Genomic DNA, 72,089 nt, shown 5'->3' on the forward strand with positions numbered 1-72,089 from the left:
AATTAAAAACAAAAAAATGGTGGAACTTAGATCTGTTATGTTTGTGCTAGTTTCTTTCTTCTTTATTTTTCTTCTTCTTCCCCAGATATCTCTCAGTTTCTCTGCCTCCCTTTCTTTCTTTAGTCTTCTTTATTTCTTCCTCTTTTTCTTCTTTCTCCCTCTATCTTGGTGTGTAGATCTTCCTTGTCAACCAAACACAAAAGCAACAAACACAAACCCAACAACTGATTTTTCTTGTTAACCAAACACAAACCCCACCCATCATCGAAACTAGCCGGCGACTGAAGCCTTAGAGCCACCTACTCCTCCTCGTCCCCAGCCGACCACTCCAACTCGATCCGAAACCCTAGCTCCTGATCTTGCGCCACTATCGACGACGCCAAAGACGATTGCGACGTCGAGCCCATCGTCATCGATGACGACGACGACGACGACGAAGCGGAGGAAGATGAAGACATGCGGCCGGGACTCTCCACGGGCTCTTCCTTGCCGTAGCTCAGAGCGAGGTGGAAGATCTCCGAAGGTCACTTCGAGCATAATCCCCAAGACATTATGCGAATCCGGATTGGAGATTTAGGGTTTCGACGACACGATCTAATCGGACGACGGGGAATTAAGGAGCCAGTGGAGTCGCATTTTTTTTTTCTTGGGATTAGAATGTGAAGATGATGATCATTGTAGAGAAGAGGAATTTGGAGAGAAAGGAATGGAGGAAATTTAGGGTTAGGGATTTAAGAGAGAAAGAGTCAGAGACGATGGAGTTGATTAGTTTTTTTTTTTTGGGTTTGTGTTCTTAGATCTGGGTTTGTATAAGAGTATCTTAATTTTCCTTAAAACCAATCTAAGTTCAAGGATGGAGTTCTTCACTACCTTGAGTCCATTGGTTGCCACGGTTTGTGTGTGTTTTTGTGTTTATGTTTTTGTGTTTGGTTGACAAGAAATGGCAAGAAAATGTTAGAAAAATTGGGTGTGTGTTGTTATATTTAAATTTGGGTTTGTGTTCATTGTGTTATTGTTGAAGATGAACACAGATTTAAATTTATGTAATTTTTGAATTTTAATTCTGTTGTTGTTTTTTTTAAATTGATAAATTAATTAATTTTTTTATTTTAATGTTTGTTTTTAATTTAATGAATTAATGTTTGTGATTATATTATTTGCTCTTTGATTCTAGGTTTGATGTGGATGCTGGTTTATTTCTTGATTTAAGAAGAAGATTGAAGAACAAGGTCTTATGTTCTTGGATTTGTAATTTTTTGTTTTTAATTTTTTTTATTTAATTAAAATTAATTTAGATGTTGATTTGGCCATTTTTAATGCCAAAATAGAATTTTTAATTATTATTTTACTGTGCCGTCAGCCACGTCAGCATTTTCTGTTAGTTGGGTGACGGTAAGGACTTGAATGTCACACATTAATTGGTTTAGGGACTAAAAGTGGTAAAATAAAAATGTATGGACCGAAATGGAAAAAAGTCAAAATGTAAGGACTAAAAGTACATTTATGCCTTCAAGAAAACTGTTTCCCAAAACCCCACAAGAAAAAATACCACTAGCTCAAGAAGTATACTTGATACTCATGGAGGACAAAGACAAACTTTCCTTCAAAGAAAAGACAGAACTTTTACAGCCTAAGCGAAGTAAGGGGAGCTTACTTTCTTAGCGACTGAGAGACTTTTTGTTTATCAATAGTAAGTTTGAAGTTAGCACATTTTGTAGCTAGATATTCAACATTCATTTCTTTTTAAATGTCTAGATAAAAGAGAGAGATTTGAACCCTAAACATCTTTATTAATAGCACGCTAAACACAAATCCACTTTGTTTCTTCCATATCACAATCTACACAAATACTTTTAACAGTTGCTACCGCTGACATTAGGGGAAAGTATGGGTGTAGAACATTAAATGCATTGACAATGTTAAGTTATTGCAAGATATGTTATATTTCTAGCTAAATGATTCATAGTTGTCAACTAAGAAGGATTTAGAGTCCTAGTGAACTTGAACAGCCAACATAGAGGCTGTGTTTCAACCTAAAATACTAGTCACCAAAAATTGTGTCGAGCATGAAGTTTTGTGTGTTTAGAGTTTAGATTATGAGTAAAAACTAAAAATCTTGAAAACTTCAATAGAAGAAAATGCGGATTACAAGTAATAACTAATAAATATTATTGTTGTATTTTTTTTGCTAATAATATTATTGTTGTATTTAACTTTAAATAAAAAAATAATAATCATGCATTCTTATATTTTATTTAACATAAATCAGTTAAAACATACAAATGATGATTAGAAATCTATGCACAAAATTGATTAAGGAAATTATTGCAGCCTAATGTTAAGTCTTCTAAGCCAAACTGAGTGAAGCAACATATGAAAAACATCAAATGGCTTAGCCGGTCGATTCAGCTCAAAATGCCTTTGCACTTTTGTCACCCTCTTCTGCATTTTCAAGTACTTGCTGTTTGAAATGCCTTTCAAAATTGTCTTAATCTCTGGTATTCTCTTTGATGGAATATGCAGTGAAAACTTGCTCCAATCAAGAACATCACTAAAGGGTAACACATAATAATCAGAAATAATCACTGGAACACACTCTGCAAAAATTGCCTCAACCAATCTTGGGCTTGCCACTTCGAACCCACTTGGGCACAAGCAAAACTTGCTTTGTCCCATAAGTTTACCATAGCTTTGGTTCTTGGGAAGGTACTCATGGACTCGAACTTCATCATCTTTGTCCTTCCAATACTCCAATAAAACATTCCTTATGTTTCCATGAGCCCCTCCTGCAAAGAATGCAAGGATAGAACGCTTATTAGGGGCTAGGCCAAGGTTGCGAGGTGGGCTGAGCTTAAAGGGTTCCAAGTTAAATTCCGGTAATGAGACATCCCTTCTTGGTTGGAATCCTTCTGAGGTGTTGGCATTGCATAGTACTCTCATGAAATTCTTAAAAAGTTTAGGATCATCTTTTGATACTTCTGGTCCCTGGAATATCAAGAAGAAGATGTGCTACTAGATAAATATGTAATCTAGTATTTGATTAACATTTGGATGATTTATGTTTATAACTCTCAAGGGATAGAGAAAAGCTTTCTATGCTAATTTGATAGAAAAGTGAGACAGACTATTAGTTAAAAGTTGAAGTAGAAAAACAATTCGAAAACTAAAAATTGAACTAAAATGGACCAAATCTTCAACCTAGATGAGCTACTTCTTTGTAGATAGAGGATGGATTTAGGTGGATTCAAAAGTGTACTTGTGTTTCACTATTCCAATGATCAAATCAAGTTGAAAGTGGAGTTGATTAGAGAGTGAATGAAACTAGTTTATTAGTATAATAAGATATCACATTGGGTACGTTAAATCATATGGTGAGTACTAAGTCTTTATTTCACCAATAATTCATAGGCCTTTCCTATTATGGAAGTCAAATCCAAAACTTAGTGCCCACAAAACTGTTTGAGAGTGTGCTAATCTTATTCCAAATAAGTTGTAAGTGTAATATAGCCTGATAACAAATTAACAATATATTAAATTCTTATAGTCTTTTATACATCTCGCTATTTGAGCCCCAGTGAGATTATGGCCACAAATCTTACTTCTAAGCTTAGAGTTTTTGAATTTTGAATTGAACCAACCCAAGACCAAATCACAAACTCAAATTGAAGTATTGAACATCCGGACTTTGGGCAGGCTTTTGCTCTAATTAGAACCAACCAAATTTTTTTTATTAAAAAATAAATTCATAAGATATATAAAATAAAAGAGACTTAGCTAAAGATGCTAAAAAAATATGCATGATTTGTAAAATATATATTACCCAATCATGACAAGAGACGAAAAAATGGTCCGCTCCACTGCTTCTATTCCAATATGGGTATCTATTTGCTACAGTATAGATGTAATCAGAGACGATCCGGACTAGTCGATCACGAGCGTAGTTTGTGATAGGCAGGTAGATGTACTCAACAATGTATGTAACACTTATGGGTAGGAAGAATACATGGGCCTCATCAGGATGGCGGGCCATGAATGTGCTCTTCCCACTTTCCATTTCATCAATAAAATGACCTTCAATAGAGTAGATGTGTTTAGTGGGTCCATCATGGACCAAGGGTTGCTCTCCTTCCTTGTAAGCCCACACTTTGAATCTCTTCACCATTTCTTTATGACTCCTGGTCAGCCAAAATCATGAGAATTAAGTAAACAAAATTGTTATTTCTCTTGTATAAACACAACTCATTTAATAGTTATATCAAAATCTCTCAACTTCAACACAATTTTTTCCCCTCTAAATGGGTTAGCACAACATGACCCACATCACTTGTTTAAAAAGTTGGTCATATTAGATTGACACAAACATGATTCATTTCAATCAAGTTATGTTGCACTAACACGGACACAACCTATTTCAACCCATTTAAAACCATAACTTAAATCACTAACATATTCTTATATTTTATAAGCACATTAAGTATAATAATCATAAACAAAAAAAAAATCATATTAAAGTATTGGTAACATAGAATCTAAAATTTCATAATTCAACCTAATGAAGTACCATTGAATTTAGAAATATATAATTTTACAAAAATAAAATGAAAATGAGATTTTTTTTCCTTTGTTTTGGATAAAAGGATTAAATACTTTAGGGTTTAAATGAAAAATTTTGAATATAATCAATACAATTCTTTTATTTAGTCAATTTTAAATTTAATATTCAAATTTATGTTAGATAAAAATGACATTTAGAAAATTAGAAATATATGTTAAATGATTCCATGTCAAAATAGATTTGACATGAACGATGAATTGAATTAACCTATTTATTAATCATAAGTGGGTTCACTCATTTTGACATAAAATCATTTATATCAAATACAAATCCATAAAGAATCCCCATAAAAAGGGAAAAAATCCATAAAGAATTGAACGTGCGTGTAGCGTTTGTAAATAATGTCAAACATTACCACTCTTAAAAAAAGAAAAGGTAAAAAAATTAATTTCTATAATCTAACTTACATGATCCATCCTATGATTTACTTCTACTAATTAAAATACAATTTTTTCCTGACACATTTATACTCTTCTAGTAATATTTAGTGTCTATTTGATATTAGTTTATAAGCTCAGCTTTTAGTTTTTAGTATTTTAAAACTTTTTTATCATTTTTTTAATTTTTTTTCAAAGTACAAGTATACTTTAACATACTTTCAAAAAAAAATTTCAGCAAAAAGCTAGATAATCTATTTCCAAATGGATAGTTAATTAGTATAACGTTAGAAGCCTAGATATAAATCTCATTAGTAATATTTAGTACATATCTACTAATATTTTATTTTATTATTAATTTTTAAGTTGTGCAAGACTTAGAAATTGTTACACACATACACCAAGATAAGTTTGAATCAAATTACATAAAAGGGCATACACAAATATATCATGTAAAGTGTATATTTTAGGTAAAAATGTGGTTAATATTTGCTACTTTGGGAGAAAATGTACAATTCTTATTACTACAATGTACACTTTACATGAATAGTGCAACATAAATATAGTTTTTTTACCTTTTTCATAGAATAAAATTTAACATGCATATGAAAAACAAAATATATAATTCAACGCTTGGATTTTTTAAATATTATTATTATATAATGTAGTTTAGTATCATAATTAAATACACTAATGCTCTATTTGTTTTCACATTAACATTTTTAAAACAATGAGTACTTGTGGGGTGCAAGGGGCAAGAGTCAGGTTCAAGTCTTTAAGAAAAAGCTTAACACATATATATATTTAGATTAGGTTAGAGTAAAATTTTTATTTTGTATATAAAAAATAAAAAAAAACAAGGAATCATTCTCTATAAAGTATTTTTTAGAAAATTATCTTACTTTCATATATTTGGTAGCAACCTTAAATTGAGTTGGAAATATAAAGTTGTTTTTAGAAAATTTTAATAGAAAACAACCCTATCTTATGTCTAACTAAATAAGAGAAATAAAGAGATAGATTTTTTATGATTCATTTTTTTATGATATTACCAAATATAGAAAAATGCAAAAATTTATCGTTACATAAAGTTTTATATTAATACAAAAGAAGAATAACTCAATTCTAACCCATATATATATATATATATATATATATATATATATATATATATATATATATATATTATAATGACTAAGAAGAAAAGATTTTGTACAGAAATAGAAGTTAATAATATCATCACTTCACCGTTTGAATGATAAAAAGATAATGTTTGAACATATTAGGTAACCTACTAGATTTTATAAAAGGTATGTAGCTGAAGTCATGTCCATCACTACTCATTACGTTACTCTAAATAGGCAGCACTTAATTAGTCAAGTTGCATGTTTTACCAAAATTTGGACCCTCTCATTACGCATTAAGAATACAATCAAAGCATGCATATCAAATTCGACCACAGTTGACTGGCACGAACTTCGCCAAGAGTCTTGTATTTTACTACCATAAATCAAGGTTAATTTGGGTTTGAATCCTCCAACGTATCAAACGGTTTTCACGTGTGTTAATCACTCACGCTTTCACTTTTAATTCGCAAATTCATCGACCCGTGTCTCATACTCCAAAACTTTGACTTGCAATCTTAACCTTTACCCACCAACACACCAAAAACAAAATTCTTGATACCATGAAGGTGAACCGTTTGAAGATCTCAACATTAATTTCAGAGCTCCCAACTTTAATAGTAGTAGCAAGCAATTAAGCAAACGAGGAAAATACTCAAAACTCAAAAAGTTACGTTTCGGGATTATTGCCAACTCGCTTTGTCTTTTAAGTTTAGGCAAGTTATTAGGTGGAATTAATACTAGAGTTTTAGCATAGAATAAACGAAACCAAATAAGCCTGTATCTCTGAAAACTTAACTGGTGGCTTCAAAAAGAAAAGAAAAGAAAACTTAACTGGTGAAACGCATAGGCATTTCTGTAACTGGAACCTCTTGGGATGAAACTTCCATCATCATCATCAGATGTATAATTCCATTTCCCCGTACGAATTGCTTTGTGAATAGCCGCTCTTGCTCTAGCCAAGTCGTCTTCAATTCTTTTCTTACCACTCTTGTTCTGCAAAAATTTAAAAAAGAAGAAGAAGAAGATCATATATATTCATATTGAATCAAATACATATATTATGAATCTTTCAAAATTTACAAGCATATTTTAACCATTGAACTTACTCTGATATGTAGAGGACTAAGAGAAGCTTCTGCCATGGCTGGAGCAGGAGCAGGAGCAGGAGCGCGTGCGGGTGAGATTTGTGGGGTTGTATAATTCGTTTGCATATGGTCAAAAGATGTTATGGAAGAGAAAATGAGTGAGGGATGGGTTTGGTTTAAGGTACAGAAGTGGAGGAGGAGAAGAAGGAGGAGAACGGTTGGAAACAGAAAAAATATGGATGAGTGAACTCGGAGGGTTGCCATGACTTTTAATCTTTAGTCTCTATTGTCTCTCACTCTTCTTCTTCTTCTAGGGTTTGAGAGAGAGAGAGAGAGAGAGAGAGAGATGGATGGGAAATACTAATGAAGTTATCTAACCAATCTTTGCCAACTTCTGCTATGCTATAAAAGAAGATTAATGTGATCTTTGATTTATTAGCAGAGAAACGTTTGAGATTGTTGCGTGTGTGTTAGCGTTGATCCTTGTTTTCTCAATCAAAAGAAAATATTTTTATTTTTTTATAATTCAATCAAAAGAAAATCTAAAAAATTGAATTTAGGAGTAGAAGTCATGATTTCCTCAAACACAACTTACCATATATTTGTTTTACATTTCATATAAAATAGCAAAAGTTTTAAATGAAATCACACACCAAAATTAGTAGAGTATAAAATGGAACACCAAAAGTAGACAAAATATTTGTCTTTTGAAATTATGGTAGGTATATATGGGAAATATTATGGTTGTATTAATGGTGTGTTTGGATATCGTTTATTTTGCTAAAACTAAAGAATTATTGCTGAAAGTACTGTAGATAAAGGTAAAAGTTAGTTAAAATAGTACAGTGAGGTCATGAATAGTATCAAAAAGTGCAGTAAAACTCATGAATAGTATAAAAAATATGCTGAATAGTGAAATAATTTTCATTTTTCATTTTAACCCAAGCGCACACTAAAAGTAAAAAGTGTGCATAACTTGTGAATTCCAAAAGGACTTGTTTCTCTCTCTCTCTCTCTCTCTCTCTCTCTCTCATCAATAAGATTAATTACAAAGTCTAATTACAAAATTAGTTATAGCCTAGAGTTACAACCTTACTCAATATTTTTTTATTAAAGGTGAATTTTGACAAATCTACCATTGGATTACATCTTTTTCTTGTATCCTTCATGCTTGCAAAATTTTTAGAAAATTAAAGATTAATAGTTATGTTATCAATAAATTATTTAAATTGCAAATTTTTGTAGTTAAAAAGTATGCATAAAATATAAGCTTATAGATCATATAGTAAATAATATTCGATTGATACAAAATTTGACATGTATATTAAGAGCGTAAAGAACATGAAATTCAATAGTTAGATTTTCAAAATATGTAGAAATGTTTATTTTGTTATGTAAGGTTATAACTTTAAGTTATAACCAATTTTGTAGCTAAATTTTGTCCTTAATTTATCTCTCATACTTATTTTTTTGGAGAGATAGTTTCAACTTATGACGTTCATTCTTGATGGTAGCTTTTTATCATTAGACCAAGATACTAATTGAATGTTTGGTGTAAGGTGGAATCAAACACCAGATCTCTTATTCAATGACAAAAAACTTTTTTCAATTGAGCTAATTAGAACCCTTATCTTTCACAAACTAACCTACCTTTCAAATTGTATCTAAAAGAGGACCAAATAAAGGATCACACTTCATTTCTTTTATAAAAAAAATTCAATGGTTGGGAAATGAGAGATTTAAACCGTAAATGTTTCTATCAATTGGAAATATTATGAGGTGTTATTTGAACTACAAATTTTTTTGCCACACTATTCAATGTATCCCAAAGCAAAGTGGGGAAATATAAAGTTAATTAATATATGAAGCATTGCATTAAATTGCTTGCCAATGAACTTTATACGCACTTAAAGTGTTACGCTACCATAATTACGAGTTCAAATCTCCTATCTCACTTTTTTTGCTCCACTCTATACTCTATAAATAAAAACTTGACACATGTCTATTTATTTAATTAATTTCTTTGTAGACCAAAACACCAAATTGCTTTGTTGGTTTGAATTGAAACTCAAAAAGCGTAAACTTTCTAGCTAGGCTTGCAATCTGTTGTGATTCAAAATTTAAGAAGCAAAAAGGAAAATTTCGGTGCCTTGATGATTGAAGAAGAAAGCTACAGAAACAATAAAGGCAAGGAATAGTTACAAACAAAAATCAAACTTTATTTTGGTTTGTTCAACATAGAGGCGGCTCCTCTGTCAAAAGGCTCAAAACAATAGGGATTTAATATTTGTGTTTGCTGAACATAAAGGCAGTGCCTTGAACAGAGAGACGGTGGTTGGTCATGAGCGCTAGTGTTGATGGCACTGGCGATCTTTGCTAGCGGTGACTGGTGGTGGTGGTGGGAATGTATTTGATTATTTATTTATTTATTTTAGGTGTTTGAAATAAGAAAAAAATTAGAATTTAATTAAATAGGTAGAAATGTGTCAAGTTTTTATTTGTGAAATATAGGGTGGAGCAAGGAAAGTGAGATAAAAGATTTGGACTCCATAATTACACTCATTAACATATTACTTGATGAAAATGCTAATTTTTTTATATTAATTTTATTACAAAATGAAAGCATGCATGACAATGAATATGACTGATCAGCGGACTCACTAAATCTATATATCCCATCTAGCCATCCTAATTCGACTTGAAGGGTTGCGGTGGAGGACCTCAACAAGAAGTCAACAACCCAATACGACAATAACAGCGACAAGGATAAGACAACGGCAACATCTTTGGCCTTCCATAGTGGCTTGACTACACTAGATGGCATGGCATTGCGTCTCAATCCTGGAATTCACCAACGACAATGATATAGAGCTCTAGATAGATTTGTAACCTTTTTTAACATCTATTTATTTATTTATGCGGCACTGTATTTGTAGATTTGTTTAGTTGGAGGTCAAAAGTTATGGATTTTTGTGATTGTGAACGTGTATTTTCACTATTTTGGGATCTTTTTTTGACATGTTGTACCTAAAGATTCGCTTAAGGCCTGATCATCTAAACAGAGATGGGATATGCACAGTTTTGTCCAATATGATGGTTGATGGTGGGTGGGATAGTTTCCCACTTGAATGGGAGTCGGTTGACACCAAATCCTGATCTGGCTCTACCTGCATAAGAATCCCTAACAATATATGTGATTAGTGTTATATCAACAACATAATAAATAAATTTTTTAAGTACTCTTTTGGGGTAAAATGCCCTAACCCCTAAGACCCCTTGAATTTTAGGGTAGTTGTTCTTACACCTCTTAAACTTTTAATTTAGCCAATTTAGTACATGAACTTTGATATTGAAACAAATAGACCCCTAAACTTTTATATTGTTTCAATAAGACCCCTTCATTTTCATTTTTTTTTTATAAATTATTTGGTACAAAAAGTGGTTAAATTGGTGAGGAAAAAAAAGTTAAAAGGGGTCTTTTTGCTATAGTATCAAAATTTATGTATTAGATTGGCAAAAGGAAAAGTCAAATGGGTCTATTTGCTATAGTACTTAAGTTTATGTACTATATTTGCTAAAATAAAAGTTAATTTAGAAGGTATAAGTGCAACTATATTAAAGGTCAGGGGTGTCAAGACATTTTTTTTAAGAGAAAATACTTCAACTTTATTAAGACAAAGTGGCCCAGGTGTCAAAGACATTACTTTGTAAATATAGTAAATTTTGTAATATATATAGCATTACTCTATTCTAAAATGGGTGATGTTTATTACACACATGATACTCTCATAAAATGTACTGAAATAATGACTTAAAGTCTAAATTTTGAACTTTAAAATCATGATTAGCACATTTTATGGTGTATATAAAATTATATATAATAGTATTTTTCCTTCTAGAATATATATAGGGTCCGTTTGGATAGAACTTATTACTGAAAACTGAAAACACTGTAACAAAATAATTTTTAAATGTGTAAAAAATTACTGTTTACTCTTTTTTTACTGTTCATATGCCTTAGTGCACTGTTCATGTCTCATGAACAGTGCACTAGGCGCTGGTCTTTAAAAAAAAAAAAAAAAAAAAACGCGGAAAGCTTAGACGCAGACGCAGATGTGCTATCCAAACTCAGCCATAAGCGCAGGTCTGGTTGCCAAGGAAAAAAAAAAAGCTAGAAACGTTCGCTAAACAAGTAACGTTTTAGGTGTACTTTCTTGTCATCAAGGAGTCTTTCCTGATTCAAAAAAAAAAGGAATTGAGTCTTTCATTATTTCAACCCAACGGGTCATATATATACATAATACATTGTTGCGCAACAACAAGAGTAAGACAAGCATTGCTAAACCGATTTCCAATTTTTTTTTTTTAATTTTAAAAACCCTATTGCTAAACCCGCGACGCACGTCATCGTTCCAATACTTGACTTTGATTTGCCTTTAGATCGTGTTTCACTGTAAAATAGAGGGACTTGATCAATAATAGAATTTACGTGTTAAATTAAATAAATTTTTTTCTTGAAAAAACTAAATATTTTAACAAACACACAGGAAGAAGAAAGAAGATCTTTAAGAAACTGATACTTACTCATCAAACTTTTGTGTGTTTAAGAAAAGAAAGAAAATTTAGTTTAAAAAATTCAACAGAAGAGAACTTGAAAGATAAGAGTGGCGCTACCATGTATGATTGCAACCTCATGGGTCATGGCTATGTTTTTGAGGGTTATTTTAGGGAGTGTCTCACTTATAAGTTATAAGCAAAATACATAACATCATATTCTTCCACATTAAATGAATTTTATACGTAATATTTATTTCTTTATTGCTTGAAGCATTTTTACATTTATCTGAGAACCTAGCAGCTACATTCACTATCTTATAAACATAAAGAATTCAGAAAAATAACACAAAATTTGCATATTGAAATCACATTTATGACATGTCCAAGACAGCTATTCTGCATGGAAAAAATAGGTGTAGGCCAACTTGTACTAGAGTTTAGCGTGTAGTTTGTACTTTGTATCCCTTTCTCACGCAAGACCCTCTAATTCCACGTATATTTTGTCAAAAATCATTTTCAATGCAAGTAATATGTTTAGCGTGTAGTGATGTTTCCACACGATTCTCATGATTTGAAAAATAATAAAAAACATATGGGGTTTTATTGACTTTCTTGGTTCATTGGATGAATGGGTTTTTTTTTTTTCCCATAGACTGAGATATGTTTCTCTTAAGTTAAACAATTAATTAAGTGACTGTTCTCCATATATGGTTATAAGGAGGAGAGGTTTTTGTGGTATTTCCGATCCTTAAAAGGACTTGCCGAAACATATTTAGCAGCAGTGACAAGTGACAACTACGTGACCAAAAACCGTTCTAATATTGTAGTTTTAGGTATGCCAAGTTGGTTGCTTGTGATCACATCCCAGAGTTTTTCATACTTTCCTCGTGGATACTTATTTTATTTTATGAGAACTCTTTTTTTATTTTAATATCACCTTTGGCGTAATAGTTATTTTATAAATACAAAATTCTTATAATAAAGTAGGCGCAAAGGTTGGAGTTCAAATTAATTTTCAGGAAAGACTACCGAATTAGACCAAGGTCCATATTGAGTATTTTTAGAGAGTTTATGAGTATTTAGTTAGCTCAAATATTTACATTTTACGCAATTACACCAGGTATGGGATGTCCTTTTTTTTATATAATTTTTTTCCTTTTAAAAACTTGATAAAGTTGTATCTATTTTATAAAATACTAATCTTTAGTCAACTTCGACAACTGGCGTGACTATTGCTTTTATTTTTAGAATTTTTTTTTTCTAATTTTTTTCTTAATTTCCATAAGTGTTGCATGAAAAAGAATCACAGGACCAAACCAACCGCTTGAGACTGACCGAAATTTTTTGTGTCGGTCAATTTTCCACCCCTGAAGTCGGTATTACGGTAAGAAATTATAAATTTCAAAAATTTTGATTTTAGGTTTAATCTTGGTCCAGATTCTTTTTAACCAAAATTGGTCAAATAGATTTTAATTTTTATGAATGATTAAATAGAATTGATAACCCAAGTTTGAAGTTTGAACCCCATCCAAGCGCTTTTGTGTTGTTTTCCCTCCCCAAACGATATCTTTTGGAATCCAGTGTATTAGCACCCCATTGACCCTACTTTCTTTTTTCTCCCCACACCTTCTTCACCTCACTACCTTGCCTCTCAACTCATCCCTCTTTCTCTTAACTATTGTATCCTAAATAATGCCACCATATTTGAACTTGATTGGTTATGTTAGTTACTGCAGGATTTAGGTGTGACAATTTCATTTATATTCCTATCCACTGTGATAGTTAGAGTATTATTCAAATTACTCGTAATGATGTCAATTACCATTGGACTAAGTAAATTAAGATTGATTATCATCTTTCAAGGATCACCTCCTTTAAGATTATTTTTGGCTTATTTTTATTACTTTCAAGATTATTTTTGGCTTATTTTTATTACTTTCAAGTTCAAGATCAACTTGCAGACATTTTTATTAAGTCACATCTCGAAAGACACTTTCATGATCAAGTTTATAAATCCAATATGTTCTCTCACTCTCACCTTAAATTTGAAGGAGGCTATTAGTGTACAAACACAATAGGCCTTAAGCCCATTGTACTATAGTTATATTATAATAATATTACTTTACACAACACTTTTATCTCTATCTATATGAAGATAATCCCCTAAACAATTTTACATATATCAATATAGCAGTCAACAAGTCACTTATTGGCATGAGTTTTGAACTTGACTACTCCTTTAAACCTTATTCTAACTATTAATGTACGGACAGTTTCTACAACAAAAAGACAATAAACAATTGTTTATTATGCTTTCAAGAGCTCACATGGAGGTCCTAAAACTTGCGTGTTTGTGGAGAGACATTTGATTTCAAACCTGTTAACATATTGGTGACTTTTGGCTTAAATGTGAGCCAAAAATTACAATTCAGCCAGCAACAAAAAATTTATACACATAGATGATCAATGTAATCAAGTTGTCATGCTAGTTAACATTAAGCAGGGAGTGCGAAGTCAAGTCTCCTCAACCACACCGAGTGAAGCACCATGTGAAGGGCATCAAATGGCTTAGCCGGTCGGTTTAGCACAAAATGCCTTTGCACTTTTATTACATTCTTTTGCAATTTCTTGTACTTCTCATAGGGAATCCCTTGCAAAATCTTCTTAATTTCTGGAATCTTTTCCACTGGAATTTGTATTGAAAATCGACCCCAATTGAGGACATCACTAAGTGGTAGATGATAACTATCAGAAATTATAACTGGAACACACCCTTTGTATATTGCTTCCACAACTCTAGGACTTGCCACTTCGAATCCACTAGGACACAAACAATACTTAGTTCGGCTCATTATTTTGGTGTAATTTGGGCCTTGAGGAAGGTACTCATGGACCTGTACATCACTGTCTTTGTCCTTCCAATTCTTGAGTAAGATTTCACGAATGTCTCCATGAGCCTGACCACCAAAGAAGGCGAGGATGGGGCGGTTGTTTGGGCCCTGGCCCTGAAGAAGTGGGCCAAGTGTTCCATTAGGTATGTAAATTTCAGGAATTGAGATGTCTCTAACGGGTTGAAATCCTTCAGATGTGTTAGCATTACAATGGGCCCTAATTAAATTCTCGAAAAGTTCATGGTTGGCAACTGAGATATCTGGTGCCTGAATTATGAAAATATATAAGAATATAAATATTAGAAAACATTACTTAACTAACAAGCTAGCCAATATGAGGATTCTTGAACTTTGTTTGTACAATTTGCTAATGGTTTGATGCAAAAATGATAATATAAAAAATTTTGCCATGCATTTAATTGTCTTTTTATGTATTTTTCAAGAAATTATGAAAGCCTTGTATAAGTAGAATTTATATTGTTTCTAGCTTGAAAGCGTTAGACCACAACTTAGTCTTATATAAATTATGAAAATCCAACAAATAATTTTAGTCAGACCTAAAAAAATTTCCAAGCCGATTTCAAAAGAAATTAATCATGTACATTTTTTTTTCCATTTAAGTAAAGAGACACTTAAAAGGCATTTTCAAACAAATTTACTTAATTAGGCTAAAATGTTTACTCAATATATGCCAAAAACTACTTACTCAACAAAGTTAATTATAGTGGCCATAGAAATCCGATAAATATTTTGGAAGAAATCATTAGTCCACATGTCACAAATTCTTTTAAATTTTTGGAGAATTGCTATGCCCACAATATTTTTACAATACTTCACAACAAATCTTAAGTAACAAGTTATTCTTGACTGTTACAAGTAGATAAAAAACTAATTTAAGTTGTAGATTCAAATTAGAACTAATAATAAAACAATAACTTACTATATATAATTTACTATGAAAGTGTTGTAAAAATATTGTAGATGTAGTACTTCTCAAATTTTTGTGTTGTAAAAACATCCAAATAACCTCAAACTCATCATCCTCCCTTACACACTTTTTTTCCTAACCAAAAAACCACATTTGTCTCTCTTTGGCTTTCACACCAAAAACACTCGTCTTACCATGACCTCAATTACTAACAAATCTATACACACGAAGATTAATTTATGAGTAATTTATTTGTTTCCTCCTTTTCTTTTTACGATTTCACATGGCTTAATTAAAACTTGATGAATTAATTCTAATAAGTCCACATGGGGAGTATTAATAATGGGGTTGAAGCCACGGCCACGGGACACGGACACCCCACAGAAAATATGGTCAACTCACATAGCTTTAACCCTTTGACAAGTGTAACTCACATAGCTTTAGCATGTGTATATTTTGACTTTGCAAACTACAAAACAAGCCTTGCTTCTTGGGATAAGTAATTGTTATAGATACTACAACATATCATATTCTTAAAATGAGTAATGTTAAAGAGTATATATAAATAAATAAATAAATCATTTTTGTGTACCAAGTTTTATTGTTTTAAAATTAACTTCTTCCTCGGACAATTAACTAATATAATACAGTACGATTTCAAAGGAATCAATGAATGGAAAGTACATACCCAATCGTGACATGAAAGCATGAAATGGTCAGCACCATTGCTTCTGTTCCAGTAAGGGTGCTTATCTGCAACGACCTTAACGTAGTCCATCACAATCCTTTGCAGACGATCACGATAGAAGTCTGCGTCTGTGGTGATAGGCATATAAACATAATCAACAATGTTGGCTACGCTAATGGGCAAGAAAAATACGTGTGCCTCTTCAGGATTGCAAGCCCTGAAGGGACTTTTATAGCTTTCTATTTCATCTATGAATTGCCCTTCTATGGCGTACACGTCCTTCAATGGTCCATTGTGGACTAAAGGTTGCTCTCCTTCTCCATAGGTCCACACCTTGAACCTCTTCATCATCTCTATGTGGCTCCTGATTGATTAATAATATACCAACAAGAATTTTGTTACTCATCCATAATTTTGTTACTGTGTTTTATTTATTACATATGTTATACAAACTGATGCATTAACTTTTAAATATAATACAAAAATATATTTAAAAATTTGTTTATGAAAAGTAGTCCGTTTACTACTAATTTTATTACAAAGACTTAAAAATGATGTGGCAATGAATATGCTTGTTGAGATTTCAACAACATAATAAATAAATGATTCTCAACATAATAAAAAGTGTTTAAATTTTTTTTTTTTTTTTTTGGTGATTGATGACACATTAATTTATTAGCTTATGGAACAAAACTTGTAATTACTATACACAATCACTCTTTATTGATTTATTATGTTGTAAATGTGAGATCAATCACATTCATTGCAACATCAATTTATAACAATTTTAGAGTAAAATTTTTACTAAATTTAACATTTTTCAAATCGTTAATACTAGCAAATTGTAATAAAGGAAGTTCTGAAATTTTCAAACTTAACTGATGAAAAGCATATGGATTTCTGTAAACAGAACCTCTAGGAATAAAGGTCTCTTTCTTCTTGGACATATATCTTCTTGTCCGAATTGCTTCACGTATCGCGACCCTTGCTTTAGCTAAACCTACTTCGATTATCTTTAAGCTATTTTTCTTCAGGTCATAGCATATACATTAACAAAAATAAAATAAAATTCAAAATGCAGCTAGCAATGATTAAACAACGAGCAATATCAATAAATTTTTTTTAACAAAAACTTAGCAAAATTTAGATGTTTCTTACTTTGATATTACCAGCCTTATGTGTATTGCAATTGGTTGAAAGAAACACATCTTGGGATACTTGCTGTGGGTTTGTGTGGTGGCTTTTTCTAAGATAGGAAGAAGAAAAGAGAGTGGAATAGTCTATGTTTAAGGAAGAGGAAAAGAAGAGGAAGAAAAGAATTAGAGAAAATGGAATAAATACAAAAGATATGGAACAGCTAAAGCCTGCCATGGCTTCAGTTTTTTTTTTTTTTTTTTTTTTCTGTGTCTCACACTTATGTAGGGTTTTCCTATCAAGAGAGATGAAGATATATGTGAAAGACCATTTATAGGCTGTAAGAGATCGAAGTTGCATTAATGTTGCAAGCTTTAATTTAGTTTAGTTTGCCAGCATTTGCTAAATCAAAATTTATATGGGGAAGTGTTTGACTAGTGAAAGGCCATTAGCATGGTCATGTGATTTACATTTAATTACATTTGAAATAAAGATCGGTCGTTGATATCGATACTCGTTGTATTTAACTATGTTGATAATCGAGTAAATTTGCAGCAAATTTATACATGCCATGGCGACAAAACGAAAAAAAAAAAAAAACGAATTTCAACTACGAGTACGGGTGCTACTTTTGGTAGAATACAAAGTCTTGGAAAACCTGTTGTAAAATAGCGAAAGCAGAAGCTCAAATTCAATTTTAGGAATCAACAAAATTTTACCATATAAAATTTGGCTAGGACAAAGTTTAGCTACAAAATCGGTTATAGCCTTAGGTTACAAACTCACTCAATATCTTTTTATTGGAGTTGAATTTTGACAAATCCACCATTGAATTACATCTTCTTCTTATATCCTCCATGTTTACAAAATTTTAAGAAAATTAAAGATCAATAGCTATGTCATCAATACATTTTTAAATTGCAAGTTTTTGTAATTTAAAATTATCCATAAAATATAAGTTTATAGATTATATAGTAAATGATATCCGATTGACATAAAATTTGACATATGTATTAAGAGCGTAAAGAACATGAAATTCAACAGTTAGATTTTCAAAATATGCAGTAATACATATTTTATTGAGTAAGTTTGTAGCCTAAGACTATAACTAATTTTGTAACTAAACTTTGCCCTTTGAAATAATATCAATTGGTATAAAGACATTTTCACAAACCAAAATTCTAAATACATCAAAATAGCTCTTTCTTGCAAATTTAAAACCAAGCGGCAACAAAACCTCTTTCACTATTTTAAATTGCAATCCACAAATATTAAAGAATCAAACTATAAGAAGACATGCTGTATAGAGAGTCTCTTTTACACACTTAGGGTATGTTTGGTAACTGTTTTTTCTCCTTATTTTTTGTTTCCAAAATCCAAAAATAATTTTCTATTTTTGAGACTAAAAATCTTGTTTGGCAATTCAAAGACAGAAAACAAAAACTGTTTTCAAAACTCAATTTGTGAAGGAAACTGAAAACATGAAAAATGTTGTTTTAGTTTCTAATTTTCAAAATTCAATAAAAACACACATTTATATTCCCAAAAGTCAATGAAAACACACATTTCTAATTTTCAAAAATACAATAAATTTGTTTTTTCTTTATATTCCCGAAAACAAATTTTTGAAAATAGAAAACAAAAACTATTATCAAATATTACCTTAAATTTTCTGTACACACTTTACTTACATAGGAGGTGATAAATTGTCATAGGAGGAGTTTTAAACAAAAAAAATAAAATTTATTCTTATTTCAAATCAAATTTTAAATCAAATAGGAAACAAGACTTATACAATTGACAGTAACCAAAAAGAATAATATTCGTTTTTTTTTTTGGATCCAAATCCAACAAGAAGTCATCTCCTTAATTCAGGCCATATCTCTACAAAACCATGCCAATGTTAACCCCACAAGTATATGATCTCGCAAGATGGTTGGCTTTAAAACCACTCTAAGGAAACCTTATTATATCAGGGTTCATGAATCAAGTAACAGCTAAGAAAAATTCCACAGTGAACTTTCTTTAGTACTAGACTACTAGGAGCCTATAAGATATTGACTTAGTCAAAATCAGTAAACTGAACATGGACTCTACCATGTGTCATCATCATTGCTCGATGTAAAAAAGCTTTTGAGTTTTGACTTTCACATGTAATTGATAATTAATTGTCTCTATCTCCTTGAGCAGTGAGCAAAGGTGACTGAGATTATGGCTTAAAAACTTTAAAATGCCTCAGCTGGTCGGTTCAGCATTTGCTCTTTTGTCACCTTTCTCTGTATCATTTCTTTGGTTATAATCTGAGCTTATGGCTTAAAAAGGGCCAAAAATTCCATCAAGAACGGCATTTGTTTTTTCAATCAAACCCCTAGTGATTCGTGAAGAGGGAAATTCTAATGCCAAAAAATCTGCTAATGTATTTCTCCCACTTAATTTAGAAATCTTTTTCGGATCCCCAATCCCCATTGGTCTATGACTCTATCAAATACTATAATAGAGTTGTGGGGGTAAAATGACTAAAATATGCATTTGGGCCTTAGACCTGATTTGATGGTGTAAGCCTGTTCGAGCAAAGCTTGTAAGGCCCGCAAGCCAGTTTATGCTACAAAGATCGGAGGAGTTGTCCGAGGAGGAGTATCTTCTCGGATGGGTCAAGTAAAAGTCATAGGACATGTCAGAGTGTTTGAGGAGAGAGTTTCAGAAGATCTGTTGGGTAAAGACATGATCCACACAGTTATTGGAAGGAATAACGTATGAGAAATATCAGAGGAAAAAGACTGCTACAACCGCATTAAAGACTCTGCACCTACCTCCCTGGCCGCATTAATGGAGAAATGACCTCTGAATAGTAACATTCAGCTTTTCAGCTATTGTTTGAAGACTTCAAGAAGGTGACGGATGGGACCAATATCAATTTGAAAGATCTGTGTTACACGTGGAAGAATAAAGGAAGAATAAGATGGATATAAGAGAACAAGAGAGGGATAAAAAAAAAAGGAGGTGGAGGGCAGAAGAAGAAGGAGGAAAGAGAAAGGACTGAATATTTGAACTGTAATTGTAATATTGTTCTTAAAGAAATAAAGGCAATACAAGTGGTCCTCGGCTTACGTCTGATGAGAGTTTCTTTGCTGTTCTCATCTATTGAATACGCAGATAACGACAATCTAGCCTGTTTTTCTCTTTATCCAATATCTATAACCTAGGTTTCAAGCCCACACTCTACAAATTTTATTGTATAAGACTCTTTGGGCCTGAGTCCATCTGGTGACTGGACCGGGTACAAATTGTGCACTTACAAGAGTTATTTCTAATTACTTCACTAATTGTGTTGTAAATCATACTTATAAGGAGGCAAATTAATTTGTTGCCCATAATTTTATAATAATAATTATATTACTGCTATGGAATTTCTTTAATAAAAATAGAGGTATAGGCATATTATGTTTGTATTAAAAATTCATCAAAGCAAGTTCTACTCTCTATGATTCCTCCAACTTTTAATGTGATTAAAAAGTAAAAACTGAATTAATTAGGGAAAGGAACTCACGTTCCATTCTATTCCCTCCTATTAAACTTTCAAACAAGCTAGGGATGAAATCTTTTCACTCCATTCCCTCGTATTCTTCTCGTTCAAATACAAACAAGTTGTAAATCATATCATATCATATATTATATAATAAAAGTTATCTTTTTTGTCCAAATACAAACAAGTTGTAAATCATATCATATCATATATTATATAATAAAAGAGTCCGTTTGGATAGAACTTATTACTGAAAACTAAAAACTGAAAACACTGTAGCAAAATAATTTTTTAATGTGTAAAAAAACACTGTTCACTCTTTTTTTACTGTTCATATGCCTTGGTGCACTGTTCATGTCCCATGAACAGTGCACCAAGCGCTGGTCTTTAAAAAAAAAAAACGCAAACGCAACAGATAAACGGGGGATCCAAACGGGCACAAAGTTGGCTTTAAAAGTTGTGGTTGCGCCATGTGGTTTCGCTAAATTATAAATTTTTTTTCTAAACTGTGATTATGCCAAGTGGTTTCACCAAATTACAACAATATTTTAGGTTAAAAAAATAAAATAATAATAAGTATTTTAACAAACATGCAACATGGATCTAAGTTTCAATTGATAGAGAGAACTTATTTGTTCATATCAATTTCTTTAGATAAAGTAACAATAAGTGTTTTAACAATATATGCAACATGCATTTTAGATAAAATAATATAATGTTTCTTTAACAAAACATGCAACATTCGTTTTAGATAAAAATAAGAATAAGTACAAGAAGTGTTTTTATAATAAAAGTTGGGCTTAAAAGTTGTGGTTGTGCCAAGTAGCTTTACTAAGTTGTAGCAATTGTTTCTAAGTTGTAGTTGCACCAAGTGGCTTCACCTAATTACAATAATATTTGAATAAAAACATTTTTTTAGATAAAGACAACAACTTATTTGTTCTTATCAATTTATTTAGATAAAATAATAATAAGTGGTTTAACAAATTAAAACATGCAACATGCATTTAAGTTTCATTTGATAGAGACATATTATTTGTTCTTATCAATTTATTTAGATAAAGTAACAATAAATGTTCAACAAAACATGCAACATACACCTAAGTTTCAGAATTTTAAATTCTACTCCAACTAAAAATTTATGATTAAAATTTCTAAACTTATATATATTCACCAATGCTTTTTCCATATAATCCCTTTTGCACCCCACATTTTTATTTTATTTTTTTCAAGTTGCAACTTAAGCATACGTATTTGTATATAGTAGTTTTGATTAAATAAATTTATTTTACTTATTGTTATTTGTTTCTAAATTTGCATGTATGGATATGATGTCAAAGACGTCTACTATAAAGAAGCAAAACAAGGAACACCCATTTAATTAAGTTTTTGGTTTCTCTTTGGTAAGTTTTTTGTTTTACTTTTAAATTCTCAACTTTTGAACTATTTTGTGTGTTTTAGGTTTTGGTTATTTGATGTATTTAGTTTGTAAGTGTTTATATTTTTTTAATTGACTAATACTACGAAAAATTTGGTTCAAAACATGTTTTCATGTGTTGTAGTGCAATCTCATTCCAAGATACTTTTACTTATTGGTTGTTAAGACTTTATCAATATTTATCAATTTTTGTATTTTAAAATTCTGTTTGTACTTTGTGTTAATTTCTTAGTATGCAGAATTCCTCCTATAGATCATATAATTTAAGGTTCTTGTGAACTTTTTCATTACCAGTTAAATTAATTGAAACTCTTATGTAAGTCTATCTATACTTATTCTTTTTCACTTTTTTTAAAAGTTGAAATTTGGTTTGTTTTTCATTAATGAATTTGGATTTTGGCTTAATTTTGTTATAAAATATTTTAATTATTACATTTATTATTTTTTCATGTGTAATATTAATATATGTGTTCTTAAAGGCTAAAACACAATATAATTAGAGACATTACTCAAGTTGAATAAATTAGGGTGTTAACCATTTGAATAAAATCAACACTAAAACAAATGGTTTAAATATTAAAATAAGACTTAAAAATAAAATTTCTTTTAGGTGTACAAATACAATTGATTTTTTAATCTTTAATTTTGGAATTAATTACATTAGGATAAATTTATTTATGCAAGTATTAGAAAAGATTTAACTGCTTGAATTCAAATCATCCTCCTTGTTAACAAATGAGAAATTATAAAAAAAACAATTAGAAAAGTTTTTATTGATCATTTTAATTAGAGATATTATATATAAGACAAATATACAAAATTATTCATTTTATATAATAATAATCATTCATTTAGTTAGAAATGAGTTATAAAATTATGTAATTGTAAGTGCACAATTGCACCTGGACCCAAAGACAATTATGAGCTCAGGCCCAACGAGCCTTAAACAATGAAATTTGTAGAGTGTGGGCTTGAAATCTAGATTAGAGGTACTGAGAACTTAATAACAGACTATGGTGTGCAAACGCTTGTAAATAATGAATGATAATTGTAGATGGACCTCCTCGGACTTGAGCCGAGGACTACTTCTGTATTATTTCTCTTTCTTTCTTAAAGATTACAATTCTTAATTTCTTTCTTGGTTACAGACTGCCCTCCTTTTCTTTGGCTTTCACCCCCCTTAAATATTTCTTTTTCTGATGTTTTATCCACGTGTTGCTCAAACCCCCTCCTCTCTAGATATTTCTTCTCTTAGTGCCTTTGAATAGTGACCAGAAGTTTCAGTTCTACTGTTCAGGGGTCACTTCCCCATTAATGCGGCCAGGGAGGTAGGTGCAAAGTCTTTAATGTAGAGGTGGCAGCCTTTGCTCATGATATTTTTCTAACATCGGTGTATCTAGAAGGTTCAGGGTTTCCCCCTCTTAACCAATAGTCTTTCCGGAATTCTGCCTTGACCTTCGTAGTGAATTTCCGAGTTCTCTTGGGTCTGTCCGAGGAGAAACTCACCCTCGGATGTGTCCTAGGACTCTCGGCGCATGGGCCGATTCGCAGTATTAACAAATTCTTAGCTCAAGAACAGATCGGCCCTCCTTGCTAGAGCCCAAAGGCCCAAATGCCCGCTTGGGTCCTTTTACTCCCCACAGTAATAATAACTCATTTAGTTAGTATTTCTCAAAAAAAAAAATATAAGAAAATTAATGACTAATATTCTGAAAACAAAAATCAGTATTGATTTTACAGTAATCAAATCTATTAGAAAGGTTTATAGTGACATTGTTTTGGCAACCCTTAACATTTTTATGGGGGAAAAATAACCTTAACAAAGAGAAGAGGAAGATGATTATTGTCATAAAAAATATCTCACATTCCCTACCGTTTCAATTTTTTAGCTACCATTTTTCCCACACTTCCCTATATCTTTATTTTCAATTATATCACTCTTAGATCGCACGATTATTATTTTTTTAAATAAAATTGACTTAAATATTCAATCTAGTAAAAATTACTGATTTTGAAATTTTTAGGACAATAGAATCACCGGTACAAGTTTCACAGGGAAAATGAACATTCGTCCATAATTTACAAACTATGTAGTAAAGTTCCCATATTTTGTAACTATTTAGCAAAATGCCCATATTTTTTTTAATTCAATTTTAAAAAAAATCGAGTTATATGTATGTTTTAAATCGACATTAGTAATGTCGAGTTTCACATAAATTTTCAAAAAAATTTAAGTGGCAAAATATGCATAGAATTCTATTGCGAATGTCAAGTTCAACCTGTAACTCAATTTTGTTAAAATTGAGTTTAAAAAAAAGGAGTATTTCCTAAGTTTCACTCTCAACTAATAAGGGCTTGTAACACCGGTTGAACATAATTGCATTACAATAAAATACTGTTGCCTTAACAATTAGTAAGTGCGGATTCCAATTAGTTCATCCGACAAAATCTCCTGTCTTCAGATAAAAAATATGTAGTTCAAACCTTACTTATACCAAAATTCAATTGATATTTTGACCTCATGAAAGGGTGTCATAGATTTAAATTGTATTGTTTTTATTTTTAAAAGTGGTCCAAACTCCAAAGCGGGCCAAACAACACGCATGACTTAAAATTTAAAAACTCGAACCTAGTCCATTTTAATCGGTCTAACTTGAGTTGGGCTGCGTTCCACTTAGCCCAAGCTAACTTGGCCAACCCAACTTGACCGACTAATATATAGACAACTGGGGTGAACTTTTTTAAGACACAACAATCTCATTAGGTGTTGATTGTCGCTGGAAGTTTTGGAACTGTAAAGTCATTATTTATGTTTGTCAAGTCAAAATTTTTAGTCTTAAGATAATCTTTTGTAACAAATTATAGTCAGAGCATTATGAATTCACAAAGTGTGGATTGCTTTCATTTCCAAATTCCTCAATTCTGTCCAGTTTTCAGCTGTGTGATAAGGAGCATAAAGAAATTTTTTTCTTTTTTGTTTATAACAATTAGGGAAATGGATTCGAACTCAAATTCTCTGTCATAAATAATTAGACGATATTACTGTGTCATAAGACTCAAGAGTCAAGACAGACCCATAATAAAAAAATTAATGGTGGAGAGAGAGAGATTTCACTCAATTAGTACTGATGAAGGAAATATCATTATAATTTTTTTTTCTAACTCAATAAAAGGGGTAGATTCCATGTCAGACGGACTCGCCTTCTTCTCCTTCCATTTTATTTTTCTAGGAACCAACTCGCCTTCTTTCTTTTACACCTTATATATAGAGCTTTTTATTTTCTGTTTTATCTAAAATTTTGATATCTAAGAGAGGAAAATGAAAATATGGATATGCAAGTGAATATGATGCTGAAAATGTGGGTGCATGAAATTACCTTCCTCTCTAAAAACAAAAAGAAGTGGTTTGTACATTTTTTTTTTTTTTGGCTTGAGGTTTTTATTTTTATTTTTTTTATATATTTTAAATTATTGCTTACAACAAATGGGAGAGGAGGTATTGCATCCAAATTCTCCTTATGGCATAGATCAAGCAATGCTATTGAGTCATGCATATGAGACTGTTGGCATAATTAGTGAGTTATGAAAAGCTAAAACATTTCTCCCCACTAATATTCACTCAAAAAACAATAAGGAATTGAAAAGTTAGTCTCCATTAATTCCAAATCTCATTACTGGATCAGTTCCTTTACTTCGGATAAAATGGGTGTATGAATATGTTAGTAGTAGATATGATAAAAATTATTAAATCTTCAAAAAGAAAATTGTATGCTTCTATACCATCAATTTAATGGAATGAAACTCCACCTAATAATCACAACTAAGCACGGCTTTATATGCGCACTCTTCACACAGTAAAAATCCACATTTTACGATCCCCATTTTAGGCGGATAAGAAAAAGTTTTTCAGGTGAGATTACATAGGGATTCCATAAGATTATCTTCCTCAATCCCGAAGGAATAATAAGCGGTTTCAACACATTATGTTATGCATGTGATCTCGAATTGTAGCGAGTCTTGGATCACTAAACAAAATAAAAATCCCCAGCTCTAATGAATTGCTTCAAATACAAGTTTCACTTTTACAGAATTTAATTAATTATTTTTTTTTTTTTTTGGAATTGTCTAACAAGATATAGCCTATGGTATTCAGTGTCAGTTTCGGAACAACTTACTTAGTCTTTTACTGAGAGTATGTGAAAGTGCGCTAAAATATACTTATATTTAGGAAAATGTAAGAAAAAAAAATATTTTAAAAAACTGTGCATAAAAATTAAAAATTAAAAATTAAAAATTAAAAGTTAAAAGTTAAACTTATAAGCTCAATATTAATAACTTTGATACTACTGCTTGAAGTTTTTTAGTGAAGTTCAGCCCCCTTAGAGCAGTCACAGATGTAGTGCTAATAAATATAGCTTTTAACACTTAAAAAAACTATTTTATTTTTCAATTTCACAACTTAGAGCAACCACACCAAATCAACTAAAGTCTTCTAAAATAGAAAAAAGTACAACTTTTACACATTTTGTGCAAAAATACACCCACATCAGTCACATCAGTGGGTGTAAAAATAGACAAAAATGTCCAAAACCATAAACGAGCTACAGTACCCGTGTAAATATACACGGGTACTGTAGCACATGTATAAGTTATTTTATTAATTTTTTCTCTCTCCACCTCACTCTCTTTTTCTCTCAAGTTGCTGAATCCACTGAACTGCTGATCCATCCTCCGCTGATCTCCTCCGTTAATCTCCGTTGCTCTCTCAAGTCTTGCCACAGCCAATCATCTCACTCGCCGCTGCTCACCCCGATCGCCGCTGCTCACGCCGATCGCTGCTACATCAACGATCATTGCCGCTACATCAACGATCTGATTGCCGCTACATCAATGATCACTCGCCGCTACATCAACGATCTGATCACCGTTGCTTTCACCTCGTGTCGCCGCTGCTCTGATCGCCGTTGCTTTTGCCTCGCCTCGCTGCTGCTCTGATTGTTGATGGTTTCGCCTCACGTCGCCACTACTTTCGCCTCGCCGTTCTCTAATCGTTGATGTAGCTCAATCTTTGTTTGATGGTTTTGTGATTTTGATTCGTGGATTTTGATGGTTTTGATTTGTGGGTTTGATGATTTTGATGAGTGGGTTTGGGATTTTGATCAGTGGGTTTTGATTAGTGGATTTTGATGATTTTGATTAGTAGTTTTGAGATTTTGATGGTGGGTTGATGATGGAGGTTGGCTTGATGGTGGTGGTTGTGTGGGTTGTTGATGGAGGTTGGTTCCACTGCTCTGAGCGTTGACGGTGGTTGGGTGTTGATTTAAGAATATATATATTTTATATGAATAAACGTGTATAATAGACAAACTGATGTGAGTATTTTGTAAAAGTGATAGTGTAAAATAGAAAAGTAGGTTTTTTGCATAAAATAGACGGAATCTTTTAAAAGAACTGATGTGGTTGCTCTTACTCAATATCAGTGCTCTTATTTTTCACAACAAAGCTAAATACTATTCATTTATTTATTATTTTTTTTCTCTCTCTCTTCTTCTCTGTCTCTTCTCCCTCTCTTCAACCCAAAGCCACCACACCCACAACCCCAAAGCAATCACCACCACCACAACACTACGTCTCCCTCTCCTCAACCCACAGCCACCATAGCCACAACCCCAAAGCAATCACCACCACCACAACACCACATCTCCCTCTCTTCAACCCACGGTCCCACAGCCACAAAACCCACAATCCAAAATCAATCACCACCACCACAGTTACTAACAGATCAAAACTTGTAAACTCACCGATTGAAAACCCACAAAACCCAACAAGCCAAACCACCATTGCACCACCACTGCATGCCCGGTTTTCAACCACCACTGCATAGGCATGCCGCTGACCACTAATCACTCTATGCATTTTTTTTTATAGAGAGTTTAAGTTAGAGAAGAACAAGAGAGGAGGAGAAGGAGAGAGCAAATAGAGAGAAGAAACAGAGAGAAACAGAGGAAAAAGAAGGAGAAGAAGGAAGAGAGAAACAATATTATTTTTTAAGAAAAGAAGAGAGAACAAAATAAAAAAATAAAATTTATAACTTTGGAGTTACAGTAAGCTATCATTTTTGGAAGTTTACTGTAACTTTGATGCTAAAAGTTTTAGCTTTAGCATCATCAATGAAGTATGCATTATTGTTATTTGTGGTGCTAAAAATAACTTTTTAGCAATATAACAGCATCATTGTGAATGCTTTTAGTTTTAGAAGTTTGTAATGTTTGTTATATATTGAACAAAGGGACTTGTGGGTCTGAAAAAGTCTGCATTTTTATTGAGCTCTAAGATTTGAATGCACATGATTGCTTTCTACTATTATATCAAGATATCAATGAGTTTTTTTGGGTGTATGCATGATTCAAACTTAGATCCTTAATTTAAAGATAAGAGACGTTATCAATTAAATTAACTGGAATTCACTACTCGTGTCAAACTTTATAAAGGTAATTTATGACTAAGCTTATGATTGAATGAGGTTCTTTTTCTAGCTTATTTTTGTTTATTTGTTTAGCCAATTAGCCATAACTTTTTAAAATTTTACTTTTCTTTTCTGAGTACAACTGTAATTCTACGCAATATTTTTATTGCTAATAAACGGGCACCAAAAATTACATTTCACTGAACAACTAAAAGTTACATAGTTGGCCAATGTGATCGAATTGCTAGGCTAGATTCTCAAAAAAAAGTTGCTAGGCTAACTAAGATTATGTATCCCCAGCCAATTAAGTAGGAAGAGCAAAATTTAGTCTCCTCAACCACACTGAGTGAATAACATCAAATGGCTTAGCAGGTCTATTTAGCACAAAATGCCTTTGCACTTTCAATACCTTTTTTTGCAGTTTTAAGTACTTCTCATAGGGTATCCCTTGTAATATTGTCTTGATCTCAGGTATCCTCTCCACTGGAATTTGTATAGAAAATCGGCTCCAATTAAGGACATCACTAAAAGGTAAATAATAACTATCAGAAATGATCACAGGGACACATCCCATGTAAATTGCTTCCACAATTCTAGGAATTGCCACTTCAAATCCACTAGGGCATAAGCAATACTTGGTCTGGCCCATTATCTTGGTGTAATTGGGGCCTTTTGGGAGGTATTCATGGACCTGTACATCACTATCTTTGTCCTTCCAATGCTTGAGTAGGAATTTTCGAATTTGTCAATGCTCTCAACCACCAAAGAACGCAAGGATTGGGCGATTGTTTGCGGGATGGCCATGGTGAGGAGGGCCAAGTGTTTCAAATTCTAGATAAATTTCAGGTATTGAAACATCTATTATGGGTCGGAATCCTTCTGAGGTATTGGCATTGCAGAGAACCTTCATGAAGTTCTTGAAGAGCTGAGGATTGTCATCTGACACATCTAGTTCCTGAATTATGAAATGAGAATTTGAACATTAGAAGAACATTACTTGACTAACAATCTAGTCAATACTGAGGAGGCTTGAACTTAGCAAGTTTTAGTTATTTTAGGGTTTTTTTTTTTTTTTTTGCTACAAGAAATAAAAAAGAGTTTACTAAACACAAGATGGATACCAACGACTCTTTTTTTTTCCCCCTCTATTTTTTGTAATAAATAAGTTCAAAGATGTCAATTTTTATATAATTTTTTTCACAGACTAATAAGACAATATGTTAAAGTGATTTTGCTCTAATATCAACTTATCATGTCAACAGTTAATCATGAAAAATTTGATGTTCCAAGAATTATTGTACAAACTATAAAGTAAGATAAATATGCAAATGTATATTGTACTCGCTAACACGAAAGAAGATTTAGTAAATTCATTATTTGGCCTTAACTTAGCATGTGTATTTTGACATTGAAAAGCCCTACTTCTTCTTGAGAATGCAATGTACAGAAACAATAGATACGTGATCTTCAAAAAATTAGAAAAGCTTCATGTGCCCCCAAGATACCATACTTATTTTGCAAAAGATAGACGATCATCACTAAGAAAACAATGAACTTAACGTACGTAGCCAATCGTGACATGAGAGCATGAAATGGTCAGCACCACTGCTTCTGTTCCAATAAGGGTGCTTATCTACTACGATCTTAAGGTAGTCAGTTACAATCCTTTGCAGTCGATCACGATAGTAGTCAGTTTGCGTGGCGATAGGCATATAAACATATTTGACAATGTTGAATATGCTAAAGGGCATGAAAAATACGTGTGCCTCTTCAGGATGGCTAGCTCTGAAGGGGGCTTTTATCCCTTTCTATTTCATCGATGAATTGCCCTTCTATGGCGTATACGTGGTTCAGTGGCCCATCGTGGACCAAGGGTTGCCCTCCTTCATTGTAGGTCCACACCTTGAACCTCTTCACCATCTCTATGTGGCTCCTGAAGTGATTACTTATAAATAAACTTTGTTACTAATCCATATATTTTTTTTGCACATGAATTTATATTTCATTCACAAGGAATTGACTCATTGAATCATTGAAAACCCAATGTACAATTATAAGGTAACATTAATATCTAGATCATAATAAAAGTAGACAATGACTTTTATGTCTTGAATGACTTACCAAAGAATATTACAGAGAAAATATCAATTGGAAATGAATTCATCTCTTATTTTATGTTAAATAATAAATATTACACTATATACTGTCAGATACTAAGAGCATCAGCATTGATTTATCCCAATTCTATCCTATATTACCATCCAAAAAGCCACTTTATCAATTATACAATACCATTTTTCAATACACTCAACATCCAAACTTTTATTTTTCTATTCTACTCATTAAAATAATATATCTTCACAATAAAATATATATTTTCCTTTTTTGTTTTTTCCCAATTTTATCCTCCACACTACCTTCTAGAATCCTCCATTACTTCACTGTTCACCTTCTTCCAGAGTCTTCATCCATATCAACCCAACTCCTCCACACAACTCATCCATCATCAATATCAACCCAGATCGGCGAAACTGAAAAAAATAATAATAATAAAAACCATTAAAACCCACATCGATCACAACACCACAGCCACCACAGCTCCACCGATCTTGCCACCCACCGATCTCCGCCACGCCAATCTCGCCACCTATCGATCTCCACCACGCTAATCTCCACCGTTATCAACACCCACGCCGATCTCGTCAAAACCAACGTTGATCTCCACCGTTCTCAATCACACCACCCACCTCCACTAAGCAAAATCCAGCCAAATCAAAATCCAAAATCAAAATCCAAAATCAAAATCCAAAATCAAAATCAAAATCCAAAATCAAACCTATCTATTCTCACCAAACCCAAACACATCTGTTCTCACCGACAGCGATGACGAGAGAGAGAGGGTCGCCGAAAACCCATGAACAAACCCACGACCTCCATGCCTCCACCACAGAAGTTGTCGAGCCTCCACGCCGTTGCCTCCATGCCGTTGAAGAAGAGAAAGCAGGAAGAAGAGAGAGTAGAAAGAAAGAGAGAGAAAGCAAAAGAAAATAATGATCTGCAGAGAGAGGAGAGAAATGACCAAAACCGATTAAAATATATTTTTTGTTTTTACCATTGAGCTACAGTGCGATTCTACATTTAGAATCACACTGTAGCTTAATTATATATATTTTTTGCAATAGTTGTATTTTACATCTTTTGTTGGAGTGGTCTTTTGGGCTCAAAATTGTAAAATGTGCTTGAATTTGGGATATCCCCTACCCACTACTGATGCTCTAAAGATAAAATCTTAATTGTAATGTGGATTAAAGTAACTCGAATGTTATAAACTTAACTAATGAAAAGCGTATGAATTTGTAAATGGATCCTCTAGGGATTGTTGGTGCAAACACAATGATAATGGAAATAACACAAAGTGAAACTGAATAATACTTCTGAATTTTATTAATTTAAAGGGAGAAATTACACAACATTATTAGACTGAGGCGCAGCACTCGCTCTCTTTAAGGAGATTCAAGCCCTTGGTTGATTAAACTTTGTAATCGGTGTAGACCGTCTCTAACTTGTCTCCCCTAGGATACAACAGCCTAACAAGTGTCGTATGACTAGAACAACCTCTGCACAAAATGTTCAAGCCCAAAGCTCCACCAGAAAGAACACATTTCCTTGTCAAGAACCTCTCTATTTTTTTTTAGTGTATGTTGCAGTAACTTGGATTGTGTTTGAATGGGTCTATTTATAGGCTCAATGGGCATTACGAAATTACTACCCAAATTAATCTGATTAATTATGTCCATTATTCTGATGCAGTGGGTGTTACATGATTAATTGTTGGATATTATTCTGATGGGCTGGAGTTACACAATTAATGGTTAGATAAGGAGTTTCTAAAGAATGAAAATGCCCAAACGGATAGTCCGTTAAGTGGGTTAATGGCTCTTCATTTTTTATAATAAAAATGGAATATTAATTCAGGCCATTTATTCACCAACAGATATGATAATTACTCTAAATGGGCTGTCAAGTAGGAGGATCCAAGAGGCTGATTCATTTCCATTTTTGACACCTCCATCCTTCACCTCCCCCTTGCGCACGTATCTCGCCCAATACCTGAGACAATTCATGTTAGCCCATTAATCACTACAATTAAAAAGAACAAAATAGTCACTCTCTCTCTTTTTCAGTGTGGGATTAAACATTTTCACTAACTCCTCATTTTCCACATTCACTCTCATATCTTTACATTTATGTTATAACATTTATTCATTTTAATTATTTAATATTAAAATGCTCCAACAATCCCCCACTCATTTTAATATTAAATTTTAGTTAAAGAGAGATTACCAAGCAAAAATGGCTTACTATGCATCATGAACGTGTGCTCTACATTGAACATTCACTTAGTAAAACAATGATCTCAACTCTAGAGTCGTAGTGGTCTCCGACTTGAACTAAGACTGCTTTAGGGAAATTAAGCGTCACTGCTTACACATAACAACCCAGGTGTTAACATAAGCTTTTATAGCTAGCACTTTACGGCCATGTACTGATCCCGGTTTCATGAGTGTATTTGATATTAAGTCCAAATATCATAGGGAGCAGCCCTACCCCCACACTCACATAGGTGAAATTTTGTCAAGGGTGCTCCTGTAATTCTGACACCTCACTCATACGAGTTACAAATTTCATTAAGAGTTTTTTACTCAACCTCTCCACATTACAGGATAAATGCACTTACATCATAGGGATGAACAATTAAAAAATTATTTACAAAATAAATAATTAAAAATAAATAAATTGTGCATTTCTTACGACCATCATATGATTCGTTTTTTCCATTGAACCCAATTCTCAAGATCTCTGGTCGTTGGGTTGAGTATCCTCATATATTGCTCATGATTCTATGGACTTTGGTCTCATCCCCATCGATGTATTCCAGACTCTATCTTTTGCCAAGGCCTTGGTAAATGGATCTCCAAGATTATCATTAGATTTAATATAATTCACAGTTATGATGTCACTACTCAAATAAGATCGCACGGTACTGTGCTTTCTTTTTATAGGTCTGGATTTACCATTGTAATAACGGTTTTTAACTCTACCAATTACGGCAGTGCTATCACAACGAATTAATATAGGTGGAATTGGCTTTTCCCAAAGTGGAATTTCATATAACAAATCTCTAAGCCAGTTTGCCTCTTCACTAGCTGAAACTAATGCTATTAATTCGGCTTCTATTGTTGAATTAGCAATTATTGTTTGTTTTTTAGATTTCCAACAAATAGCACCATTACCTAAGGTAAAAATATAACCAGTGGTAGAGAGAGAATCACCTGACAAAGTATTCCAATCGGTATCACTAAAAACTTCAATCACAGCAGGGTACTTTTTATAAAATAAGCCATACTTTTTGGTACCAATTAAATATCTCATGACTCGCTCAATAGCTAGCCAATGATCTTTACTAGGTTTGCTAGTAAATCTACTTAGCACTCCTACTGCATATGCAATGTCAGGTCTAGTACAATCAGTAACATAACGCAAACTACCAATGATGCTAGCATAATCCTTTTGATTAAAAATCTCATTATCATTATTCACAGGAAATAAATGAACACTAGAATCAAAAGGAGTAACTACACTTTTGTGATCATGAAAATTATATTTTCTCAATATTTTCTCAACGTAATGTGATTGGTCAAGATATATTCCATCATATGCTTTTGTAATTTTCATGCCCAAAATAAAATTACCCTCACCAAGATCTTTCATATCAAAATGGCTTTTAAGCATATTTTTTGTCTCATTTATAACATGCATATTTGAGCCAAAAATCAACATATGACATAGAGGCTAATAATAACATGTAAATTATTCCATGATTTAGAATAAATACATTTATCATATTCATTTGATTTATAACCATTCTCAATCATGCAAGAATCAAACTTTTCATGCTACTGCTTAGGTGCTTGTTTTAAGCCATATAGGGATTTAGTTAGCTTACATACCTTGCTTTCTTGTCCAGGCTCTACAAAGCCTTCGGGTTGATCCATATAAATTTCTTCCTTTAGGTCCCCATTTAGAAAAACTGTTTTTACATCCATTTGATGAATTTTCAAATCAAAGATTGAAGCAATAGCAATTAACAATCTAATAGATGTAATTCTTGTTACCGAAGAAAATGTATCAAAAAAATCAAGATCAGCTTTTTGTTTAAAGCCTTTTGCAACAAGTCTAGCTTTAAACTTATCTATTGATCCATCTAGTTTCAACTTTTTTCTAAAGACCCATTTACAACCTATGGTCTTACAACTCAGTGGAAGATCTACTAATTTCCAAGTTTTATAAGAAATTAGAGATTCCATCTCATCCTTTACAGCCTCTTTCCAAAATATAGCATCAAGTGATGTTAAAACCTCTTTTAAATTTTAGGAATTTTCCTCAATGTTAAAAATATAATAATCAGGACCCAAATCCTTTTCAACTCTAGCTCTTTTACTCCTTCTAGGTTCCATTTCAAAATTTTCTTGATTTTGTAAATGTGAAGTAGAAGAAATAGGTTGTGACAAAATATTTTCTTCACCCCGCTATTTTTCAATTTAAAAGGAAATTTTTCTTCATGAAAAATTGCATCACCAGATTCAAAAATTATTTTGTTTTCAAGATCAAAAAATCTATAAGCTGCACTATTAAACGCATAACCAAGAAGAGCACAGGTAGTAGCTCTTATACCTAATTTAGGTATTTTAGGGTCAGTAAGCCTTATATAAGCAAGACAACCTCATACTCTCAAATATGTCAAATTTGGTTTATGTCATTTCCACATCTCAAAAGTTGTAGTATGTGACTTTTTAGTAGCACCCTATTCAAAACATGACATGCAGTTAAAATAGCTTCACCCAAAAATATAAAGGTGCACCAAATTTAATTAACGTGGCATTTGTTAACTCAATTAGAAGTAGGTGAATATGGTGCAGTAATTTCATGGATAATTCTCAAAGACTGAACAAATGAGTTGAATGCACTTGATTCATAGTCACGGCTTCTATCACTTTTTATTCTTATTATTTTTCTACCGAATTGATTTTCAACTTCTTTTAAAAAAATCTTAAAATTTTTCAAAAGCATCACTTTTATTTTTCAACAAATAAATAGTTGTATATTTTAAGAAATCATCAATAAAAGTGATAATATATCTATTTTCTCCACGATTTGAAATTCTCTCAAATTCCCATAAATCGGAGTGAATTAACTCAAGCAATTTGGTATTTCTTACAACACTTTTATGATACTTTTTTGTAATCTTAGCTTGACTACAAGTTTCGCATTTTTCAAAATCTTTTGACAGTCTTGAAATTAATCCTAAACTACTCATAATTCCCACATATTTACTATTTATATGACACAAACGAGCATGCCAAAAATTAATAGAAGAAAGCATATAAACTGAACTAGTAGATGCTTTATTATTTAGAACATTCAATTTAAACATTCCATCACAAGCATAACCCTTGCCCACAAATAATCTTTTTTTAGTGATTACATAATTATCAGATTCCATAGTTTGCTTGAATCCAGTCTTGTTAAGCAAAAAACTTGATATCAAATTCTTCCTCATGGACAGAGTGTAAAGTACATCTTTCAATGTTAGCACATGTCCAGAAGTGAATTTCAATTCTACCTCACCACTCCCAAGAACCTTGGTTTTGCTAGAGTCATCAAGCATAACAGTTTTTTCTTCTTCAAAAGGAGTGTATAACTTGAACCAATTTTTGTCATAGCAAACATGCCTATTAGCACTAGAATCTGCCCACCACCCTTCAACATATTGCACCATATTGATGTCTGTAATCATATCCACTAAAGGCTCTTCGGTTACGTTAGCCTGCGGGATAGATTCACGTTTCCGAAATTTGCAAAATCGAGCAATATGCCCACTCTTGCCACAGACAAAACAGGATCTATTAAATTGATCTTGTGATGGAGGTCCTTGGTTCTTATTGTAATTTTTATTTGGGGTTTCCCCTTCCTTGAGGTGATCTATTATTATTCTTAAATGCTCTCTTTTTAAGCTTCAATTGACCATTTCTAGGAAAATGATTTTTGGGCATATTATTATTGGATGAAATAAGGTTTACCTTCATGATGGAATTACCATTGCTCTCTTGTGTCATTAGTGCATCTTGTCCTCTAGCCTCCTCCTCCACACAGATGCGTGTGATCAAAGCCTCCAAGGATGTCTCCTTTTATTTGTGCCGCAAAGTCTTTTGGAACTCTCTCCAAGATTGTGGTAGTTTATCAATTATGCCAGCTACCACCAAATTGTCTCTGATCTTTATGCCTTTGGATCTCAATTCTGCTACAATCATTTGGAAGTCTTGTACTTGATCCACCACCAATTTTCCATCCACCATTTGGTAATGGAAAAATCTATTAGCAGCATATTTATTTGCACCTGCCTCCTCGGTATCATACTTGCTTTGTAAAGCTTTCCAATTTTTCTTGGCAAAATTATAAGTTGTATCATAATAATCATAAAAATGATCGGCAAGACAATTCAATAGATAAAAGCGACAATTGTATTCATCTTTTGTATACTTATCTATTTTTTCTTGATGGAGACTATATTCTTCCTCACTCATCTCATCGGTAGGAACCTTTGACGGATTCTTCTCAGTGAGGATGTAGGCGAATTTGAGAAGGCTCAATTAGAAGAGGACCTTTCCTTTCTACCTCTTGAAGTGGGCTCCCTTAAAGTGAAAGGGCTTGTTGAGATCTCCAACAAGCTCATTTGGTTTTTCTTGTGTAGACTCCATGTGTTGAATCTCCTTAAAATTGTTAGTACAAACACAATGATAATGGAAATAACACAAAGAGAAACTGAATAATACTTCTGAATTTTATTAATTTAAAGGGAGAAATTACACAACACTATATGAACTGAGGCGCGACACTCACTCTCTTTAAGGAGATTCAAGCTCTTAGTTGACTAAACTTTGTAATCGATGCAGACCTCTTGCGCACGTATCTGGCCCAATATCTAAGACAATTCATGTTTGCCCATTAATCACCACAATTAAAAGGAACAAAATAGTCTCTCTCATTTTTAATGTGGGATTAAACATTTTCACTAACTCTTCATCTTCTACATTTACTCTCATATCTTTCCATTTATGTTATAACATCTATTCATTTTAATTATTTAATATTAAAATGCTTCAACAGGGATAAATCTCTCTTCCTTCTCACTTGTATAGTTCCTAGACCGAATCGCTTCACGAATTGCAGCCCTTGCTTTAGCTAAATCTTCTTCAATTTTCTTTACACTAGTTTTCTTCTGTTCATAGCAAAAATATTAACCACAAAATTCAATAGTAATCATTATATTACAAACAAGTGAACAAAGATAACTTCACTCAAAGAACTATAATTACTCTTACTTTGGTACTACTAGCCTTGTGTGTAGTACTGCTTTTATTAATAGAATAATATGAAACCATCTTGGGAAACTCGTATTAGTGTGTCCTTGGTTTTTCTAAGATTGGATGGGTGAAAGAAGAATAAAAGTGATTGGAATGGTATTCTTCGTTTAAGGCAGAAGGGGAGAATAAAGAAGGAGAAGGAGATGGATAAGAAAAGATGGAAGCAACACTAAAGATATGGAGCTGCAGCTGAAGCCTGCAGTCATGGTTTCAGCTCTTTTGTCTCACTTTTCTGTGGGAGAGAGGAAGATATGGGGAAGATCATATATGAGCTAGAGGAGAAGTTGCATGCAAGCTTTTTGTAATCTTCTGTTATAGAGAGGAAGATTTTGACTAGTAAATGACCTCTAGCAAAATCATGTGACTTACATTAATTACTTGTGAATAAAAGAGTACTGGTCACTGATATCGATAATCGAAATATGTTAAGCATTGATGAGTTTAACTCAGCCAATAACAAAAATGGTTGGCGGCTTGGCGCTATGGTGGAATCGTGTACCCAAAAAAAAAAAAAAAAAACCATATTGCTATCATGATGTTTGTTACTGGACCTAAATAAAACTAGTAACTGGTATGGTCAGTATTTATCGTGTCGGAATCTTGATTGGTATAGAAACACTAGCATTTTGTATTGGTTTAAATACCGGTTGTACCGAAATTATTTCGGCCACATCAGAATATATACCGGATTTCAGCTAGTTAATGGATGCCAAACCGGTACCAAAATTACACACCAAATGCTTCTTTCTTTCCCCTCACGCCGGTCATACTTACTACTTCCCTTCATCTCTAACTCCTCTTTACACTAATGACAAAGACATGCTATTTGGTGGAGAACGGCAACCACGGTGAACATCTAGCAAGCTGTGACTCCTTGAGAAGGAGCTGAAACTCTAAAGCTCTAAAAGAAGGGTAATGCTAATGGATGCATTTAGGACAATGAATAACAATCTATTTTAGTAAAGTTTTGACATCACTTTTAAAGGAAACAGAAAAAAGCTGTCAAAATATTAATTACTTTTTTTTTTCTTTTCCCATAAAAATTTTCTTTAAATAAATTATTAACTATTACCCTAAGGGCATTTATTAGCATTTTCCTTAAAATAAAGATAGGGTTTGAGGTGAAACTAAAAAAGAGAGGCAAAAAAGTTTTGAAAAATAAAGAAATGTTTGATAGTGAAGTGATAAGTTTAATAGTGTGAAGATGAGGGTTTGTTGGAAATTGTAATGACATTGTTGGTTGCAGGTCTAATGTGGATCAGAAAAAGGAAAAAAAAAATATTAATAGAGGTAAGAGGGAAGAGGCATCAGGCGTGTGGGTTGTGTTGCATGAAAAAGGAAAAGAAAAGAAAATTAAATGGAGGTGATATAATCCAATGTTATTAATTCCATTTCAGGACCCATTTCGTTTTATCCAGTGGAACGGAATATTTCGGTACCGGCTTATTTCGATGTACCGTTTCAAGGTGTTTCGGATTCTTTAAAAAAATATAATATATATATATATATTATTACTATTATATAAAATAATGAATTTAATTTTTTTAAAATCTTATATAAAGTGGGGTTAAAAAATATTTAAATATTTTTAATTTTCTACAAATAAAATTCATAATTGTGAAACAAGTTAATAAATATACAATGTATACTCTTTCCCCTTAAAAGCAAATGAAGTAAAGTTGATAAAAAAATTTATGTGAATATTTTTTAGCTGTTTACTTGTGGCATTATTGTAAATAAATAAGAATCTAGGATTAGTTTTTGAGCTTTTAGTTTTTTTTCTTTAAACTTTGGACCTTTACTGTTTTTTTTTTTTTTTCATAGCAGGCCAAATCCTGTACCAGCCGGAATTTGCATCTCGGCCGGAATTGGCCAAAATTGTCTGGAATGACTGGAATGGCCCGAAATTGCCCGAAATCTGACCCGAGGTGAAACGTGGGGTATTCTGGTATCAGTTTGCATACCGGAACGGGATCATTCCGACCGTTCCGACCGGAACGGAACGAAATCAATAACAATGGTGTCAACACAATAATTAGGCTCTGTAGTACTTGCTATGATAGGAAATCTCTTTTTAAGTACACCAAATGCTCTTTCAATAGCAGTGCGCAATGACGCATGTCGCAAATTAAACAATTCTTTAGCATTATCAGGGGGACGGACAGAGTACTCTTTTAAATGATAACGCACTCCCCTATAAGGTGCAATCAGACGACTTCTATTCATGTATCCCACATTAACAAGATAATATTTACCTAATAAACAATAACAACCATTAATTATATACTACAAATTTTTTAATTATAAAGAATACACCCTAATACGTATTTGAATTAAATTTACCTTGTGAGATTTTCAAGTTATCGTTTCTAGTTAAAGCACTCTTTATTATTCTTGAATCTGAAGCAGTTCCTTCTCAACCTGGTAATACGTATGTGAAATTTAAATCAAATGAGCATGCCGCCAACACATTTTGTGTAGTGTAACCCTTCCTACCCCGATATCTTAGTGCATCCTCATTAGACACTTTGACACGAACATGTGTTCCATCAAGTGCCCCAATACAATCCTGAGATTAACAATATCTCTCAAAAACATTTACCTTAAAATATATTTGTACTAAACTACTATCAAATATAAATTATAGGCATGATATATTTACCTTAAAATATGAGTTGAACCTACTACTTTGTAGTATTTCAAGTGGCACTTGGGTTCCATCAGGTTGTCGAAGGAATTGATCCTCTAATATAATTATTGATCTTAACACGTTATGAAAATGACGACTAATGGTTTCACGGGAACGACAAAAAAAAAAAGGACATTGTACGATGCGTCTGATTATGTGCTAGCATGTGAAGAAACTTGCCAACTTGCTCTTCAACCGTGGCACGTTGTGTGTCTTGAAGATCACCATCTCTCCACAAAATGTCACACAAATCTTGAAAAGCTTGTGGACCCATGCATATTACATCATATCATTTTTCACTATTCCTAAGTCGAGACATTATTTCATCACGAACTTTTTGTCTTTCTATGGTTGATTGTGTAGGAATGTGGGGAACACATTTTCTTTTTAGTCATTGCCTTTGATGGATAATGTAACACAAATAACGGCATGCAGCATGAACCAAGGCTAATTTTCACATAAAATTCGAAAAAATTATGGTCTCAAGTACCTCATCATTCAAATCCATCTATGTAAAAAAAATAATTATGTTATCAGTCCAACTTAAAAAATTATGGGCACATGTTCTAAAAAAATAATTACGTTATTAGTCTAACTAATTATGAATGTGTTGTTCCTCAAAAAATTATGAATGTGTTACAACTAATTTAAAAATAAAACTTTTAAACTATAAACATTAGCATTCATTAACACAAAAGACAATGATAGGAATTAAAGCACACGTAATGGAGCAAAAAGAGTTGTATCTTCTTTTGTTCAATTTAACAGCCAAGATAATGAAGTGTTCCTTGACTTGCACGACCATGAACCCAAGGATGCTGTACACTAACTGAGGCTTCATTTGACTAATATTTGTGGCATCCAAGGTAGGCCATTCTTCCCCTCCATTTATCCTCTTAATTTGAGAACATATGACATGACTTCGGATTCTGCCTCTTAAATCCTTTGGTTCAAGACATGTCTTTCTTTCTCAAGAGACCAAAATAAAAAGACAAAAAGGGGATGACAAGACTTCGGATTTTGCTTTTATTTCTTTTTTTTTTATTATCAGGTTTTAAATACCTGACCAAGCCTACAACAATGCCTCAAAGAAAATTCCCAACCTGATAAGAGCTTAGAAAAATGTAAAACAATACATGATAGTAAAGTGTAATTTAAATAAGATTATAGAGGGACACTAGGGGTGGTGGGGTCATGCATTTGGCCTATAAATAAAACCCTTTACAAGGGATCATGGATTCCTACTGACTAGAAAATAAAAAGGGATCGGAGCAAACAAATTTTTCAGTTTAAATGGCCAAGAGGTAATCATGACTCATGAGCTAGCATTTCTATAGTATCATTTTAAGACCATATAATAAATGAGATTCTGCACAGTATCACCATAGGTAATTCACTTGAAGGAAGCTTTCAAAAAGGGAGACAAAACATCATTCCATGTCTTTACAGGACCAATCACAAACCAATCAAAAAAAAAAAAAAAAAGTGAAACGCTGGCTGAGAGGATTGCAGATTTTATTTTATTTTGTCAAAGATGATTAGCCTTTGCAATATTGATGTTGGTTTATCATATATACATTTACTAATCCCGATTTTGCAATTATATATATACACACACACACATGTGAAGAATCAAGATTATTTTAATTGATGATCCAGAACCATAACTGACTCCATAGTTTTGAGACCAAGGCATTGCAGTGTAGTTGTATATAAACTTTCACTAAACAAGTAAGTTTCTTTTCAAGTAAGAAAGTGTTCTTCTTAACCAAGTAGGTAATTATCTATCTCTACACCCATGTTGAATTTTTATGCTGGTTTCATAAGCTAGGACTGGTCCGTAAAAAAATTTTGAAGCAGCAACAATGTTACTCTGTTCCAGCATACCGAATACAGGGGAATGAAAGGAAAAAAACAAAACACTACGTGTATCAATGATAGGAATTAAGAACACATGCACCCGAGTTCATCATATAGTTGAGTACGGCTAGTTAAGAAAAAAATCAATGAAAGCAAAACAATTGAAAAACTTTTTAATAGTAAATAAATCAATGAAATCAAAAAAATTGAAAAACTCACAGTTGGGTATGGCTGGATGAGACTAGGAGCAGCAGCAAACTGCATGAATCAATGAAAGCAAAACAATGAGTACGGCTAGTTGAGGAAAAATCCATGAAAGCAAAACAATTGAAAAACTTTTAACAATACCAATAAATCAATGAAATCAAAACAATTGCAAAACTCACAGTTGGGTATGGCTGCAGCAGCGTGAGAAAGGAGCGGCAAGAGAGAGCAAAAATATTGGTACGGCACCTATCAAAAAATATATATTGGTAGAATAAAAAGGGCTAGGATTCAGGGGTAATTTAGGAATTTTAATAAAAATTTTATTAAACCTAAATTCATTCCCACCTATTCCTCCCAATTTAAGGAATAAAAATTTGAGATTTTGAGGACTTAGGAGGGAATGAGTATTCCCTCTTAACTATTCCATTCTCTCCCATCTAAACTCGCAAACAAGAGAATGGATTTTCCTTTCCCTCCGTTAAAACTCCCAAACAAGAGGGAGGAAAGAATATTATAAAAATATTATTTTCATTCCATTCCTTCGTAAACTCTCAAACGGACCCTTAGGCTCCGCTTGGGAGGAGGGAATGGAATGGAATGGAATGATCATTAAAGGAATGGAATATAATGGAATGAAAGGAATGAGCATTCCATTCGCTCCTCCCACTTAAACTCTCAAACAAGGGAATGGATCTTCCATTCCCTCTGTTAAAACTCCCAAACAAGAGGAGAAAAGAATATTTTAAAAATATTCCTTTTATTCCATTTCATTCCCTCCTCTCAAACAAAGCCTAAAGAATAAATAATAATAGAGCAATATTATAGACATAAAAAATTTCACAATAGTTGAGTTGAAAAACCTTTATTAATTGGCAAAAATACACTTTTTGTCCTTACATTTTGGGTCAATTCTCATTTTAATACCTACTTTTTGGTCTCACCTATTTCAATCCTTGAAATAAAAAATTATTTCTATTTTAGTTCCTACTGTCATCTCAGTAATAAGAAAAGAAGGCATGGCAAACAGAGCGCACTACAACTAAACTTCACCATTAAAAAAATATTTTAGTAATCTTATGTGTCACTAGCCCCCACGCCTGGTTAACTTCCCACCACAAAAATGACCTATGTGACCTTATCATCAACCGCCCACATGTGTGGGAGGTTAGAAATAAAATCCCAAAAAAAAGTTTCTTAAATCCCTATTCTCACCATCCAAATTTAAGCTCACAATTCTCACTCGTTTACCTAAAAACCAAAATCCCAGAAAGGAAGCACCAAAATCATTGAACTACGATACTGAAACCCCAAATTCCCAATCGAAAAATCAAAATCATTTAATCGAGGATCTGAAATGGAAGAAACACTATGACTTGAAGAGGCCAACCGCTGGGAACAAAAATTTCCAAATCGAAATGAATAAACAATTCAGACTCTAGGACATTAAAGTGAGATTCAGAGGTGCCATCCACTGGGTATCCCATTTTAAAAGGTAAGTTTTCTCACTCTCTCTCTCTAACTCTCTGTTTGTACTCATTCACTAGTAACCACTCATTTATATTGTTTCTTGTTATGCTTTTACATATTTGGTATTTGTATAATGTTTTTGGACTGTTTGTTGGTGCCTTTCTGTTTGCTATTTACTGGTCAAGGCAGTCCATGTATTCCTTGTTAGCATGTGAAAGTGACTAAAATATTAGGTTGCTTTACACCATGTAAAATATTTTTTTTGACTATCTGTTTTATATTATTTATAGATTCTTGGGTAATATATTATGTCATGTCCTGTTGTTTATTTGTTAAAACTGTTTATTGGGCTTTGTTTTTATTTTTTTTAAATGTTGTGATTGAGGGTATTTGCAAGGAATTTGGATATATATATATATATATATCTGTTAGCAGGCTGGTATAAAATGCCTAGGGTGAAGGTGCATTGTTCCACCTAATTGTGGATGATGACAATGATGCAATGTTCGTGACAAACTTGGTAAATGGTCATAAAGAGATTCATGTATTTGTATAGCGTCCAGTAGATGAGCCTATTCTATTTAATGAAGCTGGAGAGGAGGAGGTTGAACTTGATCCCATGCATTGAGATAGAAGTAGAGTCTATGGATGTAGAGCCTTTGGGATTAAGTGAAACTGAAGATGATTTTTATTATGGGTATTTTGATAATCATGATGGTGGTGGTGATGGTGATTTGTAATCAGACTCAACTCTCACACATAAACAAAGCCCAACAAACAATTTTAATGAATAAACAACAAGACAAGACATAATATACTACCCAAGAATCTGTAAATAATATAAAACAGATCCTGTGAATAGCAAACAAAAAGGCACCAACAAACAGTCCAACAACATTATATAAATACCAAATATGTAAAAGCATAACAAGAAAGACTATAAATGAGTGGTTCCTAATGAATGAGTACAAATAGAAAGTTAGAGAGAGTGAGAAAACTTACCTTTGAAAATTGAATACTAGTGGATGGCACCTCTGAATCTCACTTCAATGTCCTAGAGTTTGAATCGTTTATTCCTTTCAATTTGGGCATTTTCATTCCCAGGTGGATGGCTTCTTCAAATCAGTGTTCCTTCCATTTCAGATCCTCAATTAAACCATTTTCATATTTTCGATTAGGATTTTGGGGTTTCGGTATTATAGTTCAATTATTTTGATGCTTCCATTTAGGGATTTTGGTTTTTTAGGTAAACGAGTGAGAAGTGTAAGCTCAAATTAGATGGTAAGATTGGGATTTAGGGTTTTGTTTGTTATCTGATTTGGGATTTTAGGGCCAAAATGGGAAATTAGCAATATTTTTTAAACATTATAATTAGTAGTTACTGTTTACAAACTATATTTCTTACTAGCATCTCGAGTGTAAGAGAGTCGATTTTGGGGCCAAAATCGAGTCTTTCAGACTCGATTTTCATGGTCTAATCAGGTCTGATGTGGCATTTTTTTCACGTAGAGTCTACTTAAAAATCGAGTCTCTGAGACTCGATTTACAAGCCAAAAAATTTTTGCTCTAAGTCCATCCATTCCCAGAAATTCATAATAACCAACAAAATCCACATTTTGCCTATTCCACATCAAAATCCACCAACCACCGTGGGTTTGTAGAAGATAATCACTGAGCAAAACCCACCTGGGCGCGCGGCGGCCTGGGTCGCGCGACCTGGGCACGCTGCCTGGGTCTCGAGACCTGGGTGCGCAGCTGCCTGGGTCGCGCAGCGGCTTGGGTCGCGGCGTGGGTCCGACTAGGCTTGAGCAGATCAGTGGAGGAAGAAAGAAGTAGACGATAGAGAGGTAGTAAGGAGAGAGACACGAAGAACAGGGAAAAAAAAAAAAAAAAAGGAAGAAAGAAGGAAAGGGGAGAGATATAACATGGAAGTCGAGTCTTAAAGACTCGATTTCCAGGTAAACGCCACGTGGATAAAATGCCACATCAGACGTGATAGACCATGGAAATCGAGTCTTTGAGACTCAATTTTAGCCTCCAAAATCGACTCTCTAAGAGTCGAGATGTTAGTATTATATTTACTTCCAAAACAGTACCTACTAACTATATTCTTAAGCAATTATGACTAATTGACCATTTTGGCCGGATTTTAGTTTTGACCTCCCACACATGTGGGTGGTTGATGATAAGGTCACGTGGGTCGTTTTTGTGGTGAGAAGCTGACCAAGCATGTGGGCTAATGATACATAGGATTAGTAAATTATTTTTTTAATGGTGAAGCATGACAAAAGGGTACTCTGTTTGCCACATTTGCTTTTCTCGTCACTGAGATGACGACAATGACCAAAATAGAAATGGTTTTCAATTTTTAGGGACTAAAATAGGTGCAACTAGAAAGTAGGGACCAAAATGAGAATTGGTCCAAAATGTAAGAACCAAAAGTATATATTCGCCTTATTGATTCTTATACACGCTCACCATTAACATCACATTTTTATCTATCACTAATAATCTACCACATCGGCCAAGTGTGCAATTTTTTGCCCATATATTTATTTTTGGAATAATAAGTATCTTGTACACCATTTACCTCTCTCTCTTAAAAAAAAAAACAAAAAAAAACAAAAAAAAAAAACAAAACAAAACAAAACAAAACAAAACAAAACAAAAACAAAACAATGTTGTTTGCAACTTTGTATGCATTATTAGACACGTTGAGGTTATTGAGGGATTTTTTTTTTTTTTTTTTGCTTACAGCAAATAGGAGGGGAGGTATTGTAGCCAAATTATTCTTATGGGATAGATCAAGCAATTCTACTGAGTCATATAAGACTATTGGTATGATTAGTGTGTTATGAAAAGCTAAAACGTCTTTTCCCACTAATAATCACTCAAAAAAAAATTAGGGATTTGAAAAGTTAGTCTCTATTAATTCCAAGAGCCCGTTTGGATAAGCGTTTACACCATGCAAACGCATGTTTTTGAATCAAAATGCAAAATTCCCATCATTTGGCATCGCGATTTTTTAACAATTGCGTTTTCAAAAATGCCAAATTTGGCGTTTTGGAAATGAAATACAGTCAAACATTTTCAAAACCGCAATATTAAAAACTCATCACAATCAAAATTTGAAGGGTGTTAATACCTAAAATATCCTCAAAATTATTGCTTAATGACAAAATTATTGCTTAATGACAACTTATACCTGCTACTTCTCGTTGTTCTCTATGCAAGTCGCAGAACAACATCACAGCAAAGCTCCAATGGTAGCTAAGACACATTGGGTACTAAGACACACTAGGTAGAGGCTTCTAGACATGGTGTACCCAAATTGAATGTAGCATTATATATTCTAAGTAAAAAAAGAAGACGCACTGGCAAAGCCTCAATTGCACCATCTGCAAGCTCAATCACCACAAATAGAGAACGCCATTGCCGCAAGCTCTTTCTTTCTCCCTCTCCCGTTAGTTTTTCACTATGTTATTTGTGATTTGGGTTTCAACTTTTCAAATTTATTTTGTTTTTGTGGTTTAGAATAGATGGTAGGGCCTGATTTGGGAAAGTTATATTATTATTGAGATTGGTGAATAGCTATTGTGTTGAGGTGAATGTATTGGTGAACAGCTATAGTGGTGGGGTAATTATAATTTGACTAAAATTATTTTATGAGTGTACTTTGGTGTTAGAGTTATGTCCTATTTTGGTAATTTACGCTCAAACAATAATTTTAGACAAATATAGATCAAATGTTTAGTTGACAATAAAAAAACTTCTTTCTTAATGTTCTCATAAGTTTTGTCAAACGCTTATAAATGGTTTTAAAATTTGTGTTTTTAAAAACGTACATTTTAAAAATGCTCATTTCTAAAAACACACTTTTTAAAACAGCTTATCCAAACAAACCTAAAAGACGGTTTCTTTACTCACTTTATCTGAGGTAAAGGATCTAATAAATGTATGGTTATATTAGTAGTAAATATGATATTAAATCTTCGAAAAGAAAATTGCTTGTTTCTATACCATCCATTTTTATGGAATGAAAGTCCACTTAATCACAACTAATCATGGTCTCCCAGCAAAAATCCACATGTAACAATCCCAATTTTAGATGGATAAGAAAAAAAATTTCAGGTGATGAAGATCGTATTATAGGAATTCCATAAGATTAATTATCTTTTCCAATCCCAAAGGAATAATCAGCGGTTTGAACATGTTGTTTTATGCATGTACGTCTCAATCTGTAGCGAGTCTTGGATCGCTAAATTTCTTGACCAAAATTAAAATAAAATTCCTGGCTCTGATAAATTGCTTCAAGTGCAAGTTTCACTTTTTAAAACTTTTCTTTTCTAGGTACAACTGTAATTCTACACAAATCTTTTCTTTTTAATAAACGGACACAAAAAGTTGCTAGGCTAAGTAGGATTATGTATCCCCAGCCAATTACGTAGGAAGAGCAAAATTCACTGAACAACAAAGAGTTACATAGCGGCCAGTGTGATCAAGTTGCTAAGCTAGATTCTAAAAAAAATTAAAAAAAAAGTTTCTAGGCTAAGTAAGATTATGTATCCCCAGCCAATTAAGTAGGAAGAGCAAAATTTAGTCTCCTCAACCACACTGAGTGAAGCACCATGTGAATGACATCAAATGGCTTAGCAGGCCTATTTAGCACAAAATGCCTTTGCACTTTCAATACCTGTTTTTGCAGTTTTAAGTACTTCTCATAGGGTATCCCTTGTAATATTGTCTTGATCTCAGGTATCCTCTCCACTGGAATTTGTATAGAAAATCGGCTCCAATTAAGGACATCACTAAAAGGTAAATAATAACTATCAGAAATGATCACAGGGACACATCCCATGTAAATTGCTTCCACAATTCTAGGACTTGCCACTTCAAATCCACTAGGGCATAAGCAATACTTGGTCTGGCCCATTATTTTGGTGTAATTGGGGCCTTTTGGGAGGTATTCATGGACCTGTACATCACTATCTTTGTCCTTCCAATGCTTGAGTAGGAATTTTCGAATTTGTCCATGCTCTCGACCACCAAAGAAGGCAAGGATTGGGCGATTGTTTGCAGGTTGGCCTTGGTGAGGAGGGCCAAGTGTTCCAAATTCTAGGTAAATTTCAGGTATTGAAACATCTCTTTTGGGTCGGAATCCTTCTGAGGTATTGGCATTGCAGAGGACCTTCATGAAGTTCTTGAAGAGCTGAGGATTGTCATCTGACACATCTGGTGCCTGAATTATGGAATAAGAATTTGAACATTAGAAGAATCTAGCCAATATTGAGGAGGCTTGAAGCGTGAAGTTAGCAAGGATTTTTTTTTCCCTCCCTGGGTGCTAATAAAAGTGGTATCACTTGTAGAAAAAGTGTTAATAAAAGTATTACCCCTAAAGTTATATCCTGTTTACGTCAGCAACTTATTCATTCTTATTTTTTGTCAAGTGCTATATAAACTTATCATGTATATTTAATTTGTCTAATAAAATGATATAACGTCACATGATGAAAATAACGTAACATTATTTTATTAGACCAACTAAATACGTGTGACAAGTTTATATTACACTTAACGGAAAATATGGACAGAAGAAGTGCTTATGCAAATGTAATATAATTTTAGGAGTGAAATCTAACAATCCCAAAATTTTAGAGGTTCAGTTTCCACTTTAGTCTAAAATGCATATTGATCTCTCTAACATGAAAAATGACGTAGTCAATTCATCATTTGGCCTTAGTATAAATGTATATTTTGACATTGAAAAGCCTTACTTCTTAGGAATGGCAGTGTATATTGCTAATAGATATGTGATCTTCTTCAAAATAAGAAAAGCTAAGTGCCCCAAAGAAAACAATGAGCTTTACGTACCCAATCGTGACACGAAAGCATAAAATGGTCAGCACCACTGCTTCTGTTCCAATAAGAATGCTTATCTGCTACGAACTTAATGTAGTCAATTACAATCCTTTGAAGCCGATCACGATAGAAGTCAGTTTTTTTGGTGATAGGCATATAAACAAATTTGACAATGTTGGCTATGCTAAAGGGCATGAAAAATACGTGTGCCTCTTCGGGATGGCTAGCCCTGAAGGGGCTTTTATCCCTTTCTATTTCATCGAAGAATTGCCCTTCTATGGCGTAGATGTGGTTCAGTGGCCCACTGTGGATCAAAGGTTGCTCTCCTTCATTGTAGGTCCATACCTTGAACCTCTTCACCATCTCTATGTGGCTCCTGGAGTGATTACGTGTAAATAAACTTTGTTACTAATCTTTATATATATATATATATATATATATATATATATATATATATTGTCTTTTATGAATAATTGTATGTTTTGAACATGAATTTACATTTTAATTATTTAAAGGTTTTTTAATATAATTTTATGGGATATATAAAAAGCTGTTAAAAAAAATCAATTACTTTTTGAGTTTTTTCCTTTTTCTATAAAAAAAAGTTTCTAAAAATGCTCTTTAAACTAATGTTCTTAGGACATCTGTTAATATTTCACTTCATTTAAGAGAAATTGAATCATTGAATGCCCAATGTACAATTATAAGTTAACATTAATGTCTGGAATATAGTAAAAGTAGACAATGTCTAGAATTGTTTGGGAACGGGGGAGATATATAAATGTATCTTTCGAAGATTACCAAAGAATATTACAGAGAAAATATTAATTTGGAATGATTTCATCTCATGTTTTATATTAAATATTATGGTATATACTGTCACATACTGAAAATAAAATCTTAATAGTAATGTGGATTAAAGTAACTTGAATGCTATAAACTTAACTGATGAAAAGAGTACGGATTTCTATAAATGGATCCTCTAGGGATAAATGTCTCTTCCTTCTCACTTGTATAGTTCCTCAACTGAATCGCTTCACGAATTGCTGCCCTTGCTTTAGCTAAATCTTCTTCAATTCTCTTTACACTAGTTTTCTTCTGTACATGGCAAAAATATCAACAAAAAAATTCAATGGTGATCATTATATTACAAACAAGTGAACAAAGACAACTTCACTCAAAGAACTATAGTTGCTTACTTTGGTGCTGCTAGCCTTGTGAGTACTGCTTTTATACAAAGAATAATTCGAGAGAAAACCATCTTGGGAAACTCGCATTGGGATTGTGTCTTTGGTTTTTCTAAGATTAAATGGGGTGAAAGAAGAATAAAAGAGAGTGGAATGGTACACCTCGTTTAAGGCGGAAGAGGAGAAGAAAAGAAGGAGAAGGAGAATGATAAGAAAAGATGGAAGTAACACTAAAGATATGGAGCTGCAGAAGCCTGAATTCATGGTTTCAGCTCTTTTCTCTCACTTTTCTGCGGGACAGAGGAAGATATGGGGAAGATCATATGTGAGCTAGAGGAGAAGTTGCATGCAAGCCTTTTGCAATCTTCTGCTACATCCAAATTTATAGAGAGGAAGATTTTGACTAGTAAATGACCCCCAGCATAGTCATGTGACTTGCATTTAATTTCATTTGAATAAAAGACTGGTCACTGATATCGATAATCACAATATGTAAAGCATTGATGAGTTTTTAACAGCCAAAGCAAGAAAAGTTGGCCACTTGGCCCTATATATGGGCGCTATCGGTGGAATAGTGTACCAAAAAATCCCATATTGCTATAATGATGTTCGTCACTGGAACTAAATAATGGTCTGGGGAAAAAGAAAACTAAGGAGTTACATAAATCAATTAGAACTTTATTATGCTGAAGTTCACTATAGTAAACCTTTTGGAACCACATGGTCACGAAATGATGGTTGGCTTTGATATACTCTTGAGAAAATTTATAATTGTAATGTCTCTATAAATCAAGCAAAAACTGAGAGACAAATTTCACAATCACCATTCTTATGAGGACTGAGGAGTACATATAATTTTAATTACAAGTTGTATTTGCTAATTGAAAAATTTTAGTTTTGACCCACTTGTTTTTTAATATTTGAAACAAAAATTTAAGAAAAAAATGGTACTCCCTCCGTCCCATTTAGTTTGTCCTGTTTGAGAAGTCAAACTTTTTAAGGGAACATCATTTATTGTCTTGTCTAACTTTTAAAAATGTATTAATTTCCAAAACTACCCTTAAATAAATTTGTTGATTTTCTTTTCAAATGGAGTAGTTTTGAAAATTAAATAGGGGTATAATAGGAACATTAGTAAATTAATGACTTTTATTATTAGAAACATGACAATATTTTGGGATATCTCAAAATGGAATAGAGGACAAACAAAGTGGGACTGAGGGAGTACTTGAGTTACAAGGTTTTTAGCAACCCATATTTGTTAATTATGTAGCAAAATTATTAATTAATCATCAACTTCTCTCAAATATTGTGTGACCTATGATATAACCAAGAAATGCATGCACCAAATCATAAAGTAATTAAGAAAACAAGAAAGAAAAAAATAGTTTAGATTTTGGACAAAGTGAAAAACTGATGAATCAACTCTTCAGAGAAAAAAACACTCTGGGCAAAGACAGTCCTATAGAGAAGCCACTGCGAAGAAATAGTTAATAATATATTGTATACATTAAATATACAAATACTTTTGTAACCTAGACCCTCTATGTAACCTCCACTAATGACCTTTTTGAATTTCTAATGCAATAGTCCCAAAAGCTCTGAAATCTTTTTATGGTGATTTAATCCACGTGAACCAAAACCTCCAGCACATCCAAGGCACCTCCTTGATGATTTCGTCTATAGGGAACCTCATTGGAATAAAACTAAGTGCTTTCACAAAATAAAACAATCTTTGGCATAATAAGATGAGTGAGCAAAGAATGAGGTTTTTTCTATGAAGTACAAGAAGAAAAGGCCAAAGGTTTTCTCTCTACATAGCATAAATCGTGGTATCCTTTTCTCTGTTTAGGCTCAAGAAGAAAAGATATGTTTAGCTCTGGTATATCTTCCTTTTATTGTCTTTGAAAGTTATGCTACAAATAGTTTATGTAGAGTAAGAAATTACTTAAATATGGCTAAAACCTAGTACACCTCCCCCCCTCTTTTTTAATTAGGAATTCAAACTCCAAATTGTGACTATCGCTCAATCAAAATTGATTCTAGCTTGAGCAAAATTCTCAGACTCAACATAGTTAAGCCAACTTCAAAATATCACCCATTTTGCTATCTATGAATAGCTTCTAACTCATACTTAACTTTAACACAATTTGTTGATACAACCCAAATTTAACACTTATATTTGCCAACACATCTATGAACCTAAACATGGTTTTCAGACCCTGACCATTCATTGAATCGTAAAAAGAAGAGGTTCAAGATTTTTGAGGTCAAACCGAGGTTAAACCGAGGTTGAACCGTGATGACATCATAATTAATTTAATAATTATTTTAAATATAAATAAAAACATTAATTTAATAAAAATAGAAACATTAACTCAAATAGTCTAATTTAATATAGAGATCTATCTTTCAAATATATCATAACTTTTACAAGACAAATAAGAAATGTCAAATCTTAAGCAAATATAAATAGAGTATATCTTTATTTATTTACATGTTAATTAGTAAAACTTGTGATAATAATAATAATAATGATAATAATAATAATAATGATAATAATATAATAATTATTATTATTATTATTATTATTATTATTATTATTATTATTATTATTATTATTATTATTATTATTATTATTATTATTATTATTATTATTATTATAATAATAATATAAGAATGAGAAGGACACTTACCTCAAATAAAATAATATATTTAAATTATCTAATAATTTAAAAATTAAAATAATTATTTAATAATTTATAATTATGAGTATATCTATTTCCAAAAAAAAATTAAATATTATAGCAATACTAGTATTATAATATTTCACACAACTTTTGCTACAACTCGTTATATGATAAGTTATAAGCAGTGAAAAAAACTATGAATGTATATGAGTTCATATTTTTATCACTCACAACTTATGACAAAAATTGTTTAAAAAGTTGTAATATTAGCATTGTTCTAAATATAAATTTGTTGCAATACCGTGGCAATATGGCAATACACGTACATTATGTCACATCATGTTGGGCTCAAAGGCCAAAGCTAAAAAGAAGTAATGGAGAGCTTTCACACGTGGAGAGCTCATCTTTTATTCAAAAATTAAAAGCTTTCAATATTTCCAATGCTAGGCAGCTAGTGTCAGTGTACTGTAGTCAAGTAAAGAGCTTAGGAAACTTCAAAAACAAATACAAAACAAAGAAAGAGAAAGTGAGATACCTGACCACATACATAACAAAGTTCAAGAAAAAAAGAAGAAGAGGGAGACGGACAGAGAAGAAGAAGAAAAAAAAGAAAGAAGAAGAAGAAAGAAGAAGCAAAAGAAGAAGAGAAGCAATTGCTTCACAGCGCCACCCTGCTTCGTCGTTGTCTTCTTCCTTTTCTCCTTCTTCTCTGTTTTCTTTCCTTACAAATGAGTTGCAGATCTGAAAAAATGAAACTATGCGAACCACAAAAACCAGCCACAGTTCATAGAATCATACGGTCCGGCCGCGGTTCGAGCGGTTTCATGCTTTTTTCGCATTGAGAAGTTCTTAGTTTTATTAGAACTGCAATAGTGAGAGGTTCACGGTTAACCAAGTCGGACCGTACAATCCTGTCCAGGTCTGAGAACCATGAACCTAAACACTCATTAATGCATGAATGAGAATATTAATAACCTTTCTTTAGTCCTAATGCTTTCACAAGATAACAGACAAATGACCTTGAGCATAATAAGGACATAATAACCAGGTAAGGTGAAGCTTAAGGTGCATGAAAATAAAAATAAAATAAAATATTTTGGTTTTGAGGTAAGTGTTTGATCAGAAACTCCTTGAGTCTGGTGCCCTTTGATTTCATAAACTTCTTGAGACTGCTGCAGTTTGATTGATATGCAAGTTATATGATGCTAAAAGTCCAACAAGATCATGAAGAAACCCTATAGTTTACGTCAAGATGCTTTGGAAATTGTAATAAGCATTGGCATTGGCATTTTGCAATGGGGAATTTCAACTTCTTCTTTTTTTCTCTTTGCCGCCCGGGGGGAGGGGATTGTTGCCACTTCGCAGCCTAACAGGTGATAAGTCGACCGGCTCGAGTAAACAGTGTCAGTGATACGTAGACTTTTGACCATTTGAGTAATTTATATGCAAGTAAAAAAATATAGTTGTCATATTTTGCATGATAGATTTCAAAAGGACAAAAGCTTACTATAAGCTTATGATTTTATTCTCAGAAATTAATTTTAAAGGAATAAAAGCCTTAACAATTGACGACATGCTTTTTCATTATCATTAGCTAAGAGATTTTTTTTTTCATTAGATAAGCGTTGTTAGCTATAGTCGAAGAACACCAAAAAAATTGACTAATTCGTTTGAATGTTTTTAGAAAACACAATATTTTCAAAAATATTACCGATTTAGTAAAAGTTTTCCCCAATATGTTCCCACACTAGTGTTTTTTCTTTTCTTTTACCTTTTTTTTTTCCTTTTAGTGAATTTGAAAAGAAAATGTTGCGTTTAGAGAACAATCCCAAGAAAGTAAGAAGAAATCTCGAAGGTATGGTCTAGTGGTCATTAAGCCTCATTTCATCCATGAAGTAGCTGATTTAAATATTTTAGCCAACACTTCGATGTTACTCGCAAGGAATTCATTCATGTAAGTACCCAATAAGTGTGATACAGGATGGCTACACATGTCCGAAGATTAGTAAGATACTTTAAAATGTTGGACGCCTATATCAGCAAAAACACACACATACACACAATACTAAGAAGTTATTTCAGTTTTATTTTAACAGTTTTCATACATTTTTTGTGCATACAGAAAAATAAATTTTAGAAACATATTTTTTTGTTGAATGATGATAAAGTTTTCCCTAAATCAAGAATAGCTTGAAAACATAAAAGAAACTCCCTTAATTAAAGACAGTACATCTCTCAAAATGATCTGAAATTGATTCCCCGAAATACTTTCCCTAATTAAAGAAATTCCTATTATCAATTCTAGGAACTTCAATTGTTTTTGAGGGGTGTTGGATGAATATATCTCTAATATAGGACTCCAAAGTCATCCAATGATCAAGATCAATTGTTGACCTAATGGAAAAAGGAGAGAACCAATGTATATTGCCTAGCAACGATCGCAAGAAACTATATATCAAGCCTAGTTATGGTAGCATGGACCAAAATCATCAAACCATGTGATGATCCTCAAAAGGTTGATGCTATGGCAGTGAAATAAGCATTGATTTTCACACATAAGATGAGTTGGAAGAAAATTTTGGTTGAAAGAGATGCCTCACTTGTAATGGACCCCCTAATGAATCGTGGAGTTGAAGTAACCACCATGTATTATAAAGTCACATGTAGTTAGTAAAAGACGTTGTAAAACAAAAGGATTAACTTTTTCTTGTCTTTGTATCTTTTTTAGAGTTAATACGCTGGGTAATGTTGTTGCACATGAGCTAGGTCAATAGGCCTAAAAATCATTGTATTCGGGGTTAGTTAATTCTTCTCTCTTTTCTGCAAGGCCATAGTACTAGTGCATTGTTCTAACAAAGAGTAAAACTGTTCAGTAGTCAAAAGGGAGAAAGCAGACAGAATTTTGCATATAAGCTCTAAATTAAGAAAAAGCCAACCAGATTCTCAAAAAAAAAAAAAAAAAAGGCAACTAAAGAAGAACAAGATTCTCATATTACAGTAGTAAAATATAAGGTCATTCGAGCTAGCTAGGCCTGACTATAGATCGTGTGTGTGTGTATATATATATATAGCAGGAATGCCCAATTTATGAGAGTTAATTTTTTCCTTCTATAAAAAGAAAATTATGAGGGTTTTTTTATGAATATAAATAAATATAAGCACCTCTTTTTGTTAAAGATCAAAGGCATTGCAAGTTTCAGCAATGGATCAATTTCAACAATGGTCTACAGTACGACATGTAGTTTAGCCTAAGCTTCTATCTTCTGTCATACTACAAGTCGCTAATTCTTAATTAGTTAGAGAGTAGTCACTTGTCATCTTGTAATTCGTTGATTTAATATTTTGTTAGATAGTTAGTTTGAGGCGGTTACTTAGATGAATTAGTTAGTTTTCTTTACTTCTTCTATGTTTTGTCTGTTATTGTTTATAAGCAACTTTCCCAATTTGGAATACAAATTTTAAAACTTTTAAGCAAAACTAGAGGACAATCCAATAAATATAAACTAGCCTCATCACATGCGTTTCGCGCGTGCGATGAGGCTTTCTTTCTTTTTTTTAGTGGTAGCAAAAAAGAGAAATCTTTTTTTTTTATATATATAATTTTTATTTTGAAAATCTAATTTATAAGTGGATAAAGAAATTTAAAAATTAACAGGAAATTGGGCCTATTTTTTAGGCAATGTTTTAGTGGGAGTTAGAGTTGTCCTTTAGTTTTGTCTCTACTTAAACATAGGAATGTAGAGGTATTTTAGAACAAAAAATCCGGTTCAAACGGGAAAAACTCCTTAAATAATAGTGTGTGTGTGTGTGTGTGTGGGTGTGTGTGTATATACAATAAACAATAGAGGATTGTGAATGTTATGGTAAAGTTCAAAGACGAGAGAGAGAGAGAGAGAGAGAGAGAGAGAGAGAGAGAGAGAGAGAGAGAGAGAGAGAGAGAGAGAGAGAGAGAGAGAGAGAGAGAGAGAGAGAGAGAGAGAAGAAGAAGAAGAAGAAGAAGAAGAAGAAGAAAAATAGTACTAAAGGGTAAAATACTATTTTGGTCCTAAACTTTACTATAAGTTTGTTTCTCATTCCTAAACTTTAAAAAGTTATTTTTTTCATCCCCAAACTTTATAAAGAGTTTTTTTTAATAGTTTAGAGACAAAATATGGATGAAAAAAATAACTTTTTTTTTCAATGGTTTAGTGATGAAAAAAGATATTTTTTAAAGTTTAAGGATAGAAAGTAAAACATTTTCAATAGTTTATGAACAAAAGATAAACTTTTAGTAAAGTTTAGAAACTAAAATAGTATTTTACCTTATATTAGTAAAGAAATTTACATAAAAAATTTAATTGACAAACGAAATGATAATATTTTTATGCAGCCAAGGCTAATATCATCAAACCAAATTAAACCTCGTGGCCATAGTGAGAGAAAAAAAAAACCTTTAAAAGGACTAGTGAAGTAATAATAATTTGTCAATTTTCGTGTTCTTATTATTAATATCTAATTATAGTTTTGTTGGATATATCCATATAGATTATGCATCCTTTCGATATTTTGTACCTAAATTTCCTGTTCTTATATTTGCAAAAAAAAAAAAAAATTGCAATAAAATCTAGCGTACAAACACTACTCTTTAGCTAATAAGCATTGCTTCGTTTGTTTCAAAACCACTTGATTTACATTTTGAGTGGTATGGTTGTGTATTTGTGAGGGAGAGGAGTATTCAGGTTCGGGTTTGATCGAGTAGGTGTTTTGTTGGTTTTGAATATGGGATGTTGACTAGGGTTTGGTAGTGGCTATTTCAGGTGTTCGATTAATTGTAGTTTGTTGTTTGTTTGGTGGCTCGTGTGGTACTGGTTATTGGATTTTAGGAAGTCTATGGTGGAGGCCTACTGTAGTTTAATTGGTAGTGTTTGTTTGTTGGATCATGAGCCCGGGATTGTGTTAGATTGCTTGGGACAATAATGATGGTGGCTGTCCGTTTACAGGTTTGCTTTGGCTTTGTAACCCGTGAGTTTTTTGTGAAATTGCAAGTTGGGCCCCAAATAACTTTTTTTTTCTTTTTCTTTTTATGAACAAAATGGGTGAGCGGGAGATTATTGTAACGGACGTCTATAGGTGTGACCATTGAGATACTAACCCGTTAGAAAATGTTAGATTAAGACATAGTTACTGCTGTCCGGAGTGACCACAGATCTCACCCTAACCTCAAATGGCTAATCTACCGATTTAAATTGGTTGATTCAACTATGAATCTAAGGTAGTTAATTTGCGCAATGTTCAAATCAAAATGAAAAGTAAAGCACTAATAAACACAAAAATATAAAGAGATAAGAATTTGTTCACAAAATGTGAAAACAAAAATGCCTATCAAGGTAAAAACACTTCCAGGGACAAAACCCCCCACAAGGTAAATTTTGCCATAAGAAGTTGTTGTGGATTTGCGTTACAACCTATACTCACACATCGTCATACATGTTGACAAACTACGTACCTAAGAGCATCCACAGCAGTGGAGCTAAAAATTTAGCTTTTTAGCTTCACAAAAAGTTACTTTATCTATTTTACCTATACATTTTACAAAACATGCTGCAGCAGTGGATCTATTTTAACTTTCAACACAATAAAATAATATAAATCTCACAATAAAATAATATATCTACTACAATAAAATAATATATTCATTACAATAAATAACAATCACAACCAACTGCAACCGCTATCACTACCACTACCACTACCACTACCACCACCGCCACCGACTCTTCCACCACCACCGCCACCGACTCTTCCACCACCACCGCAATCGCTACCGCCGCCCACCGTCACCGCCGCCACCGCCGCCACGTAATAGAATAATATATTATTTACAATAAACAACAATCACAGCTACTGTCATCACCACTGTACTACCACCACCGCCATTGCAACTGCCACCACCACTACAACCGCCACCATCAAAAAAATTATTTTTTTCTCACCAATATTAAATAGTAATAATCTACCGCTTAAAATTTATTACAAAAATATTATAAAACATTATTTAATTTTAATTTCTTATTATTCTTTATTTTATTTTTCTTATTTATCTTATTTGTTGGTTTCATCCAAATCCACGTTTTTTTTTTTTTCCTCTTTGTTTGCTTCATTTCTTCAATCCTCTGAACTTTTCTTTCTGAAAGTGAATGAGAGACAGAGAGAGGCACGGTGATAAAAGAAAGGAAAAAAAATGGAGCAAAACCCAGAAGGATCGGCGGTGAGCTCAGAAGGATCGACGGTGAGCTCAGAAGGATCGGCGGTCAAACTCAACCAAAAACCCAGATCAAACTCATAAGGATCGGCGGCGTGGGTCTGAGCTAATCGGCGGCTTGGAGGGTCGTTGACGGTGTGGGTTTGAGAGCTTGGGATGGAGTGGGTCTTAGTTGATCGGCGGTGGGTCTTACCAGGTGGAACGGTGACGTTGAAGACGGCAAGGGCCGGCGGCGGCGAGCTTCAGAGAGTTGAGAGCTTCGACGGCGTGGGCTGAGGTTGATCGGCGGTGAGCTTGAGAGAGTTGAGACGGCGTCGGCATGGGTCGGCGACGAGCTTCAGAGAGTGACTGTGAAGAGAAAGTGAAGGAGAGAGTGAAATGGAGAGACTTCCGGAGTGACTGAAGAGAGAAGACGGCGTCGGCGGTGGTGGGGGTGAGCTTCAGAGAGGGCTGTGAAGAGAAAGAGAAGGAGAGACTGAAATGGAGAGGCTTTCCGGAGTGTATGAAGAGAAGAGGGATAGCATGAAATGAAAAAAAGGGAAAGAGTCTGATAATGTTTTTTAATCCTGCCCGGAATAAAATACTATTTTTTTTTTATAACTTTCAGCTACAGTGCTCATGTATTGATACATGAGCACTGTAGCGCAAAGCTAAAAAATTTTAGCTTTGCCTCCACTGCTGCGTATGGGATTTTGTGGTTTGAGTGGAGCTAAAATAGCAATATAGCTATTTAGCTCTACTGCTGTGAATGCTCTAAGCTCTTCACTCTTGCTAGTTATCACAGACTCTGTCTTGTTTCTTTTATGTGATCCGTTTTGCAAACAACCATCACTTGTAAGCCAATCTTTTGGCCACTCCAAGAGCTTCTTGAAGATTTGAAGTCATTTATTTGTTTTCAATGAACACACATCCAATACACGTGGGCAATCAAGATAGTTGGATCAAATTAAGAACCTCTATAAGATATTTAATGTATAGGTTGCAAAGACAATTAATTAGTATATCCTCAAGTTTAATCTTTATTTTTGCAGCCGCCTTTAACTCTGGAGATTAGGGTTAAATTCTAGCTTTTATGTGTGAAGGGACTAGGGTTGAGGTGGTCACAAAACTGCTTTTGAAGGTAAAATTGTAACCTCCATAAATGTAACTTGTAAGGGGCATGTTTGTTTTTGTGGTTGGAAACCGTACTTCAAAGTTCAGGTTTTTATAACTTCATTCTTTTTTTTTTAAGTGCAATTTAAAAAAATAATAATCAAAAAAACTTATTTTCAAAATATTAAAAAATGGTGCCGAGTACCAACATGGACGCTTGTTGCTTTATTGACCTACACAGGCAACACTTTTGGGGAGCATAATCATAAATTTAATTCATTTTTATGTATCTAAAGGTATCTTACCATCAAATACCGGTAGTCGTCTTCCAACATTACCGACCAATTTCTACAAATCTTGATTTTATAAAGAAGAAAAAAATTCAGATCTTTAATAACAGTATATTCTCCTTATAAACCAAATTACATGTGCACTCACAATTTTTTTTTTTTTTTTTTTATAAATATGCACTCACAATTTGATGATACCATTACTCCCAAAAAAAAGGAAAAAAATAATCAGTTCAACAAATTAATAATGTCCCTATCTACATGAATCAAGGCATAAACCGAAGTTATGGTCACACATAACATAGGCATACTACATAATCCTTTCACAATTGAGTGTCTGTTGGGAATCCAAGATAACAAGAGTGGCACCATAGTGAGCCAATGCACCCATAATCACGAAAACATGAAAGATTTGATGACTATGCCCTGCCAAATCGAACCAACCAGGCTTCCACCTCTCTGGAATTCGAGTAACATAAATAAATGTCCCTGTCAAATAAGATGTGGCCATGGCCAACTCATATGCTAGGGTAGTATTGCGCTGAGGATTACCCCAGTTGACAATAAGAGCATGGATTGTTGGGACAATGCCAAATAACCCCATGGATGAGAACAATAAAGCTCGAAATCCACGATATTTGCTACTTGAAAGTGAAGGAGAAAGCATTGTAACAACAGTGAATATGCCCATTGCCGTGATACCACCAAGGTAGACAAATTGCCAACGAGGGTCGCATTCGAATATGTAGTAAATTGGAGGAAAAAAGGAGGTAATGATCATAATGGTTATTCCAACATAGTCCATTCGCAATAACATGAGGTTTAAGTGGTGAGAGTGACAAGAAAATAGGTGGCAAACACTGCTTGAGAGGAGGCAAAACATCGAGCCACTTAAGAAGACAAAGAATGGCCACCTTGATGCGGTGGCAATATCCATTTCTGGAGACGTTACATCCTTCAAATTAATGAGTTTTGTTGTCTCCTGCAAGATTAGTGTTATTAATGTTTGTTTCTTCAAAATCAACCAAAATAAATTGGGATGTATTTTAAGTAAAATAGCTTGGAGTGATTTGACTTGATCATAAGGTAACTTACTACAATGAAATCTTTGGAATTATGAGAAATATTTGTTTCAGCACTATTAAGCATAGACCTGCAAGAACATTACAAAGGGAATAGGTATATATAATGAGGGACGTGTGATTTCAACTTTATAGATACAAGGATAAATTTTAATCAAGGAGAAATATATGATAAAATTATTGCAAATTTTACTATAAAAAAAAAGTTCAAACATGAATAAATGCCTTTATCTAGAAAAAAAGTGATTTCATTATTACTTTTGAGATTAATGACACATTAGTAAAATTTATGAAGTATCATGATTAATTGGCATAAAAAGAGTGCCATAAATAATCATAAATTCTTAGTTGTCCAAAGGAGATTTTCCTAGCATCTAGATAACTAAGACCTAGGAAAAGGATTTGCCCATTTCCATCATATAGGGTCCACTCCTTATGCAAGAGGAAGCAATACTCTTAGACTACCCAATAAATTTTCATTTAAGTATATATAAACTACATATGCAACCTTTTCTGATCATTGGAACCTCAATTTGATAAATATCTAACTTTCTCTAGACCTCTATTTAGTGAACCTTGACTAGGGACCAAAAATTAGTTGTGCCTATATTTCCCATCAAATTAATTATATTCAATCCTGAATTGACAAGTATAGTTCCATCCACATCCAGGGTTAGTTAAAAAGCTTTCTAACTTGTAAAGCATTCATATCCAGCTTAAATAGCATAAACCCATAAATTTGGCCAATAAACCCCAAAAAAATACATCCACATCAAGTCATGTAATCTTGTCCAAATTTAGGAGTCACTATAACTAATGCAAAACAATTTTTTTAATAGTCCTTGTATGTGAAGAGAATGAAATAATTAAAAAATAAGAAAATTTGTTATTTTAAATAGAGTATAGAATAAATAACCAGATGTAAAATGTTTTAAAATGTGGTTAAGTAAAATAGAAAATATAGATTTTTATTTTAAAATAAATAGTAATTTTTGAGTTGAGGTGAATGCTCTAGAGGCAAAATATATGTGACTGAAGATCAAACAATCTATAAAACAAAATGATTAACTAATAAGTACACAACATTTTGCAAAACAAAATTTTTACAATATTAAATTGTCAAGTTGTTAATGATAAATAGTAAAATAATATTACAGAGGATGTCATATGAAATCAAAAACTATTTCTCAATTTCAACATATTGTGAAAAACATGTTGCATATGTTTGACTGTTAGATAACTGGCACCACCGCATGTGGTTTTGATTCTACAGGTTTGCTCCAACTGTAACTGTTGAAAACTTTGAATCTTTGATCCAAACCTACTTAAAGTAATGCAACACTTTATTTATAATCAAAATATGTCAGGGGATATTCCCATCAAAGATTCAATTGCACTGTATATATATTTTTAAAAAAGGTTTTCCTATTGATTATCTTTTCTTGAAATTAAAAAGAAAAATCAATATTTAACTGTACTTTCCAGTCCCCACAAGTAAAAATTTTCAAAAGAAATCTTAAACAAACCTGGTAAAGAAGCCAAGAAGATCAACAACCTGAGGCACTTCCATCAAATTCGCCACAGTCAATCCCAAAAATAAAATGAACCCAAGTAAATGCCTGAAAATACGTAAATTGTGAACTAAATTAAACTAATAATTAAGCACAAACCCTGAAAATAAACATCAAAGTTCATGCATATAGACAAATAAGAGAAATGAATTAATTCTATGTTTTATAAAAAAAATAATAATAAACCAAAGATAAAAACTTTAGACATACGTCCAAACATTGAGAGTTTCATTATGCCAACGAAAAATGCTGAAGAGAGCTTCCTTGAGAGGCCAATTGGCTCTGTAGTAATTGTGTATGAACTCGTTGTCCTTCATGTAATCCGGCAACTCCCAAAACGACACCAGAGCAAACCGTTTTGTTTTTTCACGGTCTTCATGATGATGATCCTTACTCTTCTTGCTCTTCTTTGTGTCATGAGGAAATGAGTTGTTGATGATGGCGGCCTCGTTGTTGTGGTGGGTTTGATCCATTGCTTCTTTTCCTTTTCTTTTCCAAACCCCTCCTTCAATGAAACTCATTGTCCGTACAGTGACCAAAAGATGTGGGCGAGGGGCATGAAAATATAAGAGATGGGTTTCAACTTTCAAGTCTTTTTATGAAAGTTGTAATTGAAGCATATGCTCTCTCTCTCTCTCTCTCTCTCTCTCTCTCTATTTGTTTGTGTGAGTGTATTATGCGTAGAGTTATTGGAGAACTCACAACTACCAACTGCCAAATATAAAGACTCTATCTCTCTCTAATCTCCATGGGGTTGGCCAACTCGTTCAGCTCTAGCGGTAGTGGTTGGTTAGCTGCTTAAAATTAATTAGTGTCATTTTCTGGTCAACATGAAGAAGATCAATTAGAGACCCATAATCTAACGATTAACCACCAATGTTTTATTAATTGAAAACTTTTTAGGGGGAAAATTGTTAGTATTGGTGAAAGCGTTTTTTGTGTTTCCAGTTTCCACATTTGTGTCATATCGCTATGATGCGTGAAGTAAGCAATGGGTTACTTAAATTTATCCTAGACGCAACACATATAGTGCACGATGAGACAAAAAACATTTCCTTTAATCTTGGTACGTTTTGGAACAAAATAAGAAAGTGGCAACATCTCATTAGTTGTCATGTATTGGTGTAGCTTATAATTTGGATCAAAATCTCTTTCACACTAACTATGCTTAATGTTAATAGAATGGTTAATTGACTGATTGAAGATATAACAACCTTGCAAACCGTGCCAACCCATTTATTCCCAACTGATCCCCGCGGCTTTAATTATGAGAAACACAATCAAGTTCAAGTTCGATTATGATTGTCAATTAGATCACAAGTTACAATTACGACTAATGCTAATTTTAAGCTAATTTAACAATTTACATCCTAAATGTGTATATGATTAGCCAATTACATTTGCAAGGATGGATTAATATGAAAATCAACACAACCACAGTAAATAAAGGCACAATAACACACTAATGTGTTATCAAAGAGAAAAACTCGAGAATCAAATGAAAAAAACCTCTAGCCTCATTGCCGAATGCAATTCACCAAAATAGGTAGGTGTAATACAATTTACTTACAAAACCCTCCAAGTAGTATGGCAAAATTATACTCAAGCCTTCCAAACTCCTGCTTGCAATTGACTCTGTAAGTCATTTTTCTACTCTAGCTTCAGATCCACAATTTTTCTGCAATTATAACTTCAAGCCTCCATGGTTGATTCTACAGGGCTCTAATGATTCCCAAAACTCCAATCAGCAGTCACAACTCAAAGTTAGTGATGGGTGTGATGGAGATAATCTCCTTTCAAAGATTTGACAATGGTGAGAGTGAGAAGGTAGAGAAATTCAATGGTGTTTGGCTCTAATCAATTTTTCTAGGTTTCTATCAACCTTCACATGGGAATTCAGGTTTAATTTCGTGGGAAATAAGGAATATAAAGGCTAGGTAAAGCCGTAAAGGCTAGAATGGAAGGTAAGATCGTAACATAATTCATTCTAGTTCTGACAACTTTGGTCAACCAAGTGTCTCGCGAGATCACTACCTCAACAGCTTATCAAAATCTTCTCACAAGCCATTTTGCTAGACACATCTTCAATTTCACTTGATCGAAATTCTAGCTTGAGCAACTTCAGTTTTAGCACTTTAAACATCCACCAAATATATGTTTAATTACAAAGAAAATTGAGAGCCACAAAGTACAAATTAAAAGATAAATAAACGTTTAATTACAAGAAAATTTTGACAGAATATGCTAACACTATAAAGATAAGTGGCTCACATTCTTGATTACTATCTTTTTCTGATAACATGTAATATAATTGAAATTGATTCCCCAAATACATATAATAAGTATTATATATGGGACATAATATAATTTCTTGTAACATGCTTTAGAATGCATTGCATATTGCATTGCACATCACCCGGAACATTGGCTAATTTTATTAAACCCAAACTTCATTATAAATAGTTAATTAATTAAACCCAAACTTGGATTAGAATGGTCCCTAATGGACAAATTTTTAATATAGAAACAAAACAGTACCAAGGTGTAATTTTGTTCTTATTGGTAACTTGATTACTTTAAATTTTCATTAAACTGTCACTTAAATACGACTTGTCTTAATTGGCTCTTTCTCTTTTCTTAAGTGGTAAGATTGATTGATATTATAGTAAATCAAAAAACCAATTAAAATTTGTAAGAGTTTTTTTTTTTTTGGCACCAAGCGTCTAGGACCCTGTTCCAGAGTACAAATCTTCTGTCCCACTTTTCCTACTCTACTCTATACTCCACCAATAAAAATTTGTCACGTGTTCACCTAATTAATTAAACACTACTATTATTGACTTATTTACTGCTACCGTTATTAATTAATAGTAGTATTTAATTAATTAGGTGAACACGTGGCAAATTTTTATTGGTGGAGTATAGAGTAGAGCAGGAAAAGTGGGACAGAAGATTTGGACTCCCTGTTCCAACTCCTGACTAATCCTAGGAGTGCATAGGCCCTTAGCAAGGAGTTTTCCACAAGTTCACCTCAGATGAATCAAAGAACTATTAAATTCTCTCAATCCGATGACCCCAAGTTATTTATTAAAAGTTTTATAATTCAACTAATTGACATTTCATTATATTTCTACCGGTGACATCTAAGATTTAAATCTCTACAATCTAAACTATTGAATTATTAAAGAAAAATGACTGTTTAAAAATTTGAATAATTTCTACATAATTGTCAATCGAATACAGCTCAACTGATGCTTTATAGTTTATCCTCTCATTCCCAGGATGATGAAATAAAGGGTGAAATTTTTGTTTCAAAGCTCAATGAATGAATGCATATGCAATTTAAATCCAAAAAGTTCCATATAAATCATATATCAATTTGGCCATTAAATTTCACATTATTTACTATCATTAATTTCACTGCAAGAAATTGGATTTGCCATATCTACCAAATCAGCACAATCTTCATTGGAAATCATATTTACTCCCCATCATAATCCATGAAGAATGACAGATCATAAATGGGTAGTTGCAAAATTTATCTCACTTTTTGGTACGAGTAGTCCAGCTGTTTCTTATCCCATTTTTTTGGTTTGATTGATGGAGTCGACAAAGACCATTTCCATGTGGCTCTGTTGGACATTACGGCATTTATTGATCAACTACGACACACGGTCGCGCTTAAGAAACGTCAAGCCAAATGTAAACACCAAGCACAAATACGTTGCACAGTTTTGTCGTTAGCAAAATTAAAACCCACGTTTGTGATCTGACATCAGGTCGATCGGTCGTCTTCGTAGGTATGGTCATCTCCATTTAAGCCTGCCAAAGCAATTCATCTCTTTCTCTTGCCCGGATTTCACTTTTTGTATTTAAATTTCGCTATAAAAGAAACATCTGAAAATATTTTTAGGTGCCTGATCTTAGATGAATTTTTTTGAAACATGAACCACCAAAACCGGTGGATCAGCCATCAAAGCAGACGGTCCAATGGTCGGAGTTCATGATCCAGCAACTGGATCGTCAGCTTTGGTCATTGGATCAGCGATTCAACCACCAAATGAGGGAGAAAACCACCACGGTGTATTTTTGTGAAATATTTTTAGCTTTTAATTTTTGTTACATATTTAACATAAAAGTTATTAAAAATTGGAGTTTATCTTTTAATAAATACTATACAAATAAACCACTGAAATTAAGAAACTTTTATTGAAGAAAAAATGGTGAAGAAGGCCTTACCATCTCCTTCCATGAGGAATTGAAAGAGCAAAAGCAACGTATAACAAACTAAATTGTGTGTTAAAAAAATTGGAGAGGCTTGGGCAGTGAAATGACCAAATACGATGTGGACACGAAATAAATGTTGACACATGATTGCATTGTATTGGCCTATCAAGTCCATTTCATAGGATACTGGACCCATAGGCGGAGCTAGGGGTGCCAAGGGGGGCATAGCCACTCCTAATTTTTGAAATTTTCCATTAATTTTCTTTTACATTTAATAATAAATCTAAAAATTTCACAAAAATGTATTCACTAGCTCCTCTTGAGAAAATTTTCTGCTCCGTCACTGCTGGACACTGGACCCAAGCTATGTCTCCAAAAAATTTACACACTAAAACGCTCAGTTTATTCAGTTGCAAAATGTTTTACGAAAAACATTTTCATCAATATACTATGTTTGTTTCATTGTAAAATTTGATTAACCTAAAACACACCTAAACGTAAATTTTTTTGTAAAATGTTGTAAAACTTTTATTAAAAAAAACTAGTTTGTTATTAAAAAAATATAATAAATAAAGACCGTGAGAAAATAAAAAATTTGTCAAGCAGACTCATATATATATATATATATATAATATGACTATCAAGATCAAAAGAAATCAAAGACTGAATTAGTCACCAAAAAATTATGAAAGCAAAGAAATCAACGATGATAAAAAAAAACCAAAAATAAAATTCCAAGATATAAACTTCTATATATTAAGAAGTGCATTTCTCCAACAAATGCACCACCATATTCTACTATTTGTATCTCCTGTAGCCTTTCTTCAATCCTTCTCCCATTCTCTCCTTGTAACCATAAAATCTTTCAGTCTTCAATTCTCACTTTCAAGCTTTATTGCAAGTGTTCAAATTTTCAATTTCAAATTCATTTTGTTAATGGATGCGCTAAGTGCATTCATTTAAGAAACACTCTTAGAAACTTTTTAATAGGAAAGGAAAAAAGAAACTGATTTTTCTTACATTTTTTTTTATATTTCTCATAAAAATGGTATCAAAATTTTCATAAAATAGTTCATTAATAAATGTTTTAAGGGTACTCGTTAACCAAACCCATATATATATATATACACACACACATACAAATCTCCTATACCACATTTTGTGTTCCACTTTATGTCCCACCAATCACAACTTGTGTGTTTTTTTTTTTTTTTCATTTTAAACTTTGGCAATTTTCTAAGAAAAGTTAAACAAATACATGGTAAGTTGTGATTGGTGGAATATAAAATGTTACACAAAAAATGGTATAGAGGATATATATATATATATATATATATATATATATATATATATATATATATATATATTGTTAGAAATTTGGTGGTTCCTAATGGGGATGGATAGGAATTATAGGGGGATTGATAAAAATTATAGGGAAATTGACTTAATTAGAGGTAGTCAACCTCCAGAGAGAGAGAGAGAGATACACTGATGCACTAAAAAGTTGATTTATTTTTCAATTGATATCTAATGTTTTTTTTTTTTTTTTGAGAAAGAATTGATATCTAATATTGAATTACAATCATATATTTATAGGAAACTAGTTCTAATGTCATTGGCCCACATGGCTTAATATAATTGGCTAGTTAATTTAATATGTGCTCTATAAATTACGTCAAGTGTTAAATGAGCTACACGTGCTCAAATCCTAACTAACTCATCATAATCTCAACAAACTAGCTAACTACAAAACTAAAAGGATTACAACAATTATTTCATATTCCTAACATTTCCCTCCCCTTGAAAACACCTTGCCCACAAGGTGTTGTTGCAAAATGACACATTCATAAGGGGAAATTGGCCACTAACCCAATACACCAATGCATCTTGACTGTTGATTACACGAACAACTCCAAAGCAATTAATCACAGCCCATGACATAGGAGCATAAGACAAAGTAGTTGTATTGAACTTAACCTTCAGCAATATAGAACTCAGTTTCTTATAAAAATTGTGATCATCTCGGCTATGGAATCCATCATTTATCTCACAACTATCACCAAGAAAAGAAGCATCTAGTTCCTTGGCTTTATGACAACCACTAATGAGCAAGATGTGGCCCCCATAGCAAAGTCTAAATTCAATGGAATTTCTACCAACATGCATGATTATTAAATCCACGCCTACATTCTTGATTACATGAGTAGCCCCATTTGTTGAAGCACGAGTTTGGCCAACGTCAAACACCATTGGATCACTTGCATTCATACCAATTGTAAGAAAAATGACTTAATTTGAGGTAGTCACTCTCCATAGAGAAAGGGAGAGATTAAGAGAGAGAGAGAGAGAGAGAGAGATGTACTAATGTACTAAGAAGTTGGTTTATTCTTCAATTAATATTTAATATTAAATTACAATCATGTATTTATAGGAAATTAGTTCTAATGTCATCGGCTCACATGGCTCAAAATAATTGGCTAATTAATTCAACATGTGCTCTATGAATTAAGTCAGAGCTACATATGCTCAAATCCTAATTAACTCATCATAATCTCAACCAATTAGCTAACTACCTAACTAAAGGGATCACAACAATTATTTCATATTCCTAACATTTATATACACATATGCGCGCAATCGTGCGCGCACACACTAGCCTTTGAGAATTCTTTTATTGAATTTAAAATGAAATTTGTTATTTGACATTTATGACTCTATTTCTAAATGAAGTTACCCTTCATTAATGAGGATATTTTTGAACTACATAAAAATCCAGTTGAAAGAAATGAATTCTCTAATATATATATAATTATATAATAGCTTCTAAGCACGTGCACACGCGCGTGCTCAGAAACTCTTTTATTTTTTGGGTAAAAGTTAATAATTTACATCTATTATAATTTAGAAATATTTTTTTTATTTTTTAAACATATAAAATTTAAAAATTTTAGAGATAAGCAGTAACTATAATTTTTTTTTTTTTTTTGAACGTGAAGGGAAACAAATCTTGAATTGTAGGAATTCTCTTTTTGAATTCAAATTGAAATTTGTTATTTGACATTTATGACGATATTTCTAAATGAAGTTACCCTTCATTAATAAGGGTAATTTTGAACCACATAAAAGTCCAGTTGAAAGAGGAGAATCCTCTTATATATAGTATAGATATAGGCTAGCCTCATCATGTACTCCACACGTGCGATGAGCTCTTTTGCTTACACAAGAGTGAATTTTTAAAAAATTAAAATTTAGAATTTAAAATGGAGTAAACTGCTGGTTTAGTGTTTGCTACTTTTTAGGAAAAAATGTATCA

The 72,089-nt window shown here is 32.8% G+C and overlaps 4 protein-coding genes, 1 long non-coding RNA gene and 1 pseudogene across 5 annotated transcripts; 1 reads left to right on the forward strand and 5 right to left on the reverse strand.

Annotated features, from left to right (window-relative positions):
* Positions 1–2,228: 2,228 nt before the first annotated feature.
* Positions 2,229–7,664, reverse strand: LOC142622463 (putative glycosyltransferase At5g20260). Its single transcript, XM_075795930.1, has 4 exons — positions 7,226–7,664; positions 6,952–7,112; positions 3,821–4,175; positions 2,229–2,985 (listed from the first exon to the last, which is right to left on the reverse strand). Exons 1-4 carry the CDS (start codon positions 7,466–7,468, stop codon positions 2,323–2,325), a joined length of 1,422 nt encoding a protein of 473 aa, XP_075652045.1. The 5' UTR covers positions 7,469–7,664; the 3' UTR covers positions 2,229–2,322.
* Positions 7,665–14,256: 6,592 nt separating this feature from the next.
* LOC142621299 (putative glycosyltransferase At5g20260) lies at positions 14,257–17,639 on the reverse strand. The gene is made up of 4 exons (XM_075794649.1): positions 17,427–17,639; positions 17,148–17,296; positions 16,269–16,632; positions 14,257–14,919 (listed from the first exon to the last, which is right to left on the reverse strand). Exons 1-4 carry the CDS (start codon positions 17,637–17,639, stop codon positions 14,257–14,259), a joined length of 1,389 nt encoding a protein of 462 aa, XP_075650764.1.
* Positions 17,640–29,133: 11,494 nt separating this feature from the next.
* On the reverse strand, positions 29,134–38,520 carry LOC142634022 (putative glycosyltransferase At3g42180; annotated as a pseudogene).
* Positions 38,521–44,236: 5,716 nt separating this feature from the next.
* On the forward strand, positions 44,237–50,051 carry LOC142622036 (uncharacterized). The gene is made up of 2 exons (XR_012841858.1): positions 44,237–44,562; positions 49,293–50,051. It is a non-coding gene; the product is annotated as an uncharacterized LOC142622036 (long non-coding RNA).
* LOC142622035 (putative glycosyltransferase At5g20260) lies at positions 49,114–51,847 on the reverse strand. Its single transcript, XM_075795445.1, has 4 exons — positions 51,596–51,847; positions 51,343–51,494; positions 50,409–50,772; positions 49,114–49,776 (listed from the first exon to the last, which is right to left on the reverse strand). The coding sequence occupies exons 1-4, from the start codon at positions 51,845–51,847 to the stop codon at positions 49,114–49,116; spliced, it is 1,431 nt and encodes a 476-aa protein (XP_075651560.1).
* Positions 51,848–61,980: 10,133 nt separating this feature from the next.
* Positions 61,981–65,311, reverse strand: LOC142641499 (heptahelical transmembrane protein 1). The gene is made up of 4 exons (XM_075815937.1): positions 64,760–65,311; positions 64,505–64,597; positions 62,992–63,049; positions 61,981–62,878 (listed from the first exon to the last, which is right to left on the reverse strand). Exons 1-4 carry the CDS (start codon positions 65,068–65,070, stop codon positions 62,207–62,209), a joined length of 1,134 nt encoding a protein of 377 aa, XP_075672052.1. The 5' UTR covers positions 65,071–65,311; the 3' UTR covers positions 61,981–62,206.
* Between the last annotated feature and the right edge of the window lie 6,778 nt (positions 65,312–72,089).

Source organism: Castanea sativa, chromosome 1 (assembly GCF_040712315.1).
Source record: "Castanea sativa cultivar Marrone di Chiusa Pesio chromosome 1, ASM4071231v1".
Lineage (NCBI taxonomy): Eukaryota > Viridiplantae > Streptophyta > Magnoliopsida > Fagales > Fagaceae > Castanea > Castanea sativa.

Excerpts from the sequence above, each read along its gene's own strand:
- LOC142622463 (XM_075795930.1), bottom strand. The coding sequence starts at position 7,468 with ATGGCAACCCTCCGAGTTCACTCATCCATATTTTTTCTGTTTCCAACC. Across the intron at positions 7,113-7,225 it reads TTAGTCCTCTACATATCAGA|AACAAGAGTGGTAAGAAAAG; the intron begins GTAAGTTCAATG and ends AAATTTTTGCAG. Across the intron at positions 2,986-3,820 it reads TCGTCTCTTGTCATGATTGG|GGACCAGAAGTATCAAAAGA; the intron begins GTAATATATATT and ends TTGATATTCCAG.
- LOC142621299 (XM_075794649.1), bottom strand. The coding sequence starts at position 17,639 with ATGGCAGGCTTTAGCTGTTCCATATCTTTTGTATTTATTCCATTTTCT. Across the intron at positions 16,633-17,147 it reads AATCCATATGCTTTTCATCA|GAGCCACATAGAGATGATGA; the intron begins GTTAAGTTTGAA and ends TTAATCAATCAG. Across the intron at positions 14,920-16,268 it reads TGCTTTCATGTCACGATTGG|GCACCAGATATCTCAGTTGC; the intron begins GTATGTACTTTC and ends TTCATAATTCAG.
- LOC142622035 (XM_075795445.1), bottom strand. The coding sequence starts at position 51,847 with ATGAATTCAGGCTTCTGCAGCTCCATATCTTTAGTGTTACTTCCATCT. Across the intron at positions 51,495-51,595 it reads ACAAGGCTAGCAGCACCAAA|AAGAAAACTAGTGTAAAGAG; the intron begins GTAAGCAACTAT and ends TGCCATGTACAG. Across the intron at positions 50,773-51,342 it reads AATCCGTACTCTTTTCATCA|GAGCCACATAGAGATGGTGA; the intron begins GTTAAGTTTATA and ends TAATCACTCCAG.
- LOC142641499 (XM_075815937.1), bottom strand. The coding sequence starts at position 65,070 with ATGAGTTTCATTGAAGGAGGGGTTTGGAAAAGAAAAGGAAAAGAAGCA. Across the intron at positions 63,050-64,504 it reads CTTCTTGGCTTCTTTACCAG|GTCTATGCTTAATAGTGCTG; the intron begins GTTTGTTTAAGA and ends ATGTTCTTGCAG. Across the intron at positions 62,879-62,991 it reads ATTCCAAAGATTTCATTGTA|GAGACAACAAAACTCATTAA; the intron begins GTAAGTTACCTT and ends CTAATCTTGCAG.